This window comes from Hylobates moloch, unplaced genomic scaffold (genome assembly GCF_009828535.3).
Source record: "Hylobates moloch isolate HMO894 unplaced genomic scaffold, HMol_V3 SCAFFOLD_19, whole genome shotgun sequence".
Taxonomy (NCBI): domain Eukaryota; kingdom Metazoa; phylum Chordata; class Mammalia; order Primates; family Hylobatidae; genus Hylobates; species Hylobates moloch.
In genome coordinates, this window is record NW_026652294.1 from 4,541,587 (window position 1) to 4,611,880 (window position 70,294).

Below are 70,294 nucleotides of genomic sequence, written 5' to 3' on the forward strand. Positions count from 1 at the left end.
CAAACGTTGAGGCTTTTGTTATCTTTCCGTTCTGGAGGTCAGAAGTCCACTTAGTCTCAGTGGGCAAAGATCCAGGGATGGCCAGAATGCGTTCCTTTCTGCGGATTCTAGGGGAGAAACTGTTCTCCTGCCTTTTCCAGCTCCTAAGGGCTCCCCGCATACCTTGGCTCGTGGCCCCTTCCTCCAGCCTCAAAGCCAGCAATGGCCAGTTGAGCCTTTCTCACACTGCCACCTCTGGTTCCGTCCTCTGCTTCCTTCTGCTACTTCTAAAGACCCTCCTGATGCCATTGGGCCCACCCAGATAATCCAGGATCATCTCTCAGTTGCTAATCAGTTGATTAGCAACCTTAATTCCCCTTTGCCCCATAATTTTTTTTTTTTTTTTTGACATGGAGTCTCACCCTGTCACCCAGGCTGTACTGCAGTGGCACGACCTCGATTCACTGCAACCTCTGCCTCCCTGGTTCAAGTGATTCTCCTGCCTCAGCCTCCCGAGTAGCTGGGACTACAGGCACACACCACCATGCCTGGCTAATTTTTTTTGTATTTTTAATATAGACGGGGTTTCACCATGTTGGTCAGGCTGGTCTCAAACTCCTGACCTCAAATGATCTGCCTGCCTTGGCCTCCCAAAGTGCTGGGATTACAGGCGTGAGCCACTATGCCGGGTCTGCCATGTAATCTAACACAGGCACAGGTATAGGACATGAACATCTCTGAAGGGCCATTTTTCTGCCAACACAGAGGCTCATGAAAATATTCTTTTTCTCTCTTTTTAGAGACAAGCTCCTTCTCTGGTGCCCACACTGGAGTGCAGTGGCATGATCACAGCTCACTGCAGCCTCAAACTCCTGGGCTCAAGTGACCCTCCCCTCCTGCCTCAGCCTTCCTAGTGTCTGGGAACACAGGCAAGCACCACTACACCCAGCTGATTAAAAAAAATTTGTAGAGACAGGGTCTCACTATGTTGCCCAGGCTGGTCTTGAACTCTTGAGCTCAAGTGATCCTCCTGCCTCAGCGTCCCCAAGTGCTGGGATTATAGGTGTGAACCATCATACCTGGCCAAAATATTTTACTTTAAAGGCAGAAGAAAGAAACCTTTATGTCAAAGAAAATGTTTTAATATATGATATTAATATATTCATCTTTATACCAATGCAGTTGTAAAGTATAATTTTTTAAATGGAGGTTGGGGCACCAGATCTTATGTGGCTCTGCCCACCTGGCCTTCAGGTCCACAGGCCTGTGTCCTTGCCAGGAATGAATGTCTCTGGGATGCTTCTCTAACAGGAGGAACCTGGAGTGAGACCAGGAACCTGGAGAACTAGCAGCTGGGTGATTGGAAAGGAAACCATCTGGGGTGGGGTTGGGTCTGCAAGGCAGGAGGTGTCTGGGCAGAGAAAGCAGGGCTGGGGCGGAGGGTCCTGCCTCCTCCCATTCTCCTGCTCACTCCTTCCTAGATCCCTGTCAGGGCAGTAACCATGAGCAAGGCTTGAGGCTGCTACTTATAAACAGTGGCCCTGGGCACATTCCTTAGCTCACCTGAGCCTCAGTTTCTTGAAGAGAAAAAATGGGGACAATAGCAACCAACCTATCTCAGAGGGCTGTTGTGAGACCCTGAGCCACTGTTTCTCAAACTGCCCCTGAGATCACCTACAACAGAATGGCTGTAGGGTGAAGTTTGAGAACCGCAGCACAGGTGAGGTGGTGTGTGGGGCAGGCCCTCCCACATTGTAAAGTGCAGTGTGGTGTGGTAAAAGCTGATATTCCCACAGGCATCCTCAGAGGGGGCCCAATTAGACTCTTGAGCACTGATTCCATTCGAGGTCTGCGGCTTAGAGAGGACGGCAAAGTGAGGCACCACCAGGAGCTTGTCCCTATGGGCTCCAGGCCAAGGATGTGCCTGGAGATGACTCCTGCCTTGTGGTGCTGTCACTGCCTCACTGTCCGCATTCCATCACACCTCAGCTCCTGGCTTCCACCCTGCTGAAAGGAATCTTTCAATATCACCCACCCAGCCACACACGCTTCTCTGCTTCTCTGGCAAGGCTGCACCCCTGGCTAGGTGGGCAGGGCCAGGGGCTCCTTGAGCCAGTCTGCAGCCACTGACCTCTCCAGCCTCCAGGGCGGAGGTACAGTCCCATGGAGCGTGGCTGATCTGAAGGCAGTTCTGGCCTAAAAGGGGTCTTGTCCTTTCCTTGTCCTCCTTGCTCCCAAGGCCAGGTTGGCAGCAGTAGCAGCGGAGTTGGATGCTACTGGATGGGAGGTGAATGGACTTGGAGCTTGGAGTGCAGAATCAAGCTGCGGAAGCCAAGGGCCTTGAACGAGGGTCATGCGCAAGGGACAATTGCAGAGGAAAATAAAGGAACACTTTGTGATTAGCCCTGCCTGTGGCTGAAATCGCAGTGCAGAAGCATAGTAAGGAAGGACTGGGTGGTCTGGGTTTAAGACCTAGGAACCATCTCCGCTCCTCCAAGCCTGAATTAGCCCTATAACCTAAGGGTCCTGGAGGTCTTGAAACCTTCTGTGGAGAAGGCTCCAGGTCCACTGGGCCCTGTGGGTGGAAGAGCAGAGTCACAGCCCTGTACTGGGGACCTAACAGGTGTGGCCTTGCTAGGGCCCCAGAATGGGACCAGAGTGGGTGGGAGGGGGCAGAAGCTCTGAGAGCACCCCCTCCTTCCTGAAGCCTGTACTTCTGAGACACATCCCAGGACCCTCTATGTGGTTCTCCATGTCTGTGTATTTTCACTCAGCTTCAAGTAGCTCTCCAAACTGTGTTCCAGGGAACCCCCGTGTTAACCTGTGAGGGTCTCCAGGAAGCGGATCCAGGTGGGGTATGCTGGGTGGGCTCCAGGTTTCCTTACAGGAGCTGTCATATACGTCCTGGTGCGGCCTGGGAATCTACTACTGAGTTGGGGGGTGGGGGCGGGTCTGAGTCCAAAACATTCCTGACCTGCCCCTCAAAGAAAGGTCCCACTGAACAGTCTGGAAAGCTGTTTTGCTGAGCTCCTGTCACCACTCAATGGGGCACGGGCAGAGTGTGGAGGGAGTTTCCAACACACAGTGGATCCTGCACAGGTGTCTCTCCTTGGGTGTTTGGGGAAGGGAGCACGAGAAGGCACTGAGGTCAGAGGGCGGCTGCCACCAGCACCTGGCACCACAGGGCAGTCTGGCCTACAGGGTATTTTCTAAACCTGGCATGTGAATGGGTTCCATGGGGCACCCAGCTGCCTCTAAGACAATAAGGGCTTGTTGTAAGAAGAGGAATTGCAGCAGGCCCCAGGAAGCTGCCAGATGCACACGGGCACCATGTACAGGGCTTCTCAGAGATGGGAACAGGGAGCAGGGGACAGAGAAGCGTAGGGTCAAGAGGGTGGCCCCGAGCAGGGGGCTGCAGCAAAGACCAAGAGGATTCATGAGCCAGATCCAGGGAGGGGGTTTCCCAGCCCTGCCTGCTCCACTAGACTCCTCTCCTGCTGGAGCCACAGCTGTCAAGGCCGCCTTCCTTAAGGCATCAGGGCCACTGCTTGTGCACACAGCTACCATCAGCAGCATGGATTGAGATGGTGTGTGAGTGCAAACTGGGTCTATTCCCCAGAGCTTCAGGGTTGGGGCATCCCTGCCTGTACTGCCTGGGTGTAGGGATATCAGGGAGCACACTGGGCATGTGTGTGCAGGCTGAAGGGAGATATATTGGGTTTTGGAGAGGGAAAGAGGGCCCCACAGGTGCCCAGGGACACGGTAACGCTCTGACATCACTGCACCAGCAAAGGGGCCCCAGCTCTGGATAAAATAAAATGCATTTTAATAGTGTGAAGTGCCATGAGGTGTCTGCATGGCACTGCAGCCTGGGTGAGGGAGGACAGGGCCATCATACGAAGTAGGCGGCCAGGGCTGACATCTTGTCCTTGGGCCGTCTGGGGTTGGGCTTCCCAGGGGGCCTCCTGGCCCGGCCCCGCCCTCGACCCTGCCTTCTCCCTGGTCCACCGCGGTGCATGGGGTGGCAGGAGGCTGCATGCTTCAGCTCCACCAGCTCCTGGAAGACGGGGTCACAAAAGACGCAGCCCATGTGCTGCGTCTCATCGCCCGGGAGTGGGGACTTGGCCTTGTTGAAGTCCACGTCAAGCAAGGCGGCCTCACAGACACTGCAGGTGTCGGCGGACACCCGCACGCGGTGGGCGTTCTCGAAGCAGTGCGCTACCACGTTGCACTTGTTGCAGGCCACCTTCCACTTGGGGCCCGAGGTGGGGTCCAGCACCAGCACCCCGCTCTCACATTCCACGCACTGGCCGATACCCAGCATGCTCAGTGAGTGCTGGCAGGAGGGGTGCGTACACTCGTTGCAGCCCATGCCTGGCGGGAGAGGGGAGCCCTGTAAAGGCACGCCCACTGTGCCCACCTGCCCTCTGCGGCCTGCTCCCAATGCCTCAAGCTCCTGGATCCCTCATCCCAGCAGAAGGAACTCTTCTTGGCCTTGCTCTTGGGGACGGCCTTGCTCATGCTTCGGCTTCTGGCTGCCATTACCCTTGTTTTCTGCTTATCTGAAACCTCCTCAACTTTCAAGGCCCCTCGCTGGCGCCATCCCAGTGGGTTTCAGCCGACTCCATCCCCCCTTTGCTTTGCTGTCACAGCTTGTTACTGGTAATGCCACATGACCCTCATGTCACTGGGCCACATGGGACCACCCTGTCAGCTGCTCTGGTGGCAGCAGGAGGGCGGGGATGGGGTCTCACTCCCCCGGCAGCCTGGGTGCAGACTGAGGCCTGAGGGGGCTTTCTGCAGAGCACACGGTGAATGTGGGCAGACGCCTCACTCCCGCTGGTTCCTGGTCTGGCTCGGTGCTCTCTGTCCTGCCTGCCTGGACATGCGCTCCCTCCTCCAGTAATGAGGACGAGGATGAGGATGGAGGATAGTGGTGGACGCTGACTGGGGGTGCCCGCTCACCGGGTGGGTCCCCCGACTGCTGCATCCTCTTGCTCACTCAGCTCCGGAGGGAGCATTGCACACCTGTGCCCAGGTCCTGAGGGTGGACTAGGGTTGCCTGCTCGATTCTGACACAGAGAGAGGGTGGCACCACTGGCTGAGGCCTGAGCAGTGCCCCACCTACATCCAGGGTCTCTCGTCTCAGTGCCAATGAGTGCAGGAAAGGCCAGGGTGAGGGGTCCCCTCAGAGTCCGGCCTGGTGCAAGGCAGGGGTTGGCACTGAACAGAGACTGCAGCTACCTGTGGACAAGAGGGAGCGGCTGCACTCACCTTTCTTCATGTCTCGGAAGGGTGGGTGGTTGTAGCAGTAGGGGCACAGTGGGTAGCTCTTGCCCCGAGAACCTGAAGACCACAGGACCAGCTCGAAGTCATCAAGAGGGCAGCGGAGCTCCTTGTAGAGCTTGATGGTGCCATTCTGGGGGAGCGTGTAGGTCTCATCGCAGTGGGAGCAGTGCAGGCGGCTTGGCTTGGCCTGCGGCAATGCCAGGCAGGGGGCGTGAGGGTCACTGGGGCCACCGACTTGGCCCCTACCCCTACTCCTCATAATAAAAAATATGTAACCTGTCATGCAGAACCCGTGACACACTGTCAGGCAAGGCGCATGAATCTCTGGCCCTTGTTCCACGTGTGCAGAAAAGGCAGTTCTAAAATCTCTGTGCGTACATTAATGTCCATGATGGTAAGTGGCATGGTGTTAGGGAAAAATGCACCGTGTGTTTGCGTGGCCTAATGGCTGTGTGTTCTAGGGGACATGGGGACACTGGGTATTTTTTGTCAAGACTTCTTTATGCTCATTCTTCTGTGACAGCCAGGACAAAGAACATGATTCCTGTGTGATCAATGATAAAGCTGAGGCCTACAGGGGTGAGGCAGCTTGCCTGAGTTAGTGTTCCCTGCACCTACCTGGATGTACTTCATGAAGCGGTGGCACTTCCCACAGCGTGAGAGGGGCTTGCCTGTGGCCGCCAGGGGCGAGAAAGACACTTCCATCAACTCATCCATGCCTGCGGGCAAGCAGAGTGTAGGAGTCATCTCCTTCCCAGTCCCTAGCAAAAGGCTCCACAACACGTGGTCAAGGGTCTGAATGTGAAAGAGTCCCTATAGGCGGTGGTTTCTACTGTCCCTGGCAGAACGGCAGGGCAGCAGCCCTGTGTGTCAGAGGCGCATGTTCCTGGCCGTGTGTGGTGTTAATGCACCTGCTCTTTCAACCCAGCCAGGAGGTGTCACTGCCCTGGCCTACGGAGGCCTGGAGCCCAGATCTGGAAGCTGGTCCCACGTGGGGACCTGGGTCCCCAGGTACTGGCAGTGCTGACAGAGACACCCCCCTCTGGTGAGGGGCAGGCCAGAGGCAGACTGTACCGGCAATGGAGTCGACAAAGTAGTGGAACTTCCTCTTGAACACGTCCAGGGTGTGGCCCAGGACCTGGCGGTAGTCGGCCTTGCCCTGGGCGATCAGGTTCAGCTGCTTCTCCACTGCGCTGCGGATGGTGGGGAGCACCAGCTCCGCGTCTGCAAGTGGGCAGGGGGCAGATGTTGCCCTGAGCACTCGCACCCGGGGCCATGCCCCTCCCAGGCAGGGCTACTGCCCTGTAACCTCTTGCTCTGGCCTATCTTCCTAGCGTCTGCCCTACCCACCAGTCCACAGCCTCAGATGGTACCAGGCTGGCTCTTATGACCCCAGGCCTTTCCTGATTTCCCACCCGGAAATGTCAGGCAGAGTGGCCAGGGATGTCCTGTGGCTAGAACCACATCACAGATGAGCTCCAGGACGCCTTTGGGCCAGTTTTGTGCTCCTCCCTCTCCCCTTGGCCCCTGGGGAGCCTCCAGGGAACAGGGCTGAGGCACATTCGCCTCCCCTTTTGGTTCCCTCACACACGTCTGTTCAGCCTTTAAACACACCGAACTCCTGCTCTGGGCAGGTCCTGGGGGTCCTGGGGCAGCGCCCCTTCAGTGGGTGTTGAGGGAGTGCGTGTGGGGCTGGGGGATCACTGCAGGGCAGGGGCTTGTCTGGAGCAGGCAGCAGAGCCAATGCCCAGGGAGAAGCCCAGGAGCCTCGGTGGGCCCTGGAGGCAGGACTGAGGAACTCACCAATCTTGTAGTAGCCGTGCACCAGGACGATGCCGAGGTTGGTGGGCTTGAGCCGGCGCCCGCTCTCCACAGTGACGTAGTTGCGCTGGCAAATGTTGTTGATATGCACAGGGATGCTGGCATCTGTGCCTGCAATGTACAAGGCCCCAGGGTTCCTGGCCTGCCTTGGACATGCCCCACTGAACCATGTGCTGTAGCACCTGTCACGGGGCCCCTGGTGCTCAGGCCCTCTCACTGCTCCTGGCCACAGGAGGGAGGGCTGTGCCCTGAGCTTCCCCTGCACTGTGCTGGGCACCAACTGCATGCATTTCATGTTCTGCCTTGAGAACACAGGGGCAGCCCTCCCTGCAGGGGGTGCCTACTCCTGCTTTACGGCAAAGATGACAGTCTCAGAGGTTAAGGAACTCTCCAAGGTCACAGTGCTTATTCTGCGCCTGGGAAACGTGACTTCTATGGCTTCTCCTGCTTGGGTCCTGTGGCACCCACCCTGGAGCCAGAGCCCCACTCCACCAGAACACGGAGGTGCTTACAAGCTTACTGCAGAGCCACCCTCCCCTAAACCTGTCCACTTTCTGTCTCTCACCTCCTCCCTCTCTGCAAGGCCTGTCATGATCCCCAGGGCAGGCTCCCAGTCCCCAGGATTCCACTCTCCCACCCAGAGGAGCTTTTCTGGCAGAGGGGCACAGCGGAGGCTGAGGCGTTCTGACTATGGCAGGTGCCAGTCAGAGGGGCAGAAAGGAGGCTAGGGCTCCCTGCACACTCACCAGCATGGGCAGGTGACACACACCTTCCCAAAGTAGCTTGGAGAGAATCTCACATGGGAAGAAACTGGCCTCCAGGGGCTAAGGAGCCTGCCAAGGGCCCATGGCTCTTGGCACGAGGCCAGCTCTGCACCCAGTGTGGCAGGCCGTGGGTGGTGTGTGCCACTACCGCCCTGAGTCTGCCGGGCGCCATGACGCGTGGTATGGGCTCCTCTGTGGTGGCTCTGGTCAGGCCCTTTTTACATACTCCTGGGGGCTCAGTCACAGGGCCACCCTGACCACTCTCCTGTTCAGAAGGTAACACCAGAGCCCTCTTCACTGTCACAAAGTTGTATTGGTGATTGGGTCTGGCTCACTGGCTAGCATAGGGCTGCCAGGAGCCAGTGTCCCATCAATGCGAGAGGGCAGAGGACACAGGGGAGCAGAGCCCACACTCCACAGTGGGCTGAGGGCTATTTCAGGACCCTGGCAGGTGCTCCTGAGAGGAGCAAGCCCAGAGCTCTGCTCTCCTGTCAAGGTTGCCATGGTCACCAGGACCCCAGCCTGGGAAGAGGCACTCCCTGAGAGTCCACCTATATGACCACTGCTGGAGCAGAGCCTGGACACAGTGGCTGTGACATCCCACAGGCCTCCAGAGCCTGTCAGCCAGGGGTAGTGCCCCAGGGAACAGGCAGTGCCCGGCGGTGCAAGCGCCACCTGGGGAGAAGGCTCCGGCAGTGAGGCTGGCCCCCAGCATGTGAGACATCATTCACAGTGCCAGGCCTGGGGACTTGTGAGGCCACCACTCCTGTGAGGAGTGTGCACTGGTGACTACACTTTTGCTTTGATAAACTCCCCTGGGCTGCCCGTTCTTGCTTGGAAACTTCCTGGTCACCCTTTGGGGAGCCCTGTCCCTGGGACAGGCATTTCTGTTCTCTCCCAGGGAAGCAGCTCCTGTGAGATCTCATTTCCCTGTCACCTGATTTCAGGACAGACCAGGCTGGCTGTGTGGACTCAGGGGACTGCCAATATGATTTCTATGAGTCACTTGGCATCTGGGCCAATCTTCAGCCTTGTGGGCGTTAGTCGGCGTGTGCACACCCACAGTGCACGAGGGCACATCTGGGCCTTCACAGGGAAGGCCAGGTCCTGAATGGAGGCCTCGGGAGGGGATGCCCGCTGTGGCCCTGCCTGGCTGGCCACACACTGGGTCACCAGTTTCCAGACGCCAGCCCGTGGAGGGGTGCTGGGCTAGGCACACAGGGGTGGCGGGGCAGCTTTGTGAGTAGACTCGAAGCCTGAGTACTGGAGACAGAGCTGGCTCTGGGGCCTGGGCAGGTGTACCCACCAATGCCATGCTTCTCCATGAGCGTGATGAGCTCGGCCTCCGTCAGGTAGTCGGGCGGGCTCGTCTGCTTCTCCAGCATCTTCACCTCGCCCACAGGGAAGGTGTCGCCCCGCTGGCAAGTGGGCAGGCTCTCTTCCAGGGGCACGCTCTGCCAGGGCATGATCTCCGTGAAGCCTGGAGAGATACGCACCGCCACTCAGGGTCCCCAGCCTGGGTGGCCGGGGCCTCAGACCCTGGGCCTCCCATCCCCAGACACGATGTAGAATGTTTGACTGCCTGTGAAGGCACAGAGGAGGAAGGCTGGGCCCGTGGTGTGACCTGGTGAGAGGACGGTCTTCCCAGAGCAGGTGAAGAGCTCGGGCCCAATTCTGAAGGAGATGGTGCTCTGCAGGTACTTGCAGTCATGGCTGACCGTGGCAATGAAGTGTCTGGTGATGTACTCATAGAGCCGCCACGCGTCACCCCCTGCAACAGGCCAGGGCTAGTCAGTTGTGAGCCAGCTAGGGGCTCTGGCCGTGAGAAGCCCCCAGTACTCTCGCTTGAGCAGCAAGGTCTTGCTTACAGAGCCGCTGTGCAGGACACGCTGCAAATCCTGGGGAAGGAGGAAAGAAAACGCGCAGGAAGGCCGGGCGTGGTGGCTCATCCTGTAATCCCAGCACTCTGGGAGGCAAAGGTGGATGGATCACTTGAGGTCAAGAGTTTGAGACCAGCCTGGCCAACGTGGTGAAACCCCATCTCTATTAAAAATACAAAGAAATTAGCTGGGTGTGGTGGTGGGAGCCTGTAATCCCAGGTACTCGGGGGGCTGAGTCAGGGTGAACTGCCTGAACCTGGGAGGCAGAGGTTGCAGTGAGCTGAGATCAGGCCACTGCACTCCAGCCTGGGTGACAGAGCAAGACTCCGTCTCAAAAAAAGAAAAAAAAAAGAAAATGCGGAGGAAGGGAACACAAGCCTCCGTGCCTCAGTGGTTCCTTTCTGGCTGCAGCTCCCACCACCCTGCACAACCTCCTGCCCCTGCTTCTGGCAGGACTGTTCTTCAGGCGTTGGCCTGTCCTTCCACTGTCTCGTGACATGACACCATCGCTTCAAATTCAGACTGTCCACAAGTGGCTCCTGTCTCTACCTGCACTGCTCTCCCTTCCTCATTTGCCCTCTCCTGGCACTCGGACCACTGGTACCACCTTAGGCCAGCTGGGAGGTAGGAGGTGTACTGCCCCCTCCCCCACGCCGCCACACTCTACCTTGGTTTCATTCATGTCCCCCGTGGCGTCTGTCCCCTTGCCTCCCTGCAACAGCACCTGCTGCCACCTCTTCACTCCTGTCCTGGTGCCATAGCAATGGAGCTCATCTTCCAGGTGGCCCCCCATCCCCACAGCCAGGGCAGGCAGAGGCTGAAGGAGCCCCCACATTGCCAACAGGGCCTGTAACCTTCACCGTCGCAGCTCGCCCTTCCCTCCCTGGAAGCACGTCGGGTATGGGGTGACAGTGGTACCTAATTCGGCCTCTGTGGCAGACTTCATGGGGGTGATGGGGGGATGGTCGCCGGCGTCATGGCCTTTCCTTGGGCGGTTGATACCTTCTGCTAACAACCGCTTCACCTGAGGGAGAGAAGACAGAGCAGAGTCTGCGGCTGGGCTCGGCTGCCTGCCTGGGTTTGGCTGAAGTACCAGACCTGGTCCCAAGGCCTCAGTGACACATACACATGCTGGGGCCGGCCTGGCTCCACTCACCGTGTCAGCCCAGTAGGGGTGGTTGGCCTGCTGCCGCAGAGAGCCCTTCAGGTCAAAGTTCTCAGGGTAGTGGGTGGTCTCTGTCCGTGGGTAGCTGATGTAGCCTTGCGTGTAGAGCCGCTCGGCCGTCTGCATGGCGTGCTGCGGCCCCATGCCTGCGAGAGTCAGGAGGTTCTCAGAGGGCCAGGTACATGGGGATGGCCAGGTGCCTGCCCTGGTCTATGCACTCAGGCTCCCCCACTGTGGCCAGCCTCTCCTGGAGGGTGAGGGTGGCTCTGAGCAGGCACAGCTGGAGTGTAGAGCTGCTGGCCGGGTGGGCACCTATGCCACACAGTCTTGTGTGAGGCTGAATCCTGCACCCGTAAGGCTGAATCCTACACCCAGGATGGGCCTGATGGGAAACACCACTAACTCTACCCCATGATGCATCCTCATGGGGCCCATGGCCATGGGGATGAGACATGGCCTTCAGAGCACCACTCCCCATGCATTGGCCATGGAGCTATAACCACACTTCAGGCTGGCTGATCAGCCCCATTCTGAACCTTTGGGTGTTTCTGTCCTCACGGCACTTTGGGGCCACTGAGGGGGGCTCATCCTGCTACTCCTTGACCAGCAGAGGCTGGCACTTAGCTAGCAACCACTCCCAGCATTGCTGCCCTCTGAGGACGCTGGAGCCACCACTCAGTGTCCACTGAGAGGACACTGCCCATAGTTCCGTGCGGGGTGGCACCAATACCTAGGGGCTGACAGCTGCCGGAGACCAGCTTTCCAGCCCAACCCCCTCCTCGCTACTAAGGAGAAAAAGGCTGAGGAGACGAGGCTGAGGGGTGACATTCACACCGGTTCCCTGAAGGTGACATCTGGCTGGGGCCTCTCCCCTCACCAGGGATAGCTGCTCAGGGACTCTAACATCAGGATGTGCCCTCAGGTGGTGACCAACTTTACCACCTTTACAACCTATGGATAAGTGAATTCCTCCTGAGGCTCAGATCCCCTTGAAGCCTCGGGCACCATCCTGCAACCCTGGGCGCTCGCTGCTCCAGGCTGAACCTGCCTCCACGACTCTGCCTCAGGAAGCCTTCTGGCGACTTGAGAAAAATGTCCCTACATACCCAGAGAAGAGCTGGCCACACGCAGCATCTCCACGGTGTTCAGGGACAGGGGCCTCTGCTTGGCCTTTTCTTTCCTGCTTGTGGCCTCCACCTGGAAGACAGGACAGTCAATGATTTGGGGAAGGAGGAAGACACCACCATAGAGGGAATCAAGATGTGTGGACGAAGGGTCTGATTTCATTCATTTGGTCTCCCTGTTTCTCCAATTCATTCTTCCTAACAGTCTAAAGACTTGATTGAATATTTATTCAGGACCAGGAAAGGAAAAAGAATAAAAATTCTTTTTTTAAAAAAATTTTGGCTGGGCACAGTGGCTCATGCCTGTAATCCCAGTACTTTGGGAGGCTGAGGCGGGTGGATCACCTGAGGTCAGGAGTTCGAGACCAGCCTGACCAAGATGGTGAAACCCCGTCTTTACTAAAAATACAAACATGGCCGGGCACGGTGGCTCACGCTTGTAATCCCAGCACTTTGGGAGGCCGAGGCGGGTGGATCACAAGGTCAGGAGATCGAGACCACGGTGAAACCCCGTCTCTACTAAAAATACAAAAAAAAAAAATTAGCCGGGCGTGGTGGTTGGCGCCTGTAGTCCCAGGTACTTGGAGAGGCTGAGGCAGGAGAATGGCGTGAACCTGGGAGGCGGAGCTTGCAGTGAGCCGAGATTGCGCCACTGCACTCCAGCCTGGGCAACAGAGCGAGACTCTGTCTCACAAAAAAAAAAAAAAAAAAAAAAAAAAAAAACAACAACAACAACAATTAGCTGGGCATGGTGGAACGTGCCTGTAATCCAAGCTACTCGTGAGGCTGAGGCAGAATTGCTTGAACCTGGGAGGTGAAGGTTGCAGTGAGCTGAGACCACGCCATTGCAATCCAGCCTGGGTGACAGAGCAAGACTCCATCTCAAAACAAACAAACAAAAAATCAAATTTTTATTTTTTTAAGAGACAGGGTCCTGCTCTGTCGCCCAGGCTGGAGTGCAGTGGCACCATCAGAGCTTACTATAGCCTTGAACTCCTGGGTCGAGCGATCCTCCTGCCTCAGCCTCCTGAGTAGCTGAAACCACAGGCACACATCATCACGTCCGACCAATTTTTTTTTTTCAATTTCTTGTACAGACAGGGTCTTGCTATGTCGTCCAGGCTAGTCTTAAATAAACTCCTGGCCTCAAGTAACCCTCTCGCCTCAGTTTCTCAAAGTGCTAGGATTACAGGCACGTGCCACCATGCCCGGCTATTTTTTAAATTTTTTTTTTTTTTTTAGAGACAGGGTCTCCCTGTGTTGTCCAGGCTGGTCTCAAACTCCTGGCCTCAAGTGATTGAATATTCTTTTCTGGAGAATTTTCTAGGGAAAGAGAAAACCTGGAAGATTGAGGAGGAGTCAGAAGGGCTGCAGATGGAAATCCTACAGAAGCCAGCATCAGCCAAGCTACAGGGATGGCAAGTGGGGCCCGTCCCAGGGGAAGTGCCCCTCCTTGCTGTGGGGAGGGCTGCTGCCTGTACCTGCTGGTATTGCTACCTCTTCTGATTTTTCAAGAGAAGCTGGAAGGCAGAATTTTAGTATGAAATCTCATAATTTTTAAGTGCTGGTAGCTATACTGGAATTTGTGTAAATACCATACAGATTAGCGGAGTGCATCCGTGAGCTGTGCTTGTTTGGGGTCCTACCACTCTCTACCTCTGCTGAACACTTGTTGGAAGAGACAACTCTTTGTTTTGCCTGTGGCAAAAACAATCCAAACAACTCAACCCCGGGCCCTTGCCGTTGCCAATCCCACGTAGGCTGGTCAGGGCAGTGCCTTCTGCATTCCAGATCGACAGATGTGGGTGCTAACACAGAGGCCAGTTGTTATGTGAAGCTGGGCTCCCCGGCGTGAGGCCTGGAGGTGGCAACAGTGTCTCTGCAGGAATGTGATCAATGCTGACAGCCTGGAACAGCTTTAGAAGTCTCAGATGCCTGAGACGATGGCATGGCGGGCAACAGGGCACTCAAGGAAGGCCAGAGAAGGACAAGGAGAAGGCGGCTAAGGTTGCCAGGCTGTGTCTCGATGGATCTCGTAGCTGTCACGCCTGTAGCATGTTTACTTCAATAGCCACAGATGTGTCCCCAGCCCGTGCAGCCACGTCACCTCACCCTTTTCCTAACAGCCAAGGAGAATGTCCTTTCAATTCATAGAAGCCCTGAGTAAGAAACATAATCCCATAAAAGCACACAAGCTGACTGAAATTGGAATCCCAAGCCTCTCCCCTGCCAGCTGTAGCCTTGGGCAAGTTCATCAATGTGCACCAAGGTCCCTCTACAGTTGTTAGCTTGAATCTCTGTGTGAAATGGAGTCCTGCCACACGGAGGTAACGCCTAGTAGGTCACGCACAAAGGGGAGAGTGGAAGGGGTCCAAGGTCACAGGTGTGGACAGTGCCTGGTATGTAGCGGGCATGCAATACACTATGGCTACTGCATTGGGCAGAAATATCTTAGGAGTATATGAGGGAGTAACCATTCGGCTTTCCAAAAAGATGTCTGTGTTTCAGAAAGGGAGAGAAAGACACGGCCTAGGATCACAGGCTGTTCCTCCAGTGGGAGGCATCCAAGGGCCACCCTCACCCAAGGCAACTGTGATAGGTGTCGGTGGAGCAGGCACACCTGGGCTTCCTTCTCCAGCTTTGTCATGTTTAAAAACATCTGTGCGATCTCCCGGTCGAACACTCTTACTCGGTCCCAGTCCAAAAGCAGAGATCTGTCTTTGTCAGTGTTAACCTGCGGGAAAATGGATAAAAGATGAACGCACAAGAAAAAGTCTCCAGGTGAGCCCAATGCCAGGAAGAACCAGGACAGATGAAGCTGGTCCTTGTCTGGAAGCAAAACAGCCCTGGCTTTAATGGCTCACAGCTGTACCTGTTCAGGCGGGCAGATACGCAAGCTGACATCTGGCCCTCTCCACCCCATGCCCCGAAACCAGGCAGCCAGTCTCAGGAAGGTGGTCCGAAGCTGAGGTTGATGTGTCCTTAAGAAGCACCTGAGCCCCTACTTCTCACGTCATCCCTGCCTATCCCCAGTGCCTGGCCAGTGGTAGGTATGGCCACCACTGGGGTCCCAAGCCCTGTGTCAGCCAGAGCAGCTCCAAGACAGGGTCTCACTGTGTTGCTAGGCTGGAGTGCAGTGGCATGATCGTAGCTCACTGTAGCCTTGGACTCCTGACCTCAAGCAATCCTCTTGCCTCAGCCTCCCAGGCTGTTGGGATTACAGACATCAGTGACTGTGCCTAGCTGTATTAAGTCTTACAGTGAGCTTCTTTGGAGGCTTTTATTTGAAGAAAGGGTTCTAGGAATTTTTAGAAGTTTGAAAGTTAATGGCCTCAGTCCAGTGCTTGGGCTTGACCACCGCAGCCACTGATCCTGTGGGGTGACCTCACCCTGCACTGCCAGAGCTGAACTCATTCCCAGTTATCCAGACTCAGCATATACAGGCCCAGTCTCTTCCCATTGCCCCCATGAAGGCAGGAGTCCCTCAGCCCTGGGCACCACAGACCACTTCCAGGTATAGTGGTATAGCTGTCCACACTTCTGTCCTCAGCCTGGGGCCTGCTGGCTGATGATGGAAGACTCTCAGAATTCATGCCCCAAACCCAGAAAGCCCCAGCATGAATAGAGAAAGGCAAGGAACCTTGGCCTGCAGCACCCAGTAGGTCTCTGGTTTGAAAGACTGGATTTTATCATGTCTCTCCACGCAGAATCCCAGGGTTGGAGTCTGACACGGCCCAAAGGAGATGAGAGAGCTGTCTAAATCACCATATTTCCCCTGGAAATATTTAGTCTGAAACCTGGAGGGAGTGGAGAGAAAGATATTTTGGTCACTGATTCACTCAAGACACTATTATGGCCACCCATGTGAGTACAGCCCAAGGCCAGGGGTGGTGCATGAGGGAGGTCACACAAGGTGGTGTCCCTGCTTAGAAGCCAGTGGGAGCAGAGTGGGCATAGCCTTAGGGAGGATTCATGTGTGTACATGGGTGACAGAGCCGGTGAGACAGTAGATGGAGATTTCTACTGTCTCAGGCCAGGGAGCCTTCTATTCTATTGCATCTACTGCATACTCTCCTTAGGATCCCCAGAGCACAGACAAACACACTTTATCAAGCAGGGCATATGTGACCTCTGCCAGCTAAATAAACAATTTTCTTTAGGTCTTTTTTGTTTTTGTAGAGACACGGTCTTGCTGTGTTGCCCAGCAGGAGTGCATTAATGGGGATTCACAGATCATTGCAGCCTTGAACTCCTGGGCTTAAGTGATCCTCTCACCTCAGCCTCCCAAGTAACTGGGACTACAGGCTCACACCACCCAGCTAATTAAAATGTTTGGACAGGCACAGTGGCTCATAACTGTAATCCCAGCATTTTGGGAAGCTGAGGCGGGCGGATCACCTGAGGTCAGGAATTCGAGACCAGCCTGGCCAACATGGTGAAACCCCGTCTCTACTAAAAATATAAAAATCAGCCGGGAGTGGTGGCAGGAGCCTGTAATCCCAGCTAGTTGGGAGGCTGAGGCATGAGAATCACTTGAATCCAGGAGGCAGAGGTCACAGTGAGCCGAGATTATGCCACTGCACTCCAGCCTGGGTGACAGAGTGAGACTCTGTCTTAAAAAACAAACAAATAAATAAATAAATTTTTGTTTAGCCTGGGCGCAGTGGCTCACATCTGTAATCCCAGCACTTTGGGAGGCCGAGGTGGGCAGATTGTTTGAGCTCAGGAGTTTGAGACCAGTCTGGGCAATACAGTGAAACCCTGTCTCTACAAAATACACAAAAATTAGCCAGGCATAGTGGTGCACACCTGTAGCACCTGTAGTAGAAGGCTCAGGTAGGAGGATCTCTTGAGCCTGGGAGGCAGAGGTTGCAGTGAGCTGAGATTGTACCACTGCATTCCAGCCTAGGCAACAGAGCAAGACTCTGTCTCAAAAAAAAATATATATATTTTTTGTAGAGATGGGGTCTTGTTATGCTGCCCAGTCTCAAACTGCCAACCTCAAGCAATCCTCCCATCCTGGTCTCCCAAAGTGCAGGGATTACAGGTGTGAGCCACTGTGCCTGGCCTTCTTCAGAGTTGGTGAAATCCCTTGTTGCTCATCCTGGCTCGAGGAGGCCTAGGGGCCCCCGAGGGGGACCAGTAGAGGCAGGTCTCTGGCTGAGGGAGAGTGAGGGTGTGCCCAGGACTCCGCGGGTGTGGCCAGCACCTGGTGAATGCACAGCCGATTCGCAGGTCCAGCTCCTGGCGAGCATCCACTGAGAGCGCCTCGTTGTGGTCAGGCTCGCCCAGGCAGGCCATGGCATTACAGATGTCTGTGTCCGTGATGGAGCTAAACCTGGCCCGGAACACGGTCTTCTCGCCACCATGGGCCTTGTTCATGACGGGCAGAACAGCATCAAGAACCTGGGGGTGGGGAGTGGCCCGCTGTAACCCACCTCCCAGATTGCTGCCACAGCTCCCTACCCCACTGTGAAGCCTGGCTTCTTCCAGGAAAGAACACGTGGCTCAGCCCTCTCTCCTGCCCCTGTCAGACCCTCCTCTATCCCCCTGGCTTTCCAGAAGTCCTGGGCACTCCACAACACCCCACCACATGGCTTCCTTTACTCCCATCTAGAAACACATTCGAACACTCCCTTCTTACTCCCGCCCTCTCTCTTCTAATCCTCTGCTTTCATTCCCACCAAATCAGGAAATGCTACTGCCAAGTACACGAGGGACCTCTTAGTCCCCAAACCCATTCCACGTGACCCGATTCCCTGCCTTCTAGGAGGGAGAGTTTGGAGGGGTGGGTGGAAATTTTAAGAGGCTGAAGAAAAGACAGGGAAGGAAAAAAGAACGAAGGGGAAAGGAAATGGGCAAGAGCAGGAAGGCCATGGGTGGTCCCAGCTTGTGGTGGGGGCAGCTCGGGCTAAAGCACAGCAGGGGTCCTAGAGCCGAGACTCACTAGGAAGGCCGTGCAGTGGGACTAGGGTCGCCGCCGGAGCCTGGCCACGCAGCTTCCTTACTGGGAATAAGTGGCTTCATTTCTGAAGGGAGAAAGCCCCATGAGCTGCCCCCATTCTCCACTCCCAGATGCAAAGGCCCCCAGGGAGGAGCCGCCCTGCAGGGGAGGAGAGGGTATCTGGGAAGAGACAGAGTGTGATCACATTTGCTGAGGGTGCTGTACTGCAACTCCAGGTGCCTGAGCTCTCTGTCTCACTGACCAGCTCTTGAGCCACAGGTGAGAGCTGGGGGTACAGGAGCACAGGGGCGACCCATAGGGAACAACAGTCTGAAGGGCACCAAGTGAGATCAACAGTCATGGCCACTGTGAGGGCACCATGGCCAGGGCAAGCATGGGGCATGGGGTGTGCACAGGGAGCTGCCACCTGCTTCTCTGCAGGGCTCCCAGGGTTGGCTGGAGGCAGGAGGCATCCTGGGTGGGGCAGATGAGCAGAGCGAGACCTGCAAAAGGACCTCAGTGCTGAGGTCGGGAATCAACCAGCATCAACCCAAGGTCCCTGAGAAGTCACGCTGGGCACAAGATGCTGAACACCAAGCTGCCCCAAGACAGTCCCATTCTGAAACCTGCATCCACCCAGACAATTTGGCCCCTCCTATGTTCACTCATATCGTGAGGCCTCAGCAAGCAGAGGAACAACTGACCACCTTTAATAGAGCCTATGCAGTTAAAAGTATCTATGGAGTTTCAAAATAAAGAGAGGGGAGAGGTGTTTTTAAACCAGTACAGTTTACTCCCTCCTTTGGCCCCAGGAATGATGTGACTGCTGGTGTCAGTTTGGGGCTGGCGTCAGAAAGGCCAAAAGTGAGGACCAAAGTGAGTCTCATACTCACCTCAAAGCAGATGTTCTCCCCCTCCTTGTCGCAGTCCAGCCACAGCACGATGTAGTCGCAGCCTCTGCCCTCCACCTGCCACACAGCACAGGTTCACACACACCTGCTGCAGACCCGGTCTGTGCCACCCGCCCCCAGTGCTCCCATCCAGGACAGGGCTTGGTCCCAGGCCCTGAACCTCAGTTAGGAGGACTGGTACCTGGCCTGGGTGAGGAGCTGGCTGTGTTGAGGCTGGCTCAGCCAACAGAAAAGAATTGAGTTTATAATTGATGTTTTTTGGACCAGAAAAAAAAGTATAAATGCAACATGATCTTAAACCCCAAAACTGCCCAGAAAAAGGGTTAAAATGAAATAACCCTAAATGATAACAGCAGTTGTCTTGGGTAATAAGATTATGAATAATTTTTTTGTCTTTCTACTTATCTGCACTTTCTAATTTTCCATAATCTGTATGCATTTGTTTTAAAATTAAGGAGAAAAAACCCCCAACCAAACAATCTATTTTAAAAGCAGGAGGCCTGCTCTCCAGGACTGAGGGTTGGCAATGGCAACTGCCTTGTGTGTGTTGGGGGTGCCTGCAGGTGCCATGTGGGCCAGCAGGGGGCACTCACAGAAAGAGCTAGCAAAGGCCCCCCTGTCCATGGGGGATTAGGACTCAAGCAAGGGTGAGCAAGGACATTGCAGCTGTGGAGGGTGGGGAGCCCCGGTGTGCTCATGCCCAGGCCAGCCCCACGCACCTGCAGGAACTTCACCATGTTCAGCTTGGGGTTAGCTTCTTTCTTCTCCGTGGGAGCTTGGCTGAACAGTTCTGCGGGGTCCACTTTGTCCCATTTGTTGTATTTTCCTACAAACCAGTCACAGTGACATTGAGTCACACCTCACAGTTCACAGGGGGCTTGGCCTCCAAGACCGTCATAACCCCAGGAGGATGTTGGTTTCACCCACAAATGAGGAGGGGAAAGCTTGGAGAACAATTTGCCCAGGGTCATCCTGATGATCAGAGGCAGAGCCAGGATGTGGGTTCAGGCCTTTGGTAACCCCCTCCCATTCAGCCTCCTTTCTGCTCGGCTGCTGGGCTGACCCACCACACCCCGGCCAACCACAGGAGCCAAGCAAGCTCTCGGGGGGCTGCCGCTCTGGCCTCACTTCTGGGACTTTCCCTGTGGCTGGGAGCACCATTCCTGGGCTGGCTCTCTTTGCCTGAGCACTGGACCCCACAATGGTGCCTTCATTCACACTTCCAACCTGAGTTTCTGGAACTCCGTCCTTCCACCCATCACTCTGTGGGGGCACACATGTGCGCAGTCATTCCCGTTAAAGGACCCATCTTTTTGAGCCTCATGCCCAGCACAATCACCTACTCATCTACAGAGACCTGGTTCTTGCATGCTCAGCTGTCTGGCTTTCTTTTAGGCCCCACTTCTTTTTTTTCTGAGACAGGGGTCTCGCTCTATCACCCAGGATGAAGTACAGTGATATGATCATGGCTAACTGCAGTCTCGACCTCCCAGCCTCAATCCATCTTCCCATCTCAGCCTCCCAAGACTACAGGTGTGCACCACCATGCTGGCTGATTTAAAAAGAATTTTTTTTTTTTTTTTGGGTAGAGACGGGTCTCACTATGTTGTCCAGACTGGTCTTGAACTCCTAGGCTCAAGCGATCCTCCCTAGGCCCCATTTCTTGCATCCTGGGAGGATGGGGTCAGACAGAGCCGAATTCAAATCCCGGCTCCCCACCTGCCAGTTGGAGATAAAACTTGGGGTCCAAATGCTCAGCCACACAACTCAGTTACCATCATTGTCAACGCTGTCATCAATGAGCAGCAAGAACAAGGGCTGAGGCTTTGTTGCATGCCAGGCCCTGTGCTGAGGCTTTGCTGTGTGCTGGGCCCTGTGCTGAGGCTTTGCTGTGTGCCGGGCCCTGTGCTGAGTGCTCTGCCCTTACTGTCACACGGAATCCTTAGTTTTGGGAAGCAGATGGCATTGCTGTGAGACCCATTTCACTATGAGAAGTGTAAACTCAGAGGCCGTCATTGCCCTCGTCTCCAGCCAGTGAGCCGGCAGAGCAGGGGGAAAAGCCTGGATCAGACTCTTGCCAACCACATGGCCCCATACCTACACCCAGCAGGTCACTAATACCAGCGCTTCCAAGGTAATTGATAACAGTAACAATATAGGAATGACAATGACAGCCACCAAATGACCGACAGATGACGGTCAACTCGGCAACAGCAGCAGCCTTCTCTTAAATGCCTGCATAGGTCAAGCCCTTCCTAACTAAGATAGATGCTGCCACTTTGTCTACATAGGAAGGCACACAGGGAATGCAGTGACTAGGGGGTGCCGCTATGATGGGGACCCAGGGCTGAGTTCCAGAGCCTGGGTTCTGGGCACTGCACCCAGGGACCCTCTAATCACTACTTCATGATCTACTGGCCTTATGACTCATGGAGTTGGGACAAACTTCCCTGCCTAGAGGCATCTCCTGGCTTCAACTGGACCCTGGCCAGTGCCATGCAGAACTCCCTTCAGTAGGATGGAGGGTAGAGGGGTTTACCCAGGAAATCCAGGGTCATCACGTGACCACAGACAGACGTCATCTTGAAGCGCACTGGCTGGCCAGCAAAGGTCCCAGTGTACTCGTGGACTGAGCAGGCCCCGTTCAGCCCTTTGTGTGAGGACAGACTCCCTGGGGATGAGGAAGCACAAAGTGACTGGCTGCTTCAGCTGAGCTGAAGACACTGTGGAGACCCCAGCCCAGATGCCACCTCCCAGAGGCCAGACTCCTCCTTCCCCAGAGTGGTGAGTGACGGCATTCTGCAGACTGCTGTGGGTAGTTGGGCACTGAGAGATGGGACGGCGCTCAGGGAAAACAGCATTTGCCAACAACCTAGCACAGAGCACTCTCGATGCAGAGCCCCAGGCTGCCGGGAGTCAGGAGCAGGCAGGGGTGGGCTCTTTCTCTGTATTTATGTTTTCACTCTTCAATTCCATTTTTGCCTCACTTCATTGAAACGTTATTCATCGTTTACTAAAATAGACTCCAGATCTACTCTAGGTTACCAGGGACCTTCTAATTATTGAATTCTCACCCTCTCCACTGCCCATACTCAGCTGTACTTTCTCAGCTTCTGGGCACCAGGTACCACTTTTGGGGCCCCCTGTCCCCTGAGGACCATGCCTTCTCAGCTGAACGAGGGTCTCTTCCCCTCTCAACTGCTGGACCAAGGGGAGGCCAGGTAGGTGCCTGTCATTTCTGGGTACCCAGCATCTAAAACTCTTCCTATTTGGAGGGAGTTCAAAGATGGGGGGAAACAGCACCCTACCAACCACCCCAGTGGCCAGGGTTGGGGGTGAGTGGCAGACATTCCCTCTCTAGCTCCCTGGTGTCTCAGTAGTGCCTGTGGCCATAGCTCAGTCCACTGGCTAGTCTGGAGTGACGTGAGGTCCACAGGACAGTGGGAGTATCCAGGGGTGACAATGCCTGGGGCATAGCCTCATCAGACCTTGACTGGGGTGTGGTCCTGGCTGTGTCTCCTTCCTTCCAGGGCTGGTTTCTGCTACTTGTACCTAACAGCCCCATCAGGCCCAGCATATGGATAATGACTGTCCTTCCATTTCATTGTAAGCTGTGCCTTGTGCCTTCTGGGAACCCCAGCTTTGGCACATTGCCAGGAGTGGAAGCAAATGCACCCCACTGTGACTTACTGAGATGCTTCATTACCACCTGCTGACCTGAACCAAATCTACCCCAGCCAGGGTGGAATCACATTAGGAAAAAATGTCCTGTAACACATAAACGACTGTGCTTACAGACCAAAGCAGGGCTGGTCTCTCCTACCTCTAGAGAGGATTTTGGCAATTGACTGTGCCAAGGACGGCTTTTCAGCAACCATGAGCACAGTCTTCATCTTGTCTCGGTCCTTCACACTCCAGTTTCGGGGCACTGGCAATGAAAAAGTTTAGACTCCACTCTTCCGCAGCACAGCACTATTACCAATGCTGACTCCTAAAGAGAAGAAGGGACACTCAGGATAGCAATGCTGTCAACAGAACCTATACCACTACAAGGAAACTCACTTTAACAAAGAAAAAACAAGACCAACCTGAGGCAAGAAGAAGAAAAATCACGGAATTAGGGAAACTTGAAGACATCTGAGATTAAAGAAACAAACAAACAAACAAAAAAACTACCAGGTCAGCTGAAGTGGCTGAGATGATCCTGGGAATGTGGCTCCATTTGGGGGAAGGTGAAGTGGCCCCAATGATCTCAGGTCAATTTTATTCCTAAATCCATGCTAGGAAGATGCTGGGGCCTGGGGATCTGGAGTGATGGTCAGGCCAGGTGGATGCCTGGCCCTCCTCTCTGGACTGGCTCTTCCACCTACAGGTGGACTCACCTGGAGAGAGGAAACACTGTGGCCGAGAGCAGCACCTCCCCCTCAGCTAAGCACTTGGATGCCCCAGGACATTTTACAAAATGCAGATGCCCAGGCTGGGCTCCCCAAGTCCTTCTGATCCATGATGGGCCTGAGACCCTCTGGCTAGTCGGTCCAGCCCCAAGCAGACATCAGGGCTCTGTCACATCTATCTCCCACCTATTCCACTCCACCTTTTGCTTTGCAGGCCATGCTCTGGCCAAATTAAATCAAATATCGTCATTTAAGCAAACACGCACTTGAAGCCTCTGTGCCTGCGCTCCCCTGCCTGAGAGAAAGCTCCGCTAGGCCTGGAGGATGCAGCCTCATGGCCCACAGGCCCAGCTCAAGTCTCCTAACACCACCAGCAGGATAAGTCAGCCCTCCTGTGCCCACAGCTCTTGGGCTAGGTCTCCATTCCAACCCACTCACATCATGCCATCATCAGTGACTACCTCACCCCCAAAATAGGACACGATGGGCTTTGTGTCTGAATCACTGTTGGTCTTTGCAACAGCTTTCTGTGCCTGACACACGACATTCAATACCTGCTAGCCAAGTAAAAGAAAACCACGTGAACCCTTTTTGTTTTTTCAATCATTATAAATGTAGCACTGATGTGTATAAACATAGCGCTGTATTAAAAAAAAAAAAAGACTTGTATTGAGACAACTGGAAAAACTTGCTGGGGAAAAAAATAAAGTTAGACTCCTGCTTCCTAACTCCCACTAAAACCGATTCCAGATCTAGCAAAGGTTTGAGTAGAAACAATGCAACCAGAAAAATATTAGGAAAAACATGTGCTTTTAAAATAAATCTCACGAGCCTGGTGTGGTAGCACATGCTTATAGTGTCAGCCACTCAGGAGGCTGAGGCAAGAGGATCGCTTGCTTGAGGCCAGGAGTTCAAGGCTGTTGTGTGCCATGACTGCACCTGTGGATAGAACAGCCACTTCACTCCAGCCTAGGTGACAGCAAGACCCTGTCTCAAAAAAAAAAAAAAAACAGCAAAATAAAATAATCTCAGTATGAAGAAAAACTACCACCTAGATGGGCACGGTAGCTCATGCCTATAATCCTAGCACTTTGGGAGGCCGAGGTGGGCAGACCACTTGAGGTCAGGAGTTCAAGACCAGCCTGGCCAACATGGCAAAACCCGGTCTCTAATAAAAATACAAAAATTAGCTGGGTGTGGTGGTGGGTGCCTATAATCCCAGCTACTTGTGAGGCTGAGGCATCAGAATTTCTTGAACTCAGGAAGTGGAGGTTGCAGTGAGCCGAGATCATGCCATTGCACTCCAGCCTGTACAATAGAGCGAGACTCCATCTCAAAAAAGAAAAGAGAAGAAAAGAAAAACAACCACGTAAGTACCTTTGTGGTATCACATCATGTCCAACAACACTCACAGAAGAAACCCAGAACTACAATGAGCTTGTGCTTATCACATAGGGAGAGACTCAAAAGTCGTTGCACACACAGCAGACGAGGGCGTGGGGAAGTTAAATGGGAACAACCTCTATGTGCAGCAATTCAGGGAGCCCTCTCAAAGTCCGAGTGCACATCCCAGCAATTCCACTCCTTGGAATGAACTTAATAGTCCAGTTATTTATTGAGCACCTACTGCATGCTTGGCCTAGTCCAGGATGCAGGGAATACAGCACAAAGCAACACCAGGTCCTGCCTTCCTGGAACTCATGCTGTAGTATGGGAGCGGGCAAGGGACAGGGCAGGGCTGGGTGACACCTGGGAGAAGAGTCCAGGCAGAAGAGGCAGGGAAGGTGAGGTCCTTGGGGAGGATATGGCTGGGCAGGGGGGCTCACGGGGCTGAGGGAGGGAGCAGGGGTGTAGAATATGGGTCTGCTCTAGGGGTGCTGGGAGGCAGCAGAGGGTTTGCATAGGTGTGGGATAATCTGACTTTAAGTGTTAAAGGGACCTCTCTGGCTGCCACATAGAAGAGGATGACTGGGCCCTGGGTAGCAGTGGTGGAGGCTGCGAGGGAAGTCAGAGTCTGGGCAGACCTGGGATGGCAGGACATGGGAGGGGAGGGGAAGGTGAGTCAAGAATGACCTGAGGCAGGGGCTGGGCATGGGCCCACACCTATAATCCTAGTGCTTTGGGAGGCCAAGGCAAGAGGACCACTTGAGGCCAGGAGTTTGAGAAGAGCCTGATTAACATAGTGAGACCCCGTCTTTACAAAAAAGCAAAAGGAACAACCCATGGCTTTGGCTTAGGCATGACAAGAAGGGACTGGCAGTCTGAAGTGGGACTTCAGGTGTGTTAAATGTGACCTGCCCATTGGACAGCCTGGGTGGCCTGGAGGAGGTGGCAGCAATGTGGAAGGAGCCCAGGCTGGGGGTCAGGAGATGAGGAGCTAGCAGGGTGAGTCAGGAGGGGTAGGGTCCTGAAAGCCACAGGAAAGAGCACTTCAGGGCAGTCATCACCATGTGGAGGACACTGACAGGCCAGGTGAGATGGCAGCTGAGACCTGACCATAGGGTCTGGCAAACAGAGCCCTGGGTAACTCTGATGGGGCCATCTGGTGAGTGACAGGTGAAAGCTGCATGGGGTGAGCTCAACAAAACCTGGGAGATGGGAGAAGGCTGGTGCGCTGTCCCCTCTTGTTTTAGGATGGTGGCTGTGCCAGCATGTTCTCTGCTGATGGGACTGCTCCAGTGAGACGGAAAAGAGAAGCTGCGTGCCGGAGGGGAAGGAACTGCTGCAGTGATGGCCTTGGGAGGGTGAGGGGCAAGAGAAGCAGCTGGTCAGCATCCAGGCGGTGCAGAGCTGCCACAAGGCTATACTTCTCTTGGTGGAAGGGGAGGCATGGTACGCCTGTCCACTGAGGAAGGACAGGTGGTGATGCTGCAGGCAGGCCCACAGCAGAGGAAGCACTGGATTTAGTTAGATGGGAGAGTCCAGGTGAGTAGAAGGGAGAGGGAGTGGGTCAGGGTTCGAGGGGAGAGATTACAAGGACAGAACCTGACTCTGAGTTGGGTGAAGAGGGAGGTGAGGGTTGGGGAGGGTCCACAGAGGGTGTGCTCTGTGGGGTCCAGGAAGCGAGGCACTAGAGCAGGAAGTGGGAGTCAAAGAAGCAACTCCCAGAGGGTGGGAGGCTCAAACAGGAATTATGGAAGGGCCTGGGTGGTAGCACGCTGACCCAGGGAGGGCAAGGGCTGTGAGACAGGTAGAGAGTGAAGTCACCTGGGGAGACTCACAGGAGTCAGTGGTGGGCCCTGGCAAGACTGTCCATGTGGACTCTGAGACCCCAGGAGGCAGGACAGGGCAGCGCTGGAGTGGCCTCAGGCTGGGCATAGTGGTGCCTGTGATGAACCACATCACTGGGGAGTTCTCTGCAGCATTATCAATCATGATAAAAGGTTAGAAACAAGCTGGTGTCTGTTAACAGGGAGATGGTTAAATAAAAGCATGGCATTCTCTGGCCGGGCGTGGTGGCTCACGCCTGTAATCCCAGCACTTTGGGAGGCCAAGGTGGGCGGATCACGAGGTCAGGAGATCAAGACCATCCTGACTAACACGGTGAAACCCCGTCTCTACTACAAATACAAAAAATTAGCCAGGTGTGGTGGCGGGCGCCTGTAGTACCAGCTGCTTGGGAGGCTGAGGCAGGAGAATGGCGTGAACCTGGGAGGCAGGGCTTGCAGTGAGCCGAGATTGCGCCACTGCACTCCAGCCTGGGCGACAGAGTGAGACTCCATCTCAAAAAAAAAAAAAAAAAAAAAAGCATGGCATTCTCTACAGTAGAGCACCTGGCAGCATTAGAAAGGGAAGCATCTGCTTGGTACATACTAACGTGGATCGGATCACTGAAATAAATCATGCTAAGAAAGCTGGGCACGTAACGGTGTGTAGAGAGCGCTGTCATTTGTGATCACACATATGTGTGCACACATGTGCACTTGATTATGAAGAGGCGATATGTCTGGATAGAACGCAAAACAAACAGTCCAAGCAGTCACCTGGAGTGGGTGTTAGGGCCTGGAGGTCAGGGCTGGGGGGGCCTCCTCACCACATTCCCTTTTGCACCTTTTACATTTAGCACCTGGACATAGGTGACTGAGGGACAAGAACTAAGACAGGGGACTTTACAATAAAACCAGAAAAATAAAGGAGGGTTGTAAAGGGCATTGTTCAGAAAGGATGCCAAAGGAACCCCTTCACTAAAGGGGCTTCTGCCGCTCATCATGCTGTGCCGGGGAAGAGGTCCAAGGTTGGCCTTGGGCTGTCAACCTTGTTCCCCACTTAAGAGATCACAGGACCACAGTGAAATCAGCAATCTTGACCAGAAAGCTGCCCCAAATAAAATGACAATTTGCTTTTTTCCTCAAAATAAGTAAGTGGATGTTCCCCTTAAATATACAACCATCCCACAGTGAAAGAGCCGAGGCCTTGTGGAATGATGGCACTGTCTGCAGATGAGCTCTCTGGCCCATGACAGCTCCAGCTGCATCTCCCAAGGCTCTGCTGCGCACCCACCTTTCCTCCCCGTGTGCCGGCAGGCTTCAGCCTAGGCCACTTTTCCCCCTTAGTCTACTTGCTCCGACCCCTGCCCCTCCCCTCCTGAAGACTGCATCTGGCATCAGCAGTCTGTCTCTCTTACAACTGTCAGGTTCATTGCCACATTTCTGGCATCCAGCATGCACTAAATGCCTGCTGAGTGAATGAATGAACAACCAAGGTGATTGCTCTCCGTTCTGGGGAAGTTTTGATTCTACCAAAATCAGAGGCCCAGAAGTGAGGTTTAAAAGAGATCTAGGGACTCCCCTTCTCTCACCCTGGGAAGCCAGAGGCCAAAAGGGAAAACTTGCAGCAGAGGGGGGATTGTTCTGTGAGGGTCTAAGTTTCCCATCTCTTCCAAAGTAGGAAGTTTTGTCCTAAAATGTTTCCTCAGATTTTCTCATGTCTATGCCACAGAGTAGTCAGCAATTATGTATGACATAATGAGGACACACCAGGGACCAGGCAGTCCTGCCAGCATCCTAGGCAGGGATGCTAATGGGTGCTGCCATTTTATTGGCCTAGACTGGGACTGTGGGGTCAGAGAGACCAGAGCTCCAGTGGCTGGACTTTGTTCTAGAACCCGTGCCCCAAGCCTGCTCCTGCCCTGCCTCTGTGAGCACTCTGATGGAACAGCAGCCTGGCTTTGCTTCCTTGTAGCACTCACCACTACACTTGGTACAGCCTCCATCTACTTATTCAGCTCTTGTCTTCCAGCTCCTAGAAAGTAAGTAAGCAGCAGGAGAACACGGGTTTTGTTTTGTGCATTCTCATGGTAAATAGACAATGAGGAAATACTTTGGGAGGCTGAGGCAGGTGGATCACCCGAGGTCAGCAGTTCAAGACCAGCCTGGCCAACATGGTGAAGCCTGGTCTCTACTAAAAATACAAAAATTAGCTGGGCGTGGTGGCGCGTGCCTGTAATCCCAGCTACTCAGGAGGCTGAGGCAGGAGAATCACTTGAACCCAGGGGGCGGAGGTTGCAGTGAACCGAGATTGCGCCACTGCACTCCAGCCTGGGCGACAGAGTGAGACTCTGTCTGCAACAAAACAAACAAAAAAAGAAACAAGCAGATGTGGCTTGGGAGTAGACCTAGCGGTGGTCTGAATAGCATTAAAATTCCTAGGATTTACCACCTCAGTAACTACCAAATGCTTCTAGAATCAGGAAAAGAGGGAAACAAACAACCATTTCTTAAGCTCCTCCTTTGTAGTAGGCACACCATAGCTATCAACACTATTCAAGCTTGCCAACAACCCCTTAAGGCAGGTGTTGTAATTTTTTAAAACCGTGAGTAAATGGAGGTTCAGAACAATTCACACTAGTGTCAGGTGACCTTGGCAAAGGAATCCCAGGACTGGCTAGCCATCAAGCCCAAGTTAGGCTGGCCTCTCAGGTCCTGTTTCGAAAGGTGAGAAGATAAAAAGGCAAGACTAGGAACATCTTACCTTTCACTTCGGCGAGAAATTATTGCCCCTGGATTCCAGCTAATTTGTTCACAAAAGTACCCTACTTCATTTACAGATAACAGGTCAGAGAACCTGGGTGCCCTCAAAACCCAGCCAGGGCCTAGGGGGCCGCGAGTGGAAGCTGCCTGGGTGTGTACCGCACCTATCTGGGTCCCGGCGGCTGAACAGCTTCCCTGAGCCTCAGTTTCCCTGCCTGTGAGACTGGGACAGCAGACCTCACCTTAAAGAACTGTAGGAGGGTTCGAAGAAGAAAAGTATTAACCGCAGCGCCTGCTCCCTGCAGGCACAGGGCGGGCCCATCTCCACCTCCCTGAACCCCCACAGCAAGCCCCGCGAGAGAGGATCACCCCTGCCAGGGAAGAGGCAACAAGAATGCAGAGCCCGGCCCGGGCCCACTCCCGAGCTCGCGGGTCCTCCGCCGGCCAACGTTCAGGAAACAAGCCAGAAAAATGCCCGCGCTTCCCGCCTTTCTGAACCGCCCGGCGAGGGGCCGCAGCCCGCCGCTCACCCGCAGCCGCACCGCGGATCCAGCTCCGGTCCTTGTTCCCGGGACGGCCACCGGCAACCCCTATTTCCGGGTCCAGCCGCTTCTGGCGTCCCCGCGTCCGGTGTGCCAGCGTCTGCCCTCCGGCTCCGGCGGGTGGGCATTCTTAGGTTCCGTGGCTCGCGGATTCCGGGCGCACCCCAGGGAGTGGCACTTGCACGCCGCGGACCGCAGGGATCCGCAGGCCCTGCACCCAGATTCTTCCACGCCACGGAGAGACAATCATGACAATTATCATTACAATGATTATGAAAACTGGCATGAAAACATCTATGCTGTTAATAATTAAAATAATAAAAATGTACCGATGTGTGTATAGCAGGCTTCTTTCTTTCTTTCTTTTTTTTTTTTTTTTTTTTGAGACGGAGTCTCGCTGTCTCGTCTCCCAGGCTGGAGTGCAGTGGCGCGATCTCTGCTCACTGCAGGCTCCGCCCCACGGGTTCACGCCATTCTCCTGCCTCAGCCTCCCGAGCAGCTGGGACTACAGGCACCCGCCACCACGCCTGGCTAATTTTTTTGTATTTTTAGTAGAGACGGGGTTTCACCGTGTTAGCTAGGATGGTCTCGATCTCCTGACCTCGTGATCCACCCGCCTCTGGCTCCCAAAGTGCTGGGATTACAGGCGTGAGCCACCGCGCCTGGCTAGCAGGCTTCTTTCGATGCTGTAAAAAATCTGTGGAATGAATGAATGATCTGTGTAAAATATATCTGGAAGATGAATTCTAAAATTAAGTTATTTATTTATTTATTTATTTATTTATTTATTTATTTATTTATTTATTTATTTTGAGACAGAGTTTTACTCTTGTCGCCCAGGCTGGAGTGCAGTGGTGTGATCTCGGCTCACTGAAACCTCCGCCTCCCAGGTTCAAGCAATTCGCCTGCCTCAGCCTCCTAAATTACAGGCGTGTGCCACCACGCCCTGCTAATTTATATGTATGTGTATATATGTATATATATATATATATATATATTTTTTTTTTTTTTTTTTTTGAGGCGGAGTCTCACTCTGTTGCCCAGGCTGAAGTGCAGTGGTGCAATCTCGGCTCACTGCAACCTCCGCCTCCTGGGTTCAAGCGATGATCTCACCTCAGCCTCCCAAGTAGCTGGGACTATAGGTGCGTGCCACCACGCAGGCTAATTTTTTGTATTTTTGTAGTAGAGACGGGGCTTCACCGTGTTAGCCAGGATGGTCTCGATCTCCTGACCTTGTGATCCGCCTGCCTTGGCCTCCCAAAGATTTGTATATTTTTGGCAGAGATGGGGTTTCACCATGTTAGCCAGGCTAGTCTTGAACTCCAGACCTTAGGTGGTCCGCCTGCCTCGGCCTCCCAAAATGCTGGGATTACAGGTGTGACCCTTCGTGCTCGGCCAACTAATTTATTTGTTAGAGCATTAGGATTATGGAACGTTTAAAATAAGTTTTATGATCTTATTTTAAATAACATACACACATTGCCCTTGTTCCTTGTGGATTTTCCCAACCTGCTTTTTTACTTTTTTTTTAAGACGGGGTTTCACTCTGTCACCCAGGCTGGAGTGCAGTAGCGAGATCACAGCTCGCTGCAGCCTTGACCTCCTGGGGTCAGGCGATGCTCTCACCTCAGCCTCCCCAGTAGCTGGGACCACAGGTGCCAGCCACCAAGCCCAGCCAATTAATTTTTTTTTTTTGGTAGAGATGGGGTCTAGGGAGAGGGTCTCACTATGTTGCCCAGATTGGTCTCAAACTCCTGACCTCCAGTAATCCTTCTGCCTCGGCCTCCCAAAGTGCTGGGATTACAGGGGTGAGCCATTGTCCCAGGCCCCAACTTGCCTTTATTGGAATGATCTGTGTAAAGTATATGTGGAAGATGAATTCTAAAATTAAGTTATTTATTTATTTAATTTATTTTGATAAATAATTAGTAGCCTGGATAGAGGCTCTGGAAAAAGAAAAGTTCTATAGGGCACACCCTATGTGCCCTATAAAATCTGGCTTTACAGTTTCATAGAGGCTAGGTTTGGAAATGTCACAAATTATGAGTCATGGTGAGACTTCACTTTCAAAGCAGAACTCCTGAATCCAAACCCACACCTTGGTAGGTTCTCCGTCTCCAAAATGGCAACTCCATCTTCCCGGTTGCTCAGGCCCAGAGCCTGGGAGCATCCTGGACCACCCACAAATCCTGCCATTGCTGTCTTTACAATACAGATGCTCCTCAACTTCAGATGGAACTGCATCCACATAAACCCATCTTAAGTTGAAAATATTGTGAATTGAAAGTATGTTTTTGACTTATGGTATTTTCAACTTACCATGGGCTTACCCAGATGTAGCCCATCATGAGTCAAGAAGCGTGCAGAATGCTTATTGGTTTTGTAGTTGAAAAATCCTGTAGGTGGAAATTGCCCTAAATCGAAGACTGTATATTGGAGGTCCCCTCAAGTCTCCCTGCCTCCCTGCCACCACCCTGATCTGAGCTCCTCCTCTCCCTCCAGGTCTCCACCTTGCCGCCCTGCAGTGTGTTCTCCACACACCAGCCAGGGCTAAGATTGGCTCTGTTGGGTGCTACCAGTTGGCTGAAAGAGAAACCCAAAGGCCCTCAGCTCATTCCATCAATCCAGTTCCAGGGTTCATTGTATGGAGCCCAAGGAAGGACCTGAGGCCTGGGCCAGCAGGAGGCACTGAGTGGTCAGCTCTGAAGGCCAGGGTGTCAGGAAGTGTTCTTGGTCAGAGCAGAGAAACTACAGTTGCCTTGTGCTTTCTTCCCAGAGAGCCCCGCAGCTGACCCTCTGCCAGAGCTTTGGGTCAGGCTTTCTCACGGACCCTTAGGTTGACAAATGACCCAGATTCAGAGGAACCCTTCGACTTGGAGGTGTCTCCCTACTGGGACTCCCCCTAACCCCAGCTCCACTCTGACCAGGGAGGTGGTGGCCTAGGATCGACTCAGTGAGAGGGGCCTTTCTTCTTTCCCCATGGCTGGGGAGACTGACTCCCCTAAAGAGCAGCAGCAGACTTGCATGCAGAGGCCTCCTCTAAGGAGTGTGGAGAGGCCATAAGAGAAACTCGGGTGCCCAGACCCCGCCATGGGACTTCAGGAAGCAGAGCCCTGGGGTGTTTCCACCATGGTCTCGACTTTTCTCCTCTTCCTCACCCTCCTCACTTACTGGGCAGGTGCCTCGTTATGGTGGATGGGATAACTGAGGGCTCCTGGGACTCTCTTCTCTCTGGTTCGGCATAGGCTGGTCCATGATTTTGAAAATACTGTTAATAGTTAACATCACGCAGTGCTTACTTTGTTCTAGGCACTGTTCTGTTACTGACACATTTAATCCTCATTACAACACTAGTAATTAGATATTATTATTATCCTTATTTTACACATAAAGAAGCAGGACACATAGGCCAGGCGCGGTGGCTCACGCCTGTAATCCCAGCACTTTGGGAGGCTGAGGCGAGCGGATCACCTGAGGTCGGGAGTTAGAGACCAGCCTGACCAACATGGAGAAACCCCGTCTCTACTAAAACTACAAAAAATTAGCTGGGCGTGGTGGCGCACATCTGTAGTCCCAGCTACTCAGGAGGCTGAGGCAGGAGAATTGCTTGAATCCGGGAGGCGGAGGTTGCAGTGAGCCGAGATCGTGCCATTGCATTCCAGCCTGGGCAACAAAAGCAAAACTCCATCTCAAAAAAAAAAAAAAAAAAAAAGAAGAAGTAGGACACAATGATGGAAGTGGCAGAGCAACCTAGTTCCGGAAGCCATTTTTTTTTTTTTTTTGACAGGGTCTCACTCTGTTGCCCAAAGTGCTGGGATTTATAGGCATGAGCTACCGTGCACAGCCTTAAAGATTACTTTTTTTTTTTTCCGAGAGGAATCTTGCTCTGTAGCCAGGCTGGAGTGCAGTGACACGATCTTGGCTCGCTGCAACCTCCACCCCCCGGGTTCAAGCAATCCTCCTGCCTCAGCCTCCCAAGTAGCTGAGACTACAGGCGCACACCACCAAGCCCAGCTAATTTTTTTTTTAATTTTTATTTTTAGTAGAGACGGGTTTCACCATGTTGGCCAGGATGGCCTTGATTTCTTAACCTTGTGATCCACCTGCCTTGGCCTCCCAAAGTGCTGGGATTACAGGCGTGAGCCACTGCACCTGACCAAGATTACTTTTTGAAGTTTGAATAAAAGGGCAATGAAACCTGTACTTAGGAACAGGAAATTGGCTGGCTGTGTGCTGAGGCCATCCTTCTCCCTTGTCTGGGAGGAGGACTTCTGTCACTCTGCTGTCCCCAGAAGTGGGTGGAGCTTAAAAAGTCACAGAAGCCTAAGTCGTTTGCAGCGTACGTGGAGAAAGAGCTCTTGGCAGCCTCTTCTGTGACCTGAACTCAACATGTCTTTTTTTTTTCTTTGAGATGGAGTCTCTCTCTGTCGCCCAGGCTGGAATGCAATGGCGCAATCTCGGCTCACTGCAACCTCTGCCTGCTGGGTTCAAGCAATTCTCCGGCCTCAGCCTCCTGAGTAGCTGGCACTACAGGCGTGCGCCACCACGCCCAGTTAATTTTTAAAATTTTTAGTAGACATGGGGTTTCACCATGTTGGCCAGGTTGGTCTTGAACTCCTGACCTCATGATCCACCCACCTTGGCTTCCCAAAGTGCTGGGATTACAAGCGTGAGCCACCACGCCAGACATCACCATGTCTTTATATTCCTTTCTTCACACAAGAAACAACTGAAGAACAACCAGAAGGTGTCAGCATATTCTGTGAACACCAGCAAAAACCTACGTAAATAATTGGTGGCAAAAGTGAATTCTTTACACAGGAGATGCTACCTCCCTGCCTCTCCTAAAATGTCGAAGGATATCATAGTGACAAATATGAAGCCGATATCCATAATAAATTTTATTTTGCCCAGTGAAATAAAAGGCAAGTCAGATTACTGTTGGATTGATGAATGGTGTTGATTTCAATTCTTTATAATATTTTCTTATTTTAAGAAGAAATACTTGTAGTGGTAATTTTGGGATACGACTAAATGAATGTGCCTTTCGTGTGGAAGAATAAACAAACAAGAATATTGGGCCAGGCATGATGGCTCATGCCTGGAATCCCAGCACTTTTGGAGGCCAAGGTGAGGGGATCACTTGAGGTCAGAAGTTTGAGACCAGCCTAACATAGTGAGACTCTGTCTAAAAAAAAAAAAAAAAAAATTAGCTGGGCATGGTGGCACATGCTACTCAGGAGGCTGAAGCGAGAGGGTGGCTTGTTCCCAGGAGGTTGAGGCTGCAGTGAGCTATGATTGCACCACTGCACTCCAGCCTGGATGACAGAGTGAGACCTTGCCTTAAAAAAAAAAAAAAAAAAAAAGTCAAGGAGGATGAGGAGAGAATCGGGAGATAAAAATGTTACCAGCTAGTACAAAGCCACAAGAGCCCAAGACAGACCCATGAGATAAATGGAAATGAGAGAAGGAACATCTCTGAGAGTTCGCCACAATAGCCATGCTGGAAAACATCTGTCCACTCATATCTTCCTTTATTCTCACATTCATCTAGTATTTTCTGGGTACCTACTAATTGCCAGGCATTGTGGATACGATGGTGAATGAAACAGAAAAAAAGTCTGCTCTCTTGGGCCTTACTTTCTAGTGATCTGTGATAATTATCTCAGAAAATGTATATAAAACACACAGCACAGCGTATGACAGTCAACAATCAAGGGCTGGCCACCAGTACTTTGATAATCATGTTGGTTTCATGTTTGCAATGACCAAGAGTCAAGGGTTAACTGAAAGACCCAAACACGTATCCATTACTCAAATAACTTTCTCTGTGCTCCAAGCTGACTTTGCCAAATAGTACAGGCAACACCCCTAGTGCTGCAGGGTGCACAGTGTCTCTATAGTGATGGCGTGAGTGGTTTCTGGGGGTGCAGGCGCCACCTGCTTCCTTGGTTGTTTCTGGGGAGCTGGTATATGCTGCCTTTGTGTGTGGAAGTGGGTGTGGTGCAGGCTGAGGCAGGAGGATGCTTTGGAAGCAGGGAATATCTGGGAAAGCAGTTGATCTGGCCCTGGCCCAGAGATCCCTACCCACCACAGTCCTGCTTCTACAGGGCAACAGCGGGCAACCCATTCTTTTCCTCTAATCCTACTGAAATGTTTGGCTTTCTCCCTCCCTCCCTTCTTTTTCCACTCTCCCTCTCCTCTTTCCTGCATTTCCTCTCTTGACTGAGGCCTGCGTGGGGCTTGCTGGTGCACTGTGCACCTACTGCTTCTTCCTAGGGATCCCCTAGAGAGGACTGTCCACTCAACACCAAGATGGGGAAGGACTTATTGAAAAAGACCCACATGACCACCACTCTCCCGAAGATTTTCCATGGATCATTTCTCTGAACGCTCCCACCAAGCCTCCCAGCCAGGTTCCTCTGACCACTCTACTTTGCTATGGGAACTCAGAAGAGTCCTTTCTTTTCCAAGAGGGTTTACTAGAGGCCAGGCACCGTTCTTAGCATGTAACCCTTCTAAATAAGTAACTTACTCAACACACACGTAATGGTGTAAGGACTATGATTAACTTTGTGATTCAAAATTCTTAAATTCATAGATGAAGAAACTGAGGCACAAAATAGTGGATGCAAATCACAGTCAGCTCTCCTAACCCCGACCCAGAGGCTGACTTTTGACCCTCAGCCTGGACTGCAGGAAACCTTCAAGCAAGCTCTCAAGTGTGTGCAGCAGGAGGAAGGTCTTATGATCTTGGGGAAATTTGGTACAGATACTTCCAGGAGCAAGCATCCTCCCATATCTGACTAAAGAGCAATACTGACTCAGGCAAGGAGAAGGTGAGTGGGCAGGGTAAGGAGGAAGCGATTCTGAGGTCATGGCAGCACCTGTGCCCTGACACTGCTGGAAAGACGTGTCACCAGAAGGTACCTACAGGAAGTGATGGGATTTTATTCATGCAATCTGATCTTACGCTCTGATAGTGACATGTGGAACAGCCACAGTTACATGCCTGCATGGCTGCATCGGAGAGAGGCATGTTGTGTGGATCAGAGGCTATGAGTCAGGGTTTGGGGAGGCATCTGATTTTTTCAGCACAGCAAGGAACGGCACAGTGCATCGAGCCCCCAGTGCATTTCTCTGTATCTCGATCTTCCTCTACTTGTGCTTTTCTGTTCCTCTGCCTGGAGATTTTGCCTCCATTCTAGTCTCTGCTCTAATACAGACCTTGTGTGTACTTTATCGCAAAGTTCCCTTTCCACCCCTCAGCAGTGGGCCCCACTCCCTTTGTCTCACCCGTTCCCAACCTGAAAATGTGTCATTTACCTGCCAGCTTGCTTATCTGCATGGAGCCCATCCTCCACTAGGGCAGGGACTTGGAGTTATTTCTGCTGCATCCTCTGCCCTTGCAAAAGTACCTGTCACCTGGGAGACACTTAGCAAGTACTTGTTATCTAAATGGACAATGTGAAAAATCACCATGCTCCACTCACAGGCCAGGCTGCTGGAGATGACTGTATGGCCTCTGGGCTGGCCCTCTGAGCGTGACCGATACACAGAGGAAGGTGGGTGCACAAGGACTGTGCTATTCTGTAGGAATCCTATGAGGCATCTGCTGGGCACTATCACAACCTGGAGTCAGGGTAGTTCGGGAGGCGCTGAGGCTGCTGCGAGATGGCTCATGAGAGCAGGCAAGCTCCCTTGCCTGGATGGAAGAAGCACTCAGCAAGCGAGGCACTGAGGACCCTTCCGCTTAAGTGAGCCTTTCTTACCCATCTCTGGTTCCAGGGGTTACATGGGTGGAACCAGGATGCCTACAACAGAGCTTCAGCAAGGACAGGCAAACAAACAGAAACTGACAAGTGGGCTAGCAGAATGGACTGAAGGCTGCTCTGTAAACCTCTCCTACCCAGCAGCAATACTCTGGCTTTCTCTGGCCCTGTGTGTCAGTTTGGTCCAGGCCTTTCTATGCAGCCCCTGTACATATCTTGGTCACTCCTAAGTTCCCCTGTGTCTGCCTTCTGTCTCCATCTACATCAGCCTTGACTGTATTCCACCCACATGGTGCTGGGGGCCTGGGCCTGTGAACCTCTGACCTGTCCTCTCCTGCCAGATTCAGGCCCAGCTCTCAGCTGCTGTTGTTGCCGGGCCCCTCCCAGGGTGCCTGACTCCAGATCTCTGCCACAGATTCAGGACTGGACTCAAAGGTCTCCTCTCTGAGGTGCCTTCCCTGACCTGCTTTGGCAGCCATTCCTGATTCTTCTGACTTTGCCCTGTTGTAGGGACTTCCTAAACGGTTTTGACCCATGCTCTCCAAGTATGCCCGGTCTGAGGACAGCAGTGTCTGGCCCAAGCACACGCTCGATGGTGATCAGCTGACTGATGGCCGCGTGCTCTGGGTTTGGTGCCAGGCATGTGCCTCCTTCCAGTCTCCCAACAGCTCCCAGAGCTGTTCAGACCTCCAGTGCACAGCTCATGTGCAAAGGTGGGGAAGTCAGCTAAGGACCCACTTCATTCTATCCAGAAGCATAAGACAAAGAGAAATTGAATGAGTGGCCAGAAGAGGGAGTGTTCGCTGGGGAGGGCTGGACCTCTGGGGTCTCTGGTGACCTGGTGGTAGAGCCACCTGGATAACGTGTGCCGATCAAGTGAACAGGGGAAACAGGCCAGGCTTTGGACTGTGGAAGGGGAGCGAGGGGAATGAAGAAAGCACCAGACAGTTCCCATGGAAGTTTATTTTATGTTCCTTGCAAACAATATGTGGCCCCAGCTGTGATTCCAGCTGCCCTCTCTGACTTCTGTTCCCTGAGCCTGGCTCCTGCTCTTCATTCAAACTGCACCAGCTGCATAAGCAAGGGCAGCGGGGGGCTCCATTGCATGTCAGCCCGCTGCATGGCTTGCAGCTGCTTCTGTATCTCAGCCTGCAACTGGCACAGCTTGTCCTTGTTCACGGGACCCCAGGAGAGGCCATGCAGGTACATGCAGCAGTCAACTGGGATGGGATAGACTACCTGCTTCAGCTCCATCAGCCCTGTCATGTGCTCCAGCAGGCTCAGGATGCAGGCACTGGAGATGGGGTTGTCGGAGAGGCTCAGGGAACTGAGGTGGGAGCAGCGGCACAGGGTGGGCAGGAGGGCACTGAGGTGTGCATCCTTCAGCCAGCAGTGGTTCAGGTCTAGGTGTCGCAGTGTCCCTGAGACCTCCCTCAGCAGGGTCCCCAAGGGCCTAGGGACCACGTAGGACAGGTTGTTGCCACTCAGATCCAGCTTCTTCAGGCAGGTGGTATGAGGGCTCTGGGACAAGTAGGTGATGTCAGTGTCCAGAAGCCTGCAGTAGCAGATCTCCAGAGAATGCAGTGGGACCCACAGACAGCTGAGGAGAGAAGGGTGGCTCTGTGAGGGGAGGGCCCAGGCCCTCTGCCCGGAACACCTACTTGTCCATGGAGGAGGCTAGTCCTGTGGCCACCCCCTCATCACGGAAGCCATTTACCAGCAGGGTCAGGAGCATGTCCTTTGGTGTCCCAAGGCCTGGCTCTCTCTCAACAGACCTACCAGGTCCTCCACGAACCCCTCCAACTCTAAGTTTCTCTTTGGTGAAAGGGAGACGCGCATTATCCATACCCAATATGACTGCTGAGAGGAGCCACTTGAAAGAGCTTATCTGAAGAGAAGTAACCATAGGCTGAGCCCATTATTCCTCAGGTTTGGGTTTGGGGAAGCTGCTGCTCAGGCTTCCATTTAAGCCAGGGCTGGGGGTCCTGAATGCCCTATCTTGAAATTTCTAGGAGACGTGCACAGAGTGGATACTGATTGTCCTTCGGGGCTCTGTACCCACCTGTCTGGGGCAGTATGAGCTCAGAAGAAGAGGCCTAACCTGTGCTGTGTCAGGATCTTTTCTTGGGGACCAGCATAACATTCAGCAGTGCCTGAAAATGTTTGTTGAGTAAATAAACTTATTATTAGGACAGGCGCAATGGCTCACACCTGTAACCCCAGGAATTTGGGGAGCCGCAGTGGGTGGATCACCTGAGGTCTGGAGTTCAAGACCAGTCTGGCCAACATGGTGAAACCCTGTCTCTACTAAAAATGCAAAAATTAGCCAGGCGTGGTGGCCCATGCCTGTAATCCTAGCTACTTGGGAGGCTGAGGCAGGAGAATCACTTGAACCTGGGAGGCAGAGATTGCAGTGAGCCGAGATCATGCCACTGCACTCCAGCCTGGGTGACAGAGACTCTGTCTCAAAAAAAAAAAATTAAAAAATTAAATGAAATTCATGGAAGGCCACTGTTTTGGACTAAGCTCCTGCACTAGACCTCAAAAGACCAAAGCAAACTAGAATGCAGTCACTTGTGCTAAGTGCCAGGTAATCAAACTGAACTTTGAAACTGGTCAGTTTTCCAAAAAACAGGAGATTCACACCAACCAATTAGAAGGGGCCCAGGATGATAAGTGCCCTCTGTTTTAACCCCATAAGGAAAGTAACTGTCAACTGACCAATCTGCTTTTTGTTTTGGCTTTTTTCATCACTTTTATGCTTACAAAGCCAGTCTCTTCTGCTCAGCTCATCAGAGCTTTTATTCTATTTTATAGAATGGGAGGCTGCCCCAATTTGTGAATCACAAACCTAAGCCAATTAGAAGGCCAGGCATGGTGGCTCATGCCTGTAATCTTAGTGCTTTGGGAGGCTGAGGTGGGAGGATGGCTTGAGGCCAGGAGCTCAAGACCAGCCTGGGCAGCAAAGCAAGACCTTGTCTCTACAAAAAAGTTTTAAAAAAATTCACAAGGTGTAGTGGTGCGCATCTGCAGTCTTAGCCACTTAGGAGGCTGAGGCGGGAGGGTAGCTTGAGCATAGGAGTTTGAGACTGCAGTGAGACATAATCGTGCCACTGCACTCTAGCCTGGGTGACAAAATGACGCCCTGTCTCTAAAGAGAAAAAAAAGCCAATTAGATCTTTAAACTAAATTTGTTGTAATTTTTTTTCGAGACAGGGTCTCACTCTATTGCCCATGCTGGAGTGCAGTGGTGCAATCATGGCTCACTACAGCCTCACACTCCTGGGATCAAGCAATCCTCCTGCCTCGGCCTCCTGAGTAGCTGGGACTAAAGATGCACTATGCCCAGCTAATTTTTGTTTTTGTTTTGTTTTTGAGATGGAGTCTTGCTCTGCTGCCCAAGCTGCAGTGCAGTGGTGCAATCTTGGCTCACTATAACCTCCACTTTCTGGGTTCAAGAGATTCTCCTGCCTCAGCCTCCCGAGCAGCTAGGATTACAGGCACATGTCACCATGTCCGGCTAATTTTGGTATTTTTAGTAGAGATGGGGTTTCGCCATGTTGGCCAGGCTGGTCTCAAACTCTTAACCTCAAGTGATCCGCGTGCCTCTGCCTCCCAAAGTGCTGGGGTTACAGGCATGAGCCACCGTGCTTGGCCTTAATTTTTGTATATTTATTTGTAGAAATGGGGTCTCACTTTGTTGCCCAGGCTGGTTTCCAACTTGGCCTCAAGCAAGCTTCCCACTTCGGCCTCCCAAAGTGGATTTTTTATAGCAACATGCATCTTTCTCCATCAAATATGTTTCCAAAGCAGATCCCAGCCATCAGCTGCATCTGAACCCTGGGTTCCCAGGCTGTGCCCACAATTCCACGAGCATCTAAGAATGGGCCCCATTTCCTGTCTTGTTCCCCTGTCCTGACCTCACTTGGGAGTATTCAGGGGACTCTTCGGACGCCCCTGCCTACCCATTCACCTGAGCACGTAATGTAGGTTGCCTGAGAGGTAGGAGTAAGACAGGTGCAGCTTCTGGAGGTGGCCCAGCCTGGTAAGGTGGGAGAGGAAGTAGCTGGAGGGCCGCTCGCCCCGCGAGGAGAAGGCCCAGTTGTAGTAGATGAGCTTGAGGCTGCGCAGGTTCAAGATCCTTCCCAGCTGTGTGGCAGATAGGTTTGGATCTGACAATGCCCAGAACCAGTCAAACCAGTCAAACACCTCCAGCTCCTGGATGAAATCCAGCTTGAGTGTCTTCAGGATCCCCAGAAGACTGTGGAGGGGCATCTCCTCAATGTGCAACTTCCTACAGCAGAGATGCAGGGCCCCGTGGCTCTGTTCCACTTTCGTCAGGAGGCTGGAGAGGAACTTATCTAACTTGAAGGGGCCTCGCAGGAAAAGATCGATGTGTATTTCCACTGCTTCCCATGGCTGCTTTGGTCCTTTTTTCGTGTTCTCTGCTGGCTTGGGCCTGGCCGTGGCCTGGGGCATCTCTGCCTTGACTGCTGATGGTAACCAAAATGGGAACTTGGCCAAGGCTTCAGAAGCCCCTTTACTGTGGACTTGCTCAGAGTCCAGGGTGAAATCCAATATCCTCAGTTCTGACTTCCTGCGGGGAGACGGGTGTGATGAGATGCTGGGGAGCCCAGGTAAGATGAGTGGCAGCAGCCCTGGGCTGCTCTCCAGGCCCCAGCAGCAGCCCGCCTCGCCTCTCCTCTCCAATAGGCTTTTCCTCCCTCACTCAGGCTCCTTGCCAGCCCCTATTCCTCATACAGCTTGTACCACCACCCCTAGAAGGTAAAAAGCCCTCTCCTTAAAGCCTTGTAGCTGTACCATCAACCACTTAACTCAGAAACATATAGTTTCCCCACTTGTCCCTCTAGCCAATTTAACGCTCCCCTTCCCTGGATCTCAGCTCACCCTCCCTCTGGCTCTGAACTGAGGTCTTGCTCCCAGCATCCCCCTTACCTGGGACAAGCCCTGTGGGCAGAAAAGGCCTCCAGCCCATCCACCACAGCTAGCAGGCTGTCTTGGTTGGGCCACTGCACTATCAGAGAGCCCAGACGGAGAAAGGGGAAGGGCCAGGCCTGCACCAAGGCCTTCAGAGCCTTTCTGCGCCCCTTGGCAAATGCAGCAGTGAGTAGTGGCGGGAAAAGGTTCACTGTGAGCTGTTCCAACACCAGTAGAACTGAAGCCTCATTGCTCAGCAGGCTGTGGGCTGCAAGTTCCAAGAGGCTGAGGGGTGCTGGGTGGTTCACCTCCATGGACCTGGAGCAGAAGAAGGCAGAAATCCTCAGAAGACTAATGGCTCAGCATCACTCCCAGGCCAGTGTGGGAGATGCAAGCCTTTTGCATCTGTGACAGAACCAAATGCTGGCCCCTCCCTCCATTCAAGACCAAAACCCCACAATTCAGATCTTGTAAGCCTGAGACCCTGGAGCCCTAAGGCCCTGGGGACATGGGATCCAGAACCTCAGGGGTTTAGATCTATTCCTTGCTAGGCTGTAGAGGCTTGGAATTGACCCACACTTTCCTCTTCTGCCTTCACCATTAAGATCATGAACACCTAACTAAGGACACTGTTCCAAAACTCCACATCAATTCTCCCAAAGCGTATGTAGATTCTGAGCAGTTCTCATCACTTCCAGTTTTACCAAGCCATTATCTCTTGCCCTCATTACTGCAGTGGCCTTCTAACTTGTCTCTCTGCTTCTGTCCTTGTGTGCCCTGTGGTCAAAGTCAGATCCTGACATTCCTTTGCTCAAAACCCTAGTGGCTTCATTTTCACTGTGAATGCAATCCACCCTGCAGCTGCCCTCAGAGTCTAGCATCCGAGCGTCTCAGGGCCCACCTCCTGTCACTCCCCTCACTGTTCACTCTGCACCAGCAACCTACACTGGACTCCATTTCTCTCCTCAAACACCAGCAACACCCTGCTTCAGGGCCTTTGCACTTCCTGTTCCCTCTGCCTAGAAGTGTCTTCTCCCAAATATCCTCATGGCTGGCCCCCTTACTTCATTCAGGTTTCTGTTAAAATTTCACCATGACAGGCCTTCCCTGACCACCCAAGTAGAATTGCACTCCCATCCCTTAATTACGGCTTTATCTTTCCTAACCTGATTTACAGCACTTCTTATATCACCACTTTTCTGTTTCTATCTCTCTTACACACATACACAGACACACACATGCGCATGCGCACATAAATGCACACAGTCGTATATTATCTGTCTCCCCTCTGCTAAATTATAAGCTCCATGAAAAATGGGGCTGTGTCTGCTTTCATTACTGCTGTAGTCTGAGTGATAAACATAGTTTCTGACATACACCAGACAAGCAGGATATATTTTAAATGCATTTCAAGAGCAAGTTTGCACAATAGACACCACAATCCCACTGATGGAGTTGAGGGTAATGTGGAATGGAGGGTTTTTTTCTATGCTCTCACAGAGCATCAGGTTCAGGTTAGTTATGGATTCTTTCAACTGCCCAAATTCCTCCTTTTTTCTGCCCAGTGAAATGCGGGAGTGTAGCCCCATCCCATCACTTTCCACAGTCCACCACAGAGCAGCGCTTTGTGCAAGGAGGGGGATGTTCTAGACCTGCACTGTCTGATGCAGGAGCCCCAAGCCACATGTGGCTACGGAGTACTTGAAATGTGGTTAGCGTGACTAAAGAACTGAATTTTAAATTAAATTAAATTCTAATTAATTACAATCTAAATAGCTTCATGTAGCTAGATGCTACACTTCTGGACGGCAGAGTTCTAGAATCTATGCTAGTCAGAGACAAGAAACATTCATTCACAGTCTCACAAGCTATGAAATCTATTTGTATGAGGCCACTACAGCCTTGGCAACAAACTAGGCAAGGACAAAGGACAGTATAAGAAAGGACAATTATTGGCCAATCATACATTGGAAGCTATCTAGCAAAGGCTTAAATACTAGCAAATCAAATCAAAGGCCTGAAAAAAAAAAAAAATCAAAGGCCTGGCACACTAAATCTATAAATATCTCTTACAAATAGTGATCAAGTACGATTGAGCAAGAATGGTTAATGTTAGGTTTATTAATTATTAATGTCAATGCATTTGAGAAAATCAACGAAGAAATAGAAGGGAAGGTTCTGAACCTGATATTTAGTAGTGGTGTTTTATAAACATTGCTTTTTTTGTTTGAGACGGAGTCTTGCCTGTCGCCTAGGCTGGAGTGCAGTGGCACAATCTTGGCTCATTGCAAGCTCCACCTCCTGGGTTCATGCCATTCTCCTGCCTCAGTCTCCCGAGTAGCTGGGACTACAGGCACCCGCCACCACACCCGGCTAATTTTTTGTATTTTTAGTAGAGACGGGGTTTCACCGTGTTAGCCAGGATGATCTTGATCTCCTGACCTCGTGATCCGCACGCCTCGGCCTTCCGAAGTGTTGGGATTACAGGCGTGAGCCACCGCGCCTGGCCAACATTGCTTTTAAAGTTAGAAACAAGATGAAGATGGTGTGGCCACCATGAGAGTGTGCCCTGCACCTCCAACTCAGGAAATGCACCTGACCAAGGGCCCCACCCGCTGCCCTTAGGAATCCCTGGCAGCCTTAAGGCCCAAGTCACACCACCACATGCTGCTCACCAACAATGACTGGGGACAGATCAGTTCCTGGGAGACAATGTGACAGACTAGTTCCTGGGAGACACCACTCCTCTGACAACCACCTTTGGCTTGAGGACTCCCTGATGGCTTTGCTGAATCTTCCTGAGTGCACACGTTTCCACCCAACCTTCCCTCCAGTTCTGCTTCACCAAACACAGCGATGTAGGTCTGTGGGGTCTCCATGCCTTCCCACTCACCCCTCAATGCCCCTCACAGGGGGCTCCCCTAGTAAAAATCCTTGCATGTTTTTCCATCTTGGTATCTGCTTCTAGCAGGACTTTGATGGAGTTCAGGATATGCCTTCCCAAAATACAGCAACTTGGCATACTGAATATTTTAAGCTGAAGGAATTTGAGAAATGGCATGGGCAGGCAGGATTTTCTGAACTTCCCCTGTAGTAGGTATAAGACCCTCTTGTGAGAGGTGCTCCCCCTATACCGGAAGGAAAGGCATATCCTTATTTCCAAAGACGAAGGCTTGCCGAGAGGGATCTGGACACACAGGCCCGCTGTTCCGCCACTTTATTACACTTGGCTCATACTCTCATACTTCTTTTGTCTTATCATTATTTCTCCATGACTAATCAAAATTTTTTTCTCTCTATATAAACATACATATATATATAATATGTGTGTGTGTGTGTGTGTGTGTGAGAGAGAGAGAGAGAGAGAGACAGAGAAAGAAAGAGAGAGAGAGAGAGAGAGAGAGAGGAGCTGTATCATGGGTATTTTTGTTGATGTCTGAATTAGAAACAAGCATGCACACTATCAACATTGTTTGGGAAAGTTGTAGCCGGTGCAGTAAGACACATAACAATGGGGTTGTCTAGGGCAATAAAAAGAGGCAAACGATTATGTACATAGTGTAGAAAAAAATGGTGTTGCGGCTCAGAATGTCACCCCGAAATATAGAACTTTGAAGGTGTCTCTCTGACTTTTCCCTGCCTTTCTGTGTGAGAGCTAGTCATAAAGGAATTCTCTGACCTTCCTTTCCTGAAAGTAGGTAGTGAGACCTCTACCCCATGCGACAGGTGTCCTGTCCTATACCAGGAGGAAACAAATGCTACAAAGAGGGGCCAAGAAGAATCTGAACGAACAGGCCTTGCTAAGTTCTCCCCAGCTTATTACCATTAGACCACAGGCTTTTTGTCCAATCATACTTGTACATGACTGTCCATCCTTCATCAAACCTAAGCATAGATATATACAGATAGTCAGGTGCAGTGGCATGCACCTGTAATCCCAGGTACTTGGGAGGCTGAGGCAGGAGGACTGCTTGAGCCGAGGAATTCAAGGCCAGTCAGGGCAATACAGTAAGACCCCAGTCTCTAAAAAAATTTTTAAATTAAGAACTACAGTTCTCCCTGGGTCTTTAAGTCTTCATTCCTGAAGGTTCCTGTGTCATGCAAAACTTTGATAAATTTGTTATGGTGTCCTCTTGTTAATCTGCCTTTTTAAAATAGGGGTATCAGCAAAGAGCCTTGAGATGGGTGAGGAAAGGCTATGATTTTTTCTCCTCTACAATGGAAAGCAATGGATCCTCTGTAATGTACTCTTCTGGGCTATCAGATTTGAGTCCTGTTCATTATCTTTGAGCTATTTTTTAAGTTTATAAGTTGTAGGTAACTGATAGACATATAAATTCTGTCTGGTCTGGTAATGATTTTCTCCTAACTTCTACCTGTGGAAAATTTTGTCTCCATCTGAAATTCATCTCAACATCCCTTCATGTCATATAAATATGTGCTGTCTTAACTCTTCTTTAACATCTGCCTGGTACTTCATATTATATGAGTAAAATAAATTCTTTAATACATGTTAATTTTTATATCTATATAAAGTCACAATTCTACTTTTCTGAAAATTATCTTTTAACAATTGAAAGCTAAAAATGATCTGGCTACAGGCAGAGCCTTCTAAGAATGAAGTTGTCATAAATCCTCTCTTTAGGAGAGCTTCACTCCCAGACAGGGCCACTTGCAATGGGATGAGAAACTGTATAAGCAAACATTATCACCAAGTGTCATACCTTCCATTTATTCTCCTAAAAGGCCATTTATCTTTCCCATGGAAACCGTTTCTCCCTTCACCCTTTCCCCTATAAAGTTGGTATATAAATCCCTATCTCGGCTGGGCACGGTGGCTCACCCTTGTAATCCCAGCACTTTGGGAGGCCGAGGCGGGCGGATCACGAGGTCAGGAGATCGAGACCATGGTGAAACCCCATCTCTACTAAAAAAGTACAAAAAAATTAGCCGGGCGTGGTGGCGGGCACCTGTAGTCCCAGCTACTCGGAGAGGCTGAGGCAGGAGAATGGCGGGAACCCGGGAGGCGGAGCTTGCAGTGAGCCGAGATTGCACCACTGCACTCCAGCCTGGGTGACAGAGCGAGACTCCGTCTCAAAGAAAAAAAAAAAAAATTCCTATCTCTAGCTCTTCAGGGAGCTTCTCATTTAAATGCTGCCCCACACACATGTAAAGAAATCTTGTCTTTTCTCCTGTTAATCTGTCTTTTGTTTGGTTACTTTTTCCCCCTGTTAATCTGTTAATTTGCTCATTTGCAGCTCCCACACACTACTGAACCTGCGCCGGCAGAGGAAAAGCTTTCCCTCCCAGCACAGTTACATAAGATATCTACAATAGTCAAATTCATAAAGACAGTAAGAATGGAGGTTTCCAGGAGCTTGGGTGGGGGAGAAATGACACAAGACAGGGACCCCCTCTTAGGGGCCTTGAAGCTCCCAAACATAAAAAAATTTAAAACTCTTGAGATCCTCCAAGGGAAATTCTAGATATCTAGCTAGTCCTAAAAAATAAATAAGTAACTCGGGGCTGGGTGTGGTGGCTCATGCCTGTAATCCTAGCACTTTGGGAGGCTGAGGCAGGCAGATCACTTGAGGCCAGGAGTTCAAGACCAGCCTGGCCAACATGGTGAAATCCCATCTCTACTAAGTGGTGCACGCCTGTAGTCCCAGCTACTCAGGAGGCTGAGGCGTGACAATCGCTGGAACCCAGGAGGTGGAGGTTGCAGTGAGCCAAGATTGCGCCACTGCTCTCCCATCTGGGTGACAGAGCAAAACTCCCTCTCAAAAAACAAACACGTAAAAATAAATAAATAACTTGATAAACAAAAAGTTATCATGTTTTGTAGGGTCTTATTTTAAAAAAAGATAGGGGCTAGGTGCGGTGGCTCACGCCTGTAATCCCAGCACTTTGGGAGGCTGAGGCGGGTGGATCACAAGGTCAGGAGATCGAGACCATCCTGGCTAACACAGTGAAACCCCGTCTCTACTAAAAATACAAAAAAAATTAGCCGGGTGTGGTGGTGGGCGCCTGTAGTCCCAGCTACTCGGGAGGCTGAGGCAGGAGAATGGCGTGAACCCAGGAGGCGGAGCTTGCAGTGAGCCGAGATTGCGCCACTGCACTCCAGCCTGGGCGACACAGTGAGACTCCATCTCAAAAAAAAAAAAAAAAAAGATAATAGTACCCTAAAATAATTGCCAAGGAAATTAGATCCAAAGATGTTCAATTTTCCTATAAAAACTAAAAATAACATCTTAACATATATCTCTGAGTTGTCTTCCAGAAGCCTGGACCCTCATCAAATGCAACCGTTGGCTCATGGACCTTTGATAAGAGAGTTGAGGACTGAACTTTGACCACCATTCTCTGTTCTAAATTTCTTCCTGAGGGGGCCGGGTGTAGTGGCTCACAGCTGTAATCCCAGCACTTTGGGAAGCCGAGGTGGGTGGATCATCTGAGGTCAGGAGTTTGAGACCAGCCTGGGAAACATGGCAAAACCCCGTCTCTATAAAAAATACAAAAATTAGCCAGGGCCTGGCAGCACGTGTCTGTAGCTCCAGCTACTTGGGAGGCTGAGGTGTGAGGAACGCTTGAGCCTGGGAGGTGAAGGTTGCAGTGGGCCAAGATTGTACCACTCCACTCCAGCCTGGGCAACAGAGTGAGCCAAGATTGTACCACTCCACTCCAGAGTGCACCATTCCACTCCAGAGCCTGGGCAAAATCAATAAATAAACACGTTAAAGATGTTACTTAACTGGTTACTGACGAAACTGAGAAGGTGTTAAAATCAGTTCTAGGGAGAATCCAAAATAAGATCCAGAATATTGAAATGAATACGCAAATGGAGGTAAAATTGGCTTCCAGTAGGGAGAGAAGCCAACCGAGTAGGACAAAATGTACAGAGACAAGAATTATGTTGCAGTGCTATCACCAGTCTTCTAAAGTAGCTCAAAACAATGAAAGACGAGAGACAATCTGGAAGGGTTGTGATCCACTTCAATGGAAAACTATCCTATCCACCTAGGATAGGATAGAATCCATCACTCAGCCAGCTTATTCATCCCAAGCCATACTAGATTCAAGTTTGAGTTCTACGAGACAGACTAAAATTTACAGAGCTATTTCATTACCAAATTCTAAAACATAAATTGAAAATGATGTCTCTAAAAATTAAACTACTGACCAATCTCACTTACGAATATCAATGCAATGGTACTGTTAAGACAGTTAATTGGGAAGTCATGAGGCTAAGATGTCTCCAGCACCTTGAGTTCCTACCTAAGCCAACCAAAACCCAATTCAATGTAAAAAGTAAAATGAAATTTAAGCTTAACCAATCAGAAACTGCCAACTAACCTCTAACTGGGGACTTCCCACTTTAACCAATCAAATATGTTTTCTTTGTCTTGTTTCCGTGAATACTTTATCAAATTTCCTCTGTTGCCCCCTTTCCTACCCACCCACAGTGGAGCACTGAACTACTTGTGGTCTGGTGCTGCCTGATTCATGAATCAATGAATGCTCAAATAAAGTCATTCAAATTTCATTGTGCCTAAATTTATCTTTTAACAGCATCCAGCAGCACATGAAAATAATAATGGAGTATGAGTAAATGAGAAATATTAGTAATGCAAAGAGAGTCCAATATGAGCAAATCAAGTCACCATATATAATAAAATTTACCAAGTTAATAGGACAAAAGATGGAAAAAAGAAACACCTCACAAAATAATTTCCCAAAAGAAAAAAATATGGCCGGGTGCGGTGGCTCATGCCTGTAATCTCAGAACTTTGGGAGGCCGAGGCGGGCGGATCACGAGGTCAGGAGGTCGAGACCATCCTGGCTAACACGGTGAAACCCCATCTCTATTAAATATACGAAGAATTAGCAGGGCGGGGTGGCACGTGCCTGGAGTCCCAGCTACTCGGGAGGCTGAGGCAGGAGAATTGCCTCAACTGGGGAGGCGGAGGTTGCAGTGAGCCAAGATTGCGCCACTGCACTCCAGCCTGGGTGGCAGAGCCAGACTCTGTCTCAAAAAAAAAAAAATTGTAAAGATTATTACATATTTTATTAAAAAAGTAAAGATTATTAATTATACTACTATCCTCGATAATCTGAAATTTAGAAAAGGATGTCTTAACAAAACAGTTCATTTCTAGTTTATAGTTTAGTGAAATTGAAAATAACTGTAAGGGGATTACTAAATGAACCATAATACATACAATATGAGGGAATATCAGTAATTATGTTAAACGGTAATAAATGTATTTCAAGTAGAATGAGATAATTTGGACAGGCTACTAATTTTTTTTTTGTTTTTTGAGATGGAGTCTCGCTCTGTCTCCAGGCTGGAGTGCAGTGGCGTGACCTCGGCTCACTGCAACCTCCCCTCCCGGGTTCAAGCAATTCTCCTGCCTCAGCCTCCTGAGTAGCTGGAACTACAGGCGTGTGCCACCACACCCAGCTAATTTTTGTATTTTTTTTTTAGTAGAGACGGGGTTTCACCATGTTGGCCAGGATGGTCTCAATCTCTTGACCTCGTGATCCGCCCGCCTTGGCCTCCCAAGGTGCTGGGATTACAGACGTGAGCTGCCGCGCCTGGACTTAATTTTTTTTTAAAGCATAAACAGGTTTACTGTGTAGTGTGCTTGATTATATTAAGATATACAGCTGGGTGCAGTGGCTCATGCCTGTAATCCCAGCACTTTGGGAGGCCGAGGCAGGTGTATTGCCTGAGCCCAGGAGTTTGAGACCAGCCTGGGCAATGTGGCGAAACTCCATCTCTACTGAAAATACAAAAAATTAGCCGGGCATAGTGGCATGCACCTGTAGTCCCAGCTACTTGGGAGGCTGAAGTGGGAGAATCACCTGAGCCTGAGAGGTAAAGGCTGCAGTGAGCCGAGATTGCACCACTGCACTCCAGCCTGGGTAACTGGAGTGAGACCCTGTAACAACAACAACAACAAGTAACAACAACAACAACAAAACAACACATTTACATGCTACAAGTAAGTCTTAAAGTGAAAACAGCAAGATGTTATTGGGGCTGTTTTTCACTCTCCTCTTCAAAAAGTGCTATAAACATTCTTATCAGTGCTCAGGTATTCCTTTTAACTGGCTTGTTTATATTTCTCTAGGGGCTAGGGGAGGGAGACTATGGGAAGTGTACTTGAGACTCCTTTTGTGGTAAAGTCTAAGTAGGCCCACTTCAAGTCTAAACCTTCCAGCCAGATTAAATGATACAAACATGGGAAAATAAAAAGAAAATGGAATTAAATGACCATTGAATCACTACCCAGGACTGTACATTTTAAAATTACAATAGTAACTCTTAACAGTTAACATTAAAGAAGTGTTTAATATCAGTTTACAACCACTACTTTATTTAATCATCACACAATACAAAATTTAAAATGTCTGTAGTACCTTAATTCCATTTTACCACTGAGGAACACTTTGCTTGAGTAACGCAGGAAAGAACTGGAGCTAAGTTTTTTTTTTTTTTTTTTTTTTTTCTGAGATGGAGTCTTTCTCTGTCGCCCAGGCTGGAGTGCAGTGGCCCGATCTCGGCTCACTGCAACCTCCGCCTCCTGGGTTCAAGCAGTTCTCCTGTCTCAGCCTCCCAAGTAGCTGAGATTACAGGCGTATGCCACCACGCCTAGATAATTGTTTTGTATTTTTAGTAGAGATGGGGTTTCACCATGTTGGCCAGGCTGGTTTCGAACTCCTGATCTCAAGTGATCCGCCTGCCTTGGCCTCCCAAAAGGAGCTAATTTCTTAACACCACACACTGGTCTCTCCCCTGTGCAAAGTGCTCAACTCAAAGGGCAGTTCTAAAGACTAAATGTGAGGCTCTGCACAGGGGCTGATGCCTATACTCTCAGTGCTCTGGGAAGCCAAGGCGGGGAGATAGATGGCTTGGGGCCAGGGGTTTGACACCAGCCTGCACAACATATCAAAACCCTGTCTCCACAAAAAAATAAAAATAAAGATTAAATGTGCATCCAGTACCTGCCATATAGTTAGTAGTCATTAAATGATAGCATTATTCTTAAATTATTAATATTTACTTGTGCATAGCCTGGGGTCCCACGTAGAGGTTTCCCAACCATTTTGTTCAATCCGTGTATTTCAATATTGTATGGTGCACAGGTGAAAGTGGGAATGCCTTCAAATCTATGGTTCCATAAGTCAATAAAGGATTAAGGCAAGAAAACAGAAACACTCACGGTTGAAAATTTGTAACTCACCAGTTGGTGAAATTGTAAGTCAGGTTGATGTGGTAAGACAGTAACTGAGGAAATGGGACCGTCCTAGTTGCTGAACAATGTTCTAGTTGTGAGTCCACGAGTGGCAATACTTCGGAATGGCTACCACATTCTGAAGAATGGCTCTTAGCATTTACAGTCCAAAAATTAAATTTAGTCAGTATACAAATAATTATTTGGGCTCTTAGAGATTATTAAAATGAATCAAAGTAACCAAAAGTCGAATCTTTAAACCATATTGTCAATTATGCATGTATACATAGAGATAAGCCTTTCCTTAGGGTGGGATATCACATCCCCTTATTGCCCTGACATTGAGAACTCATTATTGCTCCCACATTGCTCACTGGAAATCATTTCCCTAACCAGAGCACTTCTTCCCTGAATCTGCTTTATTTTCTGTAGCATTCATCACTATCTGAACTTAGCTTATTTTCTTCTTGATTGCCTGTTTCCTTCCACTAGAGTGTCAGGCTCTTGAATGTTTGTTCACTGCCATATCCCCAGCTTCTAGCACAGAGCCTGAAATATACTGAATTTTTACTGAATAAGTGAATGTAATCTGGAGGTTGTAAATCTAAGTTATATGGAAGTCAATGCAAACTCGTTTTCCTCAACAGGTAACAGTTCTTTTATGATTGGATTTTCTTTACCTGTTTCTGAGAGTCAGTTTGTGCTCTCAGGAATCCCCTCTTAAATACAATTTGTTAGGCTTAAGCTGAGTTATAGAGTAACTTGATTTGACTTTTGGTTCCACATTAATCATTCATTAAAAGAAAGCATGAGCTATAGGAGGGTCAGCTGTGGAGTAGGATGTGCAACTCATTCATTTCCTTATCATTTTATCACATATTAACATCTTGTTAGGTGTAGGATAGAGAGCTCTCTGCTGCCTCATCAGTAATTACTCAGTAATTAAAAAATGGAATAGCAAAATTTTAATAGTTTTTCCAGCCAAAGGAAAATGCCCTTGAATGAAAATAGCTCCATACAGTGTCAAAAGAAAAAAAATCTCTATGCTGTAATAAATTTACCTTAATGACAAAGCAGTTTAGAACATATGGAGTGGAAGGAGCATCTAATTCAGACTTGGGAAGTCCAGGAATGCTTTGCAGAGGAAGCAGTACAAAAGCTGAGCCCTAAAGGATGTGTGGGAATAAGCCTGAAGGGGAGGGGGAACAAATGTTTGAAGCAGACAAAAGAGCAGGCATAGATACCCTGGAGCAAGACAGAGTTGGGTCTTATTGAAGAACTAAAAGAAGTGGCTCACGCCTGTAATCCCAGAACTTTGGGAGGCCAAGGTGGGCGGATCACGAGGTCAGGAGTTTGAGCCTGACCAACATGGTGAAACTCCCTCTCTACTAAAAATACAAAAATTAGCCGGACGTGGTGATGCACACCTGTAATCCCAGCTACTCAGGAGGCTGAGGTAGGAGAACTTCTTGAACCTGGGAGGTGGAGGTTGCAGTGAGCTGAGATCACGCCACTGCACCCCACACTGGGCGACAAGAGTGAAACTCCGTCTCAAAAAAAAGTTCCATCTAGTGAGAACCTTTTTTTTTTTTTTTTTTTTTTTGAGACAGGGTCTCACTCTGTCACCCAGTCTGGAGTGCAGAGGCGTGATCCTAGCTCACTGCAGCCTGGACCTCCCGGGCTCAGGTGATCCTCCTATCTCAGCCTTCCAAGTAGCTGTGACTACAGGCCACGCCTAATTTTTTATTTACTTTTTTGGTAGAGATGGGGTTGCCCAGGCTGGTCTCGAACTCCTGGGCTCAAGTGATCCACCTGCTTCAGCCCCTCGAAGTGCTGGGATTATGGGGGTCAGCCACTGCACCAGGCCAATATTCCCTATTTTAAATTAACAAGCCAATAAAGTATATTATAGTCATATCTTTAAAATGTAAAACATAACTCCTTACGAAGGGAAGCAGATCAGCCCTGGATGTTTTTATTTATTATTTGTTTATTTTTTAAGATGGAGTCTTGCTCTTGTTGCCCAGGCTGGAGTGCAGTGGTGTGATCTCGGCTCACTGCAAACTCCACCTCCTGGGTTCAAGTGATTCTCCTGCCTCAGCCTCCCCAGTAGCTGGGATTACAAGCGCCTGCTACCACGCCCGGCTAATTTTTTTTTTTTTTTTTTTGGTATTTTTAGTAGAGACAGGGTTTCACCATCTTGGCCAGGCTGGTCTTGAACTCCTGACCTCGGGTGATCCACCTGCCTCGGCCTCCCAAAGTGCTGGGATTACAGGTGTGAGCCACTGCGCCCAGCCTGGATGTTTTATATTCTGCAGTTTGGTTCTGGTTAAATAGATGAGGCGATGTACAGTTTGGTACTGAAGTTTTGGCTCTACACTTACCGGCTGCATGACAGTGGACATTTTACTTAAGCTAAGCTTCAGCTTCCTCATCCATAAACTGAGGGCAGTAACAAAATCTACCTTCAGGGGGCGTTCAGGAGAGAGTCTTCCCTCCTGTTACTAAACCCTCAGGATGCCTACTCCTATTCTCTAACTCGGCAATGTTCCTGCAACCCTCTGGCCTCAGTGATTCTCTTTCTGTTACAAATCAATAAAGTAACCCTATCTCGTGATGTTAACCCCAAAGATATTTTAAGGAGGCAACAGGTTACCGCTAACGATAATAAAGAACCCTTCGAAGAGAGAAACCATGTTCTAACACAACGGTAAGGGAGCGCCCCCGTTGAGGTGATCGTTTGAACTGACCTAGGATTCCAGGGAAGGATAGAAGGGCCCTAAAACAATTAAATGAACATTACATCAGCAAGGGAGTTCTTGGAGCCTCTGTGGACAGCCTCACTTCAGAGCCGGTGGGATCTGCTTCCAGTCACAGCTGGGAACCCAGGGTCACAGAGGTGCCCTCCAGGAGCTGGCTTGTATGAGCTCAAAATGGCTGGCGGCTGTTGCGTGCCGTGGCGCAGCGTATCCGGCTGAACCGGAAGTCTGTTCCTGGCCGGGCTTTGCGGGCTGCCAGCTTAGTTTCTAGAGATTGGATGTGGCGGCAGGGCGCGGTGGCTCACGCCTGTAATCCCAGCACTTTGGGAGGCTGAGGCGGGCAGATCACGAGGCCAGGAGATCGAGACCATCCTGGCTAAAACGGTGAAACCCCGTCTCTACTAAAAATAGTAAAAAATTAGCTGGGCATGGTGACGGGCACCTGTAGTCCCAGCTACTCGGGAGGCTGAGGCAGGAGAATGGCGTGAACCCGGGAGGCGGAGCTTGCAGTGAGCCGAGATCGCACCACTGCACTCCAGCCTGGGCGACGGAGTGAGACTACGTCTGAAAAAGAAAAAAAAAAAAAAAAGAGATTGGATGTGGCGATGCCCTTCAGGGCCCAGGCATGGAGCCCTGTACTGGGTATTCATAAACCATTTCTGCAGGCTAGGCTAGGTTGGCCCTGAAAGCCCCAGGAAGCTGGGAGAGCCAGGGAGAGACATGATGGAGTTGTGGCAGGGTGAGATGTGCCCCTTCCTCCTCCTAGGACTGGACGCAGAGAATTTGTATAAAGCTCTTTACTAACCGGAGTCTTAATTAAAGGAAAGAATTAAGGAAAGCCCTAAAGGATCTGTGGGAGTGGGTATCTCCACCGTGGCCTTGGTCTCAGCCATTCCTCTTTTTTATTTTTTTGGGACAGGGTCTTACTCTGTTGCTCAGGCTGGAGTACAGTGGCACAATCTTGGCTCACTGCAAGCTCTGCCTCCTGGGTTCAAGCAGTTCTCCCACCTCAGCCTGGCAAGTAGCTGGGATTACAGGTGCGAGACACCATGCCTGGCTAATTTTTGTATTTCTTGTAGAGATGGGGTTTCACCATGTTGCCCAGGTTGGCCTCGAACTCCTGAGCTCAAGCCATCCACCTGCCTTGGCCTCCCAGAGTGCTAGGATTACAGGCGTGAATCACCGTGCCTAGCCTCAGCCATTCCTCTAGGGTTTTTCTTACAGTTTAGGAGTTATATAGCAACACAAGCTGCGATCTAAAGTCACAGGCTCGGTGGCTCATGCCTGTAATCCCAGCACTTTGGGAGGCTGAGGCTGGTGGATCATCTGAGGTCAGGAGTTAGAGACTAGCCTGGCCAGCAAGGTGAAATCCCGTCTCTACAAAAAATACAAAAATTAGTTTGGTGTGGTGTCGTGCACCTGTAATCCCAGCTACTCGAGGGGCTGAGGCAGGAGAATCTCTTGAACCTGGGAAGCAGAGGTTGCAGTGAGCCAAGATCGCACTACTGCACTCCAGCCTGAGCAACAGAGCAAGACTCCCTCTCTAAAAATAAAGTCACACAGATCTGTGCTTAAATCTTGGCTATGTGTGATTTTGGTAAGTTACTCAAGTTCTGTAAACCTCCTATTTTTACATCTAAAATGCAGAAAGAAATTGTATTTGTTTTAGAGTTATTCTTACAAAATATATACACCACAGAGCACAGAGCCTTGTGCCCAGTAAGTGCTCAGTTGACACATGTGCTTTTAACATTATGTGCATTGATGCAAACTCTTTTCTACTTTGCTTTATCTTTGTCCTAGTGGCATACGGCACCCTCTTGGCAAACCAGCTAAGCCAAAACAGAAAGATTCATCACAGATTGAAAACTTTTATTTTAGGAGAGGATAAATAAGCTGGTTCACATTGTGTTACAAAGGGCAAAATAACATTGTAAGGTAGATTGTCACCATAGTTTAGGGCCTTTAGGTTCACGAAAGGATTTCCAGGGGAAGAGGCACCAAGATGAAACAATGGAGCTAAGGAGGAATGAGCCCCAAGAAGAGAGGATAAATATTCCAGGCAAGTGGAATGTGTGAGAAGGCCCTGAGATGAGCTGGAGCATGGCAGGCTTGGAGAACTGAAGTCAGCCCTGTTTGAACTGACTTATTAATGAAGGAATGGAGAGGAGTCTGGATAAAGAGGAAAGCAGGCCAGATCTTCTATGGCCTTGTAAATCATGTTAAGGAGCTGTCATTCAAATTATCCTTCCTGATCATGTAGTTGTAATGTATGCATTAGATTAATAAATATATCTTAAAATATAGACAACGTGGAATTAGCAAATTACAGCTACTTCATATGGTAATGAGGTCAGCTTTCCATAGAATACCAAGTAAAGTGACATCTCAGTTTTATACATGATGTGGCATGAAGAAATGCCCTACTTTAAGTGGTTGGTTGTGGCTCTTTCGGGAGTCCCCTTAGAGAGGATCTTGGAGGTATCTGGATACAAATCTGGCTTGTAGCTGTTATTGCTAATTTAGCCTCATTCAGCAATGGTTTTGAGGACGTATATTCCACATGCTGCACTAGAGGAAAGGAGAGAGGATGGGAGATACAATTTTGCTTCCTGAGAGAACCTTTCCATCATATTACTTCAGGTATTGGCAGCAACATCTAAACCACTGTGATTTCCCATGGACAAGACAGAAACACAGTGGTTATGAGTGGGGTTTTTTCATGGGGTCAAGCTGCTTGGGCTTGAAACTTTACTCCCAATGAAGTTATTTGAGAAAGTTACTTAATTTATTTGACCCTTTTTTTTTCTGAGGCGGAGTTTCGCTCTTATTGCCCAGGCTGGAGTGCAATGGCACGATCTCAGCTCACCACAACCTCTGCCTCCCGGGTTCAAGCAATGCTCCCGCCTCAGCCTCCCAAGTAGCTGAGATTACAGATGCACACCACCACGCCCGGCTAATTTTTGTATTTTTAGTAGAGACGGGGTTTCACCATGTTGGTCAGGCTGGTCTCGAACTCCTGATCTGGTGATCTGCCTGCCTCGGCCTCCCAAAGTGCTGGGATTATAGGCATGAGCCACCATGCCTGGCCTATTTGACCCTTAATTTCCTCATTTATAAAATGGGAACAGGAGTCTCTTGATCATGAAGTTGTTAAGAGGAGTTAGTAAGATATTTCACAGCTAGCCCTACCCTAATGCCTGGCACATAGTAAGATCTCAATATATCCTGTTCATTATGATTATTAGTATTTTGCATCTTTTAATCTTTCACTTTTTTTTTTTTTTGAGACAGAGTCTTTCTTTGTTGCCCAGGTTGGAGTGCAGTGGTACAATCTTGGCTCACTGCAACATTCATCTCCCAGGTTCAAGCGATTCTCCTGCCTCAGTCTCCTGAGTAGCTGGGATTACAGGCGTGCGCTACCACACCCGGCTAACTTTTATATTTTTAGTAGAGTTGGGGGTTTCACCAGGTTGGCCAGGCTGGTCTGGAACTCCTAACCTCAGGTGATCTGACCGCCTTGGCCTCCCAAAGTGCTGGGATTACAGGCGTGAGCCACCACGCCCAGCCAATCTTTCACATTTTTGAAAGCGTATGATCACTAGAATTTTACAGCTTTGCTAAAGTGAATATTATAGAATCAGAAAGCTGTACTTGGTAAACTTTCCTGGCATTAATTTAAATTCTCTAACATTTCTTTAAGGCATTCTTTTTTAAAACTTCTTTTAATGGAGACACAAAAGTAGGAAAAAAATATTACAACAGATCCCACGTAATCATAATTCAGCTTTAATAATTATTCTTTGCTGATTCCTTTGTATCCACACCCACACCCTCCTTCCTCCATATAGCTCCATTTGCAAATATTTCAGCAGATGGAGTATAAAATATATCATCTTATCACATGTAAAATATTTTAATACTTCTGGCCAGGCACGGTGGCTCACGCCTGTAATCTCAGCACTTTGGGAGGCTGAGGCTGGTGGATTACCTGAGGTCAGGAGTTCAAGACCAGCCTGGCCAACATGGTGAAACCCCGTCTCTACTAAAAATACAAAAATTAGCCGGGCATGGTGGCATACCCCTGTAATCCTAGCTACTCGGGAGACTGAGGCAGGAGAATTGCTTGAGCCCAGGAGGCAGAGGTTGCAGTGAGCCGAGATCATGCCACTGCACTCCAGCCTGGCAGACAGAGCAAGACTCTGTCTCAAAAAAAAAAAAAAAGTTTAATACTTCTGTAGTATCATTAAATATCCATGCTCAAACTTTGAATCATCTCATAAATTGTCTATTTAGATCAGGATCAAAACAAGGAACACATTGTGGTTGGATGTATCTTTACAATTTTTGAATTGATTTTGTCATTTTAATATGTATAGATTCAGTCTTTTTTTTTTTTTTCTGAGACGGAGTCTCGCTCTGTCACCCAGGCTGGAGTGCAGTGGCACAAACTCGGCTCACTGCAATCTCCGCCTCCTGGGTTCAAGTTATTCTCCTGCTTCAGCCTCCTGAGTAGCTAGGATTACAGACGCGTGCCACCACACCTGGCTAATTTTTGTATTTTTAGTAGAGACGGGGTTTCACCATGTTGGTCAGGCTGGTCTCGAACTTCTGACTTCGTGATCTTTCTGCCTTGGTCTCCCAAAGTGCTGGGGTTACAGGCGTGAGCCACCGCACCCGGCTAGATTCAGTCCTAACCTGGCTGCAGATACCATCTCTTCCCCTTCTTCATTTTCCTTTACACGACTTGTTAATACCTGTCATATTTGTGTGCCTGGTGTATTGTCTCTCTACCTGCCCATCATAACAAAAGCTTCATAACAGCTTTATAAGAAAACTGTGGAGGGGGCAAAAATCAGAATGTGCTTAATCAATGTTCTCTTCTAACATAAGTGATTTTTCTCTTGGAACTTTTTCTTCTTGAGATAGTGTGGGAGAGAGGTGTTACATTTATTTTTAATGATGATTGTTCTTTCCTAAGCTGAAGGGATTCATTCAAAGTGATAGGCATAGCAAGTCTTATGATGAGATTTTTTTTCAGTGATACCAATCAAAATTCTAGCCTCCAAAATCAACTCTGACAGGATTAGAAAAGGAAAACGGAGAAAAACGTGTCTGTGGGGTGAGGGGGGTTGTTTGGAACTAGGATGTGTGGGATGGAGGTTTTGGCCTGGAGCAGGAAGTAGACTAGTGTCAAAGACACAATACATTAGACAATGAAGGAGAAGATATTATTCAGGTTATTGTAGTAGAGAGAGCACCCCAGATCCAATGGCTAAAGTGTCTCAGCACAGTGGTTCTACCTTAGACTTTTAGAGCGAGGGGTAAACAAGTTGCAGATGGTGTTGTTTTGCAAGTAGGGGACGTCTTGGTTATCTGAACGTCAAACGTTTTCTCTGCGGTTAGTTTCAGTGGGATAGACTCCTCTAAGCTGCTAATCAATCAAAGAATAGGAGGTTGGAGCATCTGCCTCTAACCTTGTGAGCAGGCTCAGGCAAAAGGGACTGTTTGGCTTTGCCAAAGGAGTCATCTTTGACTCATGGAAGTTGTGAGAAAGTAGATAATGAGTCTTATGTAAGTCATATGGGGAAGAGTAGTTCTTTGAGGTAAACTCTTTCCAGAAACACAAAAGGATTTTTTGAAGGGGGCAGGGAGTAGTCTAGAAAACAAAACGATGGGGGTACTTCCTAGCCATCACTGTGTCCTGAGAGCACAGGGCTCAGGTAAAGTTCAATCTTGTCATGAGGTTGCCTATTGGAGGACAGAATAGGTGGGGGGGGACTGCTAGAGTTTCACCGCCTTGGGACAAAAAGTGCCCCCAGAACTCAGCGTTCTGAATCAGGTGTATTCAGGTATAAAACCAGGGATGAAGTTTAAGGCCTGGTTTGTGCTGAGCTGAGAAAAAGTGGAGAATGCTCTCAAGGGAGTTGCTTTCTCATCCTTTTACCTCCAAAGCACAGAACTGAGCAGTTACAGTCTGATAGTCTCCCCCAAGACTGCTTCTCCTAAGAGGCAGAAGTTGAAGACTGGTCCTGAGTGTTTAGTAGGGTGGGCAATGACTGTTTTTTCTGGTGCCCTCCACCCAAGGGCTCATCCACTCTATATCCCCTCAGCCAGTTGGAGATGACAGGGTTTGGTGTCTGGTCTTTATCCATTTCTTTGCCCTATATAAGAGCCTGCTGTAGGGGGAAATAAGCTCAGCCATTTCAAATGCAAAAGAGCATACAGGATTAAAGATGCCACCAGAAGCAAATACATTAGAAAAGAGGAACACAGATCTTAAAATTAGCCTAAATAAGCATATTAACAGGGGTAAAGGGTGCTTTAAAATAAAATGAGAAAATAAGAGAATTAAGCAGAAATATGCATACAGAATAGCTGAATCAATAAAAAGCACTGCTATGGGGAAAATGGATAGAGCAAGGAACAAATGAGTGCATTTGAAGAAGATGTTGAATAAACAAGTTGGAGACCAGGGTGACATACTGTCCCAGTCTGCCTGAGACTGCGGGGTTTTGAAGACAGGGGACTGTCAGTGCTAAAACCAGGAGAGACCTGGGCAAACCAGGACAGCTGGTCACTTTTGAATAGACATAAAAAATATAAAAGCAAAACTAAGAGCAATGGAGGAAAAGAAATGCAAACCTCCAGATAATTGTGATCCCAGAAGGACAGGGAAATGAAACACAAGAAGGAATACTTGAAGAAATCATGGAGATACCTTTTGTAGATTTTTTTTTTTGAGATGGAGTCCCGCTCAGTCGCCCAGGCTGGAGTGCAGTGGCGCGATTTCCACTCACTGCAAGCTCCGCCTCCCGGCTTCACGCCATTCTCCTGCCTCAGCCTCCCGAGTAGCTGGGACTACAGGCGCCCACCACCACACCTGACTAATTTTTTGTATTTTTAGTAGAGACGGGGTTTCACCGTTAGCCAGGATGGTCTTGATCTCCTGACCTCGTGATCCGCCCGCCTCAGCCTCCCAAAGTGCTGGGATTACAGGCGTGAGCCACCGCGCCCGGCCCAGAGGATGTATGGTTCTATTAACACCGAATTTCACACTTCTAGCCTCTAGGACTTTGAGAACAAATTTTGGTTTTAAGCCACTCAGTTGGGTACTTCTCTATGGCATCACTAGGACATGAACACACTACCCAAAGTGACTCACAGATTCAATGCAATCCTATCAAAATCCCCATAGTGTGGCTGGGCGTGGTGGCTCACGCCAATAATCCCAGTATTTTGGGAGGCTGAGGCAGGCGATCGATCACCTTAGGTCAGGAGTCTGAGACCAGTCTGGCTAACATGGCAAAACCTCGTCTCTACCCAAAATACAAAAATTAGCTGGGAGTGGTGGCATGCACCTGTAATCCCAGCTACTTGGGAGGCTGAGGCAGGAGAATCACTTGAACCTGGGAGGTGGAGACTACAGTAAGCCAAGATTGCCCCATGGCACTCCAGCCTGGGCAACACAGTGAGACTTCATCTTTAAAAAAAAAAAAAAAAAAAAAATCTCTACAGTGTTAGGCAAAAGATGGAAAAACTCATCTTAAAATTGGTATGTAATTTCAAGGGATCCTAAATGGCTGAAACAATCTTGAAAAAGAACAAAAGTTGGGAGAACCCAATTTCAAAACTTACTGCAGACTGGGTACAGTGGCCCATGCTTATAATCCCAGCACTTTGGGAAGTCGGGGTGGGAGGACTGCTTGAATCCAGGCATTTGAGACAGCCTATGCAATAAAATGAGACCGTCTTTACCAACCTCCCCCCACCACCAAAACAAAAAACAATCGGGAGGCTGAGGCAGGAGGACACTTGAGCTCAGGAGGAGGAGGCTGCAGTGAGTCATAGTCATGCCACTGCACTCCAGCCTGGGTGACAGAGCAAGACCCTGTTCCCCCAAAATTAAAAAACTTACTATGAAGCTGCAGTAATCATAAAAGTGCAGTACTCATTAAGGTAGACACATAGACCAATGGAATAGAATGGAGAGCCCAGAAATAAACTCTCCCATCTATGATCATCTGATTTTCAAGGGTGCCAAGCCCATTCAATGGGGGAAAGAACAGTCTCGTCAACAAAGAAACTGTTGGGAAAACAGGATATACACATATAAAAAAATGAAGTTGGACTCTTTCTATTGTATACAAAAATTAACTAAAAATGGATTGAAGACCTAAATGTAAAGGTTAAAAGTACAAAACTTTTAGAAGAAAACATAGAGACAAATCTTCATGACTTTGAATTTGGCAATGTTTTTTTTTTTAACTTTTTAATTTTATTAGAAAAAAAAATAGAGACCGTGTCTCGCTATGTTACCGGAGCTGGAATTGAACTCCTGAGATCAAGCAGTCCTCTGGTCTTGGCCTCCCAGAGTGCTAGGATTATAGGCATGAACCACCATGTCTGGTCCGGCAATGTTTTTTTAAACTGATACCCAAGGCACTGCAACACAAGAAAAGAGAAATAAGTTGAATTTCATCAAAATTTAAAACTTTATGCATCAGCAGACACTGTCTAGAATGTGAAAAGACAACCCACAGAATGGGAAAATGTCTGCAAATCATAAACCTGATAAGGGCTTAACATACAGAATATATAAAGAATTCCTATGACTCAACAACAAAAAGAGAAACACCCAAATATAATATGGGCAAAGTATCTGAATAGACACTTCTCCAAAGAAAATATACAAATGGTAAATTAACACATGAAGAGATGCTCAATATCATTAGTCATTAGGAAAATGTCAATTAAAGCCATGGAAGATAGCAATTCACACCTACCAGACTATAGTCAAAACAAAATGGAAATAAGAGGTATTGATGAGGATGTAGAGAAAGGATAACACTTGTACATTGCTGGTGGGATTGTTAAATGGTGCGGACTGTGTGGTAAACAGTTTGGTGGTTTCTCAAAAGGTTAAACAGAATTACCATATAACCCAGCAATTCTGCTCCTAGGTATATGACAAAGAATTTGAAATAGGGACTCAGACAGATACTTGTATGCTGATGTTCACCACAGTACCTACCAGAGCCAAACGGTAGAAACGATCCAAGTTCCCATCAACAGATGAATAGATGAACAAAATATGGTACATACATACCTAGAAAGGAATGAGGTTCGGATACATCTGCAACATGGATGAGTGCTGAAAATATTATGCTAAATGAAGTCAGCCACAAAAGGCCATTGTATTAGTTTCCCAGGGCTGCCGTAAAAAAGTACTGAGTGGTTGGCTTGGAGCAATACAAATGTATTGTTTCACAGTTTTGGTGTCCAGAAGTCTGAGATGAAGGTTTCAGCAGGGCCAGGCACTCTCTGCAGGCATTAGGAAAGAAAGGATCCGGTCCAAGTTTCTCTGCTAGCTCCTGGTAGCCTTAGATGTTCCTTGCTTTCTACCTGTGACTTTTCACAGTCAAACATTTCCCTTTGTGAGTGCATGTCTCTATGTCCAAATTTCCCCCAGTCATAATGGATTAGGGCCTATCCTAATGACCTCATCTTAATTTTTTTTTTTTTTTTGAGATGGGAGTCTTGCACTGTCGCCCGGGCTGGAGTGCAGTGGTGCCATCTTGGCTCAGTACAACTTCCACCCCTCAGGTTCAAGAGAGTCTCCTGCCTCAGCCTCCCGAGTAGCTGGGATTACAGGTGCCTGCCACCATGCCCAGTGCTCGCCACCATGCCCAGCTAATTTTTTGTATTTTTATTAGAGGCGAGGTTTCACCATGTTGGCCAGGCTGGTCTCAAACTCCTGACTTTGTGATCCGCCCACCTCAGCCTCCCAAAGTGCTGGGATTATAGGCATGAGCCACTGTGCCTGGCCAACCTCATCTTAATTTTATTACTTCTGTAAAGTCTCTATTTCCAAATAAGGTCACATCCTCAGGTATTGGGGATTAGGACTTCATTATGTCTGCTTTGGAGATTTTCAACCCCTAACAACCATTTACTGAGTGATTTCCCTCATATGAAATATTTAGAATAAGCAAATTTACAGAGACAGAAAGTAGATTAGAGGTTATTGGAAGTGGGAAGGTGGGAGAATGAGAAGTTGTTGCTTATGGGTACAGAGTGTCTGTTTGGGGTGGTGAAAATGTTTTGGCAGTTGATAATGGTGATGGTTGCAGAACATTTTGAAAAGTAATTAACGACATGAAATGGTACACTTAAAATGATTTAAATGACTACTTTTGTTTATATATATATTTTATCACAATGTAAAGGTTTATTAATTTCCATAGAAGAACAGAGAAAGTTACCAGAGACTACCATGCAGGAAGCACCAAGCCAGGATAGTTTTATAGGGGAATGCTACTAAACTTTATTCTCAACAAGGACGTCTCATTCTAAATGGGGTGTGTTGGAGGCATATCTCACAATGTCACGGAAGGGACAAGGACACCCATGTTCATGTATTCTAATTAATACTGTACTGGAGAGCCTAGTCAGGGTGCTAAGGAATGAAAATTATATTCAAGACACAGGATTAGAAATGAATAAATACAATTGCTGTTATTGCAGATGACACAGAAAACACAAAAGTATCCATAAATTACTTAAGAATTAGAAGGAAGAATAGCAATAGAAGTTCTCAAGGAGTGCAGGATGGGTGAGGGGCGGCATGGGGATGAGACACGCATTTAGTATCACTAACGTATGCAACAAAAATTATTAAAACAATTCCACTTAATTAGCCTGTTTCCACCTTAATCACCTTTGTTCCATCCCAGTTGCTTCTTCTCCAGGTGACTTCACATGAAGGGCCAAGGGTTCCATGACTCTCCATTTGCAGCATCAAAAGTTTTGGCACATCTTTCATCCTCCACTTCCCTGATTCCTTTTTTTTTTTTTTTGAGACGGAGTCTTGCTGTCACCCAGGCTGGAGTGCAGTGGCATGATCTCCGCTCACTGCAAGCTCCGCCTCCCGGGTTCACGCCATTCTCCTGCCTCAGCCTCCCAAATAGCTGGGACTACAGGCCCCCGCCACCATGCCCGGCTAATATTTTTGTATGTTTTTAGTAGAGACGGGGTTTCACCGTGTTAGCCAGGATGGTCTCGATCTCCTGATCTCGTGATCCACCCGCCTCAACCTCCCAAAGTGCTGGGATTACAGGGGTGAGCCACCGTGCCCGGCCCGATTCCTTCTTGCTGTGCCTCTCATTTCTCTGCCTGAGAGGCCTCTCCTTATCTCTCTTGATGTCTGGCTGCTTCTCAACCCTCACCCATCAGTCACTGGTAACGTTCACAGACAAGCCTTTGTTCCCTGACCCTCACTGCTCCCCACCACTCAAGTAGAGTAGCCCCCAACCCACAACCCCAGTAGCCCTCCGTATGGGTCTTCTGTTGTTCTCACAGCACTTCTCTGAAATCAGCTTTCTTAATGGTTTGCTGACTTGTTTAGTGTTCTCAATCCCTTCGGCTTAAGTTTTTTGAAAGCAAAAACTGAAGATTTCCTTTATCTTTGTATTCCCCAGTGAGGAAACAAAGCAGCAAGTCAATAAGTCTCAGTGGAATGAATGAGTGAATGAAAACTCTGTGCCAAGCACTTCATACTTACCTATTCCCTCCATAAACATTTCAGTAATCCCATTTCATAAGTGAGTGTCTTGGGAAGAAACTCACCCAATTGCTTGTTGTTCCAAGTGGCAATGCTGAAGCAAAAGGAAAGAGAGATTGGGCAAACAGACCAGAAGGAAAACTGCGGGGAGAGCTTGTGTTTTTATCCCCAGCATTAGAACACCTCTTGCACAGTGTAGATTCTCAACCAGTGCCTTCTGACTTCATGAGACGTTGAGCCCCAGCCCTATCCAGAAACAGCAGTCACCACTAGGGTGTTCTTCATGGCATTTCCTGTGTTGACAGTTTTCTTTAGGCTACACCATCCACTCAGGAAATCCATTGATACAGCTCTCAGACCCACTGCTGTTCCCCTTCCACTTGAGGTCAGCTGTGCGTTTTCATAAGTTAGGCTCAAGGTAGAATTAATCAACTCCACGTCAGCCTGCTATAGCGTTTGCAGCATCTCCTGCAATTTGGTGTGCATGCAGGCAAGTTCCACTCTGTTGAGATTCTCCCACCTATATTCATCCAAATACACAATGCATTCAGCAGACACGGTACTGCACACACTTCAGCTCCTTCAGCCCTGCTAAGTGCTGAAGCACGTTCATGATGCCTGATGTGGAGATGACATTGTGGTGGAAGATGAGGGAGTGGAGGTGGGAGCAGCAGCACAGGGCAGGCAGGAGGGCTCTGATTTGGGCTTCCTTCAGCTTGCAGCTTCTCAAGTTCATATGCTGCAGGGTGCCTGATACCTCACTCAGCAGAAACTCCAGGGGCCCAGGAACCATTTGAGACAGGTTATTGCTACATAGGACCAACTCCTTCAGCTGGGTGGCATGAATGCTGTGGGACAAGTAGGCAATATCATTCTCAGTAAGCCTACATCCATTGACCACCAGAGTCTCCAAAGGTTTCTGCAGACCACTGTGAAAAGACAGGCACAGTTACTCCTTGGAAGTTGAAATGGAGCACTAGGTACATTTGGGAAAGGCCAGAAATCCTGCCTGGGAAATTTGTACCACCCCTACCTCAGTCTAAATGCAAAAGGGTGGAGCCAGCCTTCTATACTGGACAAGAGCACAGAGCTTGGAATCAAATATTTCCCATTCTCAACAGGATCCCTCCCCTATTTCAGAGAATGGTGTCAGGCACACCGACCTCTCTTAGTCTCAGCTTCCTAAAGAGCCACATAAACATAATCAGCACTCATGCTCCGTAAGTTGTTGTAGGAATGAATGGAATTTAGATGCAGCCCCTACACATGGTGTGTGGCAGGTTTTTACTGCATGGAAAGTGCTGCCCCATGTTCCTTTTCACCCAATGACCAGACCCCAGGAGAACAGCTCCTTATTTCAGGGTATGCCACAGAGAAGTCTGTGAGACATAAATGAGGGAAAGGAGTTGGCCAAGTCAACTGGGCTTAGATGCTGTGGGGACAATTAACTCTCCCAAATACCACCTTCACGACTTTCCATACATAGTCACCCTTCTCTATGCAAGCTCTAGGAAGGCAAGACCCTGTCTGATTATTTTCGAAGTTTTATCTCCCATTCTTAGCTCTATGCTTGGTATGGACTAAGTACTTGAGTGAATGTATGAGTGGATGAGATGCTAATTTCAGACATGTATCTTTTCCTTCAATAGCAGTCAACAACCACCGGTTGGCCCAGGACCCCAGCTTTGGAGTCTGTGTTCATCAGTGACTCTGCAGGAATCCAGGGATCCTTCCGGCCAAACACCTTTCTCATGAGGTGCCATGGGTTGCTGACTGTGCCAGTGATGGAGATAAATATGCATATTTGTGAAGACTCCGCAATGCCCCGCTGCTGACTGGCCATGGTCTCTAGTCCCTACCGAGAGCCATACCTGTGCATCTCATTCCTGAGGCTTTTGTGGGTTCTACGGTTGGTTTTTCACTGACTTCACCACCCCCTACTCTGCCTGTCCTGCCTGAACAGGGGTCAGCTGCCTCCCCCATCTGGACAGTCTCCTTCCGGCCAAACACCTTTTTCATGAGGGGCCTCCTGGCATTTCCTGATTGAATTCTCACACTCCCTGCTCAGCACCTGAAGATTCTCATCGATTCCCGCCTCCAGTTGAGGTGGGTGTTGTAAGTAGCACATATTTCAGCTCTCTGATTCTCAGGGCCTTCTATATTCCAACACAGATCTTCTCCATTGGGATTTTCAGCCCAAGGCCATGGGTCTCTACTCAGCAGGACATAGTGAGCAGGGACCTCTGGTTCCTGCAAGTAGCTAACATTTTCAGCCACTCTTTTCCTTGTCCATGAAAACCAGGGCTGTTTGCTATTACCTACTCTTGGCTTAGGCCGGGCTGCCCATCTAGTAAGACTTGACTCATGTAACAGTTCTTCTCAGAGGTTTTTGGTTGGCCTGTGTCTGCTGCAGGCTCAGTAGCAAAGAAAAGGGCAGAGGGAGGGGCTGTTTCATTTCTTAAGCCCATCACCAAGACCCCAAGAGAGTGAATGCAGAGGTCTGTTTCTGGGGTACATCTGAGGTAGATGTGGGAGGATCAGCCACCTGAGACTATAAATTTATCCATTTATTGAACCAATAATTGTTATGCTGTGGATGGATCAGGTACTATCCTAGGTGTTGAAGAGCTCAAATTGAACAGGCAGAATGCTTGTCCTCGGGAGAGGTGAAGTGTGGCCCACGTTGACTTCTCCAGGAAGTGGGCTCCAAGATGGGAGTTCAGTGCGTAGGATAATTAGAGAGTTTCTTTGGAATCAGCATCTGTGGAAGAAAGGGGGAGGAAGCAGGATTGGACAGAGGAAGAAACTGTGCTGCAGGGTAGGCCTGAGATCCTCTGCCAATCCCACAAAGAACCCTGGAGCCAATATGCAACATCAGTGTTGTCCCACACTGGGCTTCTATATCTGGCCTTGCTCAACCTTTGGATGTGGGTTGGCCCAGGAAATGTATGACTTTGGGCAAGATATCTCCGCGTTAGAAGTGAACCCTGAAGGGACTGACTGCCCATGGGTGTCTACTAACAACAATCTCGGCAGCAGGGGAACAGTGCTTCCTTGAAGGGGGATCTGGGAGGCACGCATGTCTCCATCCCAGGCACATCCACCATGTGCGTGGTCAGAATGCACTGCTTTGTAAATATCAGGGAGGGCTCCAGCAGGATTCCTCTACTCCTGGAGGAAACTCAGAAGAGGAAGGTTGGTGGCCTTGGCCACTGCATTTGATGCTCACCTTCTTCTTCCTC

General features: G+C 49.8%; 2 protein-coding genes and 1 long non-coding RNA gene across 9 annotated transcripts; all 3 read right to left on the reverse strand.

The window, feature by feature from the left end:
- Positions 1-3,782: 3,782 nt before the first annotated feature.
- TOP3B (DNA topoisomerase III beta) lies at positions 3,783-29,892 on the reverse strand. 7 transcript variants are annotated; one of them, XM_032139399.2, is made up of 19 exons: positions 29,771-29,841; positions 23,054-23,259; positions 22,701-22,868; positions 21,417-21,548; positions 19,597-19,703; positions 18,860-18,934; positions 17,232-17,428; positions 15,663-15,819; positions 14,643-14,756; positions 12,005-12,095; positions 10,890-11,044; positions 10,652-10,757; positions 9,478-9,624; positions 9,160-9,333; positions 7,072-7,200; positions 6,343-6,492; positions 5,887-5,987; positions 5,254-5,455; positions 3,783-4,353 (listed from the first exon to the last, which is right to left on the reverse strand). In XM_032139399.2, the coding sequence occupies exons 3-19, from the start codon at positions 22,768-22,770 to the stop codon at positions 3,872-3,874; spliced, it is 2,589 nt and encodes an 862-aa protein (XP_031995290.1). In that variant the 5' UTR covers positions 22,771-22,868; positions 23,054-23,259; positions 29,771-29,841; the 3' UTR covers positions 3,783-3,871. The 7 variants fall into 7 exon arrangements, with proteins under 7 accessions (XP_031995290.1, XP_031995289.1, XP_058287405.1 ...); XM_032139398.2 differs by lacking the exon at positions 23,054-23,259 and having other exon boundaries at positions 29,771-29,888; XM_058431422.1 differs by lacking the exon at positions 21,417-21,548.
- Positions 29,893-38,497: 8,605 nt separating this feature from the next.
- On the reverse strand, positions 38,498-55,692 carry LOC116459137 (melanoma antigen preferentially expressed in tumors-like). Its single transcript, XM_032139416.3, is given in 5 exon segments — positions 38,498-38,646; positions 38,649-39,154; positions 41,528-42,151; positions 42,511-42,810; positions 55,534-55,692. Coding segments are annotated over 5 exon segments (1,467 nt in total). The 5' UTR covers positions 55,536-55,692; the 3' UTR covers positions 38,498-38,611.
- LOC131382013 (uncharacterized) lies at positions 50,412-55,528 on the reverse strand. Its single transcript, XR_009211158.1, has 3 exons — positions 55,481-55,528; positions 52,740-52,882; positions 50,412-50,515 (listed from the first exon to the last, which is right to left on the reverse strand). It is a non-coding gene; the product is annotated as an uncharacterized LOC131382013 (long non-coding RNA).
- Positions 55,693-70,294: the final 14,602 nt, after the last annotated feature.

Bases quoted from the DNA above. Each gene is read 5' to 3' on its own strand.
- TOP3B (XM_032139398.2), bottom strand. From the start codon at position 22,770: ATGAAGACTGTGCTCATGGTTGCTGAAAAGCCGTCCTTGGCACAGTCA. The intron at 21,549-22,700 runs GTAGGAGAGACC...CCTCATCCCCAG, and splicing joins TGCCAAAATCCTCTCTAGAG to GGAGTCTGTCCTCACACAAA. The intron at 9,625-10,651 runs GTACCACTGTCA...GGCCTGTTGCAG, and splicing joins TGCCACAGAGGCCGAATTAG to GGGGTGACGCGTGGCGGCTC.